General features: G+C 43.9%; 1 long non-coding RNA gene across 3 annotated transcripts; it reads right to left on the minus strand.

The window, feature by feature from the left end:
- Nucleotides 1–944: 944 nt before the first annotated feature.
- LOC109276342 (uncharacterized) lies at nucleotides 945–28773 on the minus strand. Of its 3 annotated transcripts, none has more exons than XR_008419550.1 (5): nucleotides 26745–28521; nucleotides 25762–25851; nucleotides 25120–25180; nucleotides 24233–24336; nucleotides 945–1358 (listed from the first exon to the last, which is right to left on the minus strand). It is a non-coding gene; the product is annotated as an uncharacterized LOC109276342 (long non-coding RNA). The 3 variants fall into 3 exon arrangements; XR_008419549.1 differs by lacking the exon at nucleotides 26745–28521 and adding an exon at nucleotides 28540–28773 and having other exon boundaries at nucleotides 946–1358; XR_008419551.1 differs by lacking the exons at nucleotides 25762–25851; nucleotides 26745–28521 and adding an exon at nucleotides 28540–28773 and having other exon boundaries at nucleotides 947–1358.
- Nucleotides 28774–72089: the final 43316 nt, after the last annotated feature.

Raw genomic sequence — 72089 nt, forward strand, 5'->3', positions numbered from 1 at the left:
GGACAAGAGCTTTCCTAGTTAGTAACCGATGGGTAAAGATTGTGTCTTTTCATCAGGAAGCCAGGCATTTAGGATTTACACATCTTACAATTTCAATAAAAAAGATCACCCAACATTAACATGCCTTTGATGAGGCACTCATATATTATTTAGAGTTGCTTCCCAATAATCACACAACTGGCCTCATCACACAATGGGCTTTATAATAATGCATTTTCAAAAGAAAGCAAATATTTCCTTTGAGGCGATATTCTCCGATGAATTTGGCATGCCCTAGTTTGAAGACTTTCATCTCCAAACAGGCCAGGGTTTCTCTTTTATCTAGCTGCCTGGCTTGCTGAAAATTTCCCTGACATACAAAGGAAAGCCTACAAAATGTCCAGTCTTACCCAAGGCTTCAAAAGTACTCAGTGCTCCAGATAAAATCTGTCCCACGATTGTCTCTTTCTTACAAGTATTTAGGAAAACCTAGCTTCTGAGTTCCAGGCTACTTGGTTACAGCTGAAAGTGTTCATGAAAACGTGTTCCCCTTAGAAACCTTGAATGAGTCAAAACTAGCAAGGGCTCTTTACTCAAAGGCCTACGGTTTTATAATACAAGGTTACACACTTCTCCAAGACCAGGAAAGCCATTCAAACACTATATTAAAAGAGAGAATATAAGGTCTTAACAGACCTGGCTGGTGGGGCATATCTCCTAACTCAACCATCTGCTTAAAAACTCCTGCAAAAGGTGAATAGAAGGCCTGTAGGACCTCAACACACAGCTTTGGGAAGGCAGGACCCTACAATCAAAGGTCATTGGAAACGCACTCTTTTTTTTTTTTTTAACGTTTATTTATTTTTGAGACAGAGAGAGACAGAGCATGAACGGGGGAGGGTCAGAGAGAGAGGGAGACACAGAATCTGAAACAGGCTCCAGGCTCTGAGCTCTCAGCACAGAACCCGACGCGGGGCTCGAACTCACGGACCACGAGATCATGACCTGAGCTGAAGTCGGCCGCTTAACCGACTGAGCCACCCAGGCGCCCCTGAAACGCACTCTTTAGACTAAAGTAATTCTAGCAGTTGTCATTCTGTTTGATGGAAATCTGCATCGTGAGTTTGCGCCCTCTTCCCCACAGCATGATTATTATTGAAATAGGTAAATATTGGATTTCTGGATTGTGAACCTAGGCAGTATGATTCTGTCTCATCTTCACTTCACCAGCTGCCCATGGTCTAACCTCAGTCACATCTGAGTATATACCTGCACGTCTTCATTCACTAGCTTACAATAAATACACTTGCGTGAAGGCAGAGATGATCAGATAATCTTTCAAGTTCCTTTCCAACACGGATTCTCTTCTTTTTGTTGGTCTGTAATAAGAAAACCCAATCTGCGGTCAGACTTTACACACGGATATCAGTGTGAGCCTACATGAGAAAGTCTGAACATGAACAATCCCAGAATCAGAAGAGTTAATAAACCAATTAACAAAATGTACTGAGCATAGGCACCCTTCAAAAGAGAAAGATCAGGTTACATTTTTTTTCAAGGCAAAGAAAAAAAAACCTAATTAGTATCATGCTCTGAGATATACTTTTTATTGAAAGCTATGTTTTTATTTTTAATTAGTTCAATAAATGGCAATAGGCAGCTTTTTCCTTAGGTAATTCCCCAGGCTGTAGAATCACTGTAGGAAATTAGCTCCATTTCAGTCTTTGATCCTTTAAGACCAGGGTCTACAGCTTTGCTGGACTAGTGTCAATCGTTTTAAGACCCCAGAGAAGGAAAAGCCTTACTGTCCCTAAAAATGTAAAAATGCACAGTGTCAGGAAAACAGGGTTCCATGTACATTAAGCAAAGAACAAAGCTGATCGTTACCCATAAAAGGAAGGATTTACATGAACTCTCCCCCAGCAGAAGAGGTGGGGAAAGGTTAGCATGAGGTTGTTAGAGAAACCTTTGACTCTCCATTTGTGTGTAATGATCTTCATTTGAAGACAGTCCCCTTCCTAACGTTTTATCTAAATATATATCCCAAGTTGTCGAGGTTGGTTCATTAAAGTAAAATAATACCACGATATAAAAAGTCTTTACAATAACAAGTTTTCCAATCCCAAGTTGTGACTTCTTTTAAGCTGTGCGATAAGAAAATGTTCTCGTAGAGTGTTGTGTTATTGTCACTCATGGTTTCCATTTGCCTACCCTTTACTTATTTTTCTGATGGTAATAAAAAATAAACTTATTCATGCATCTCTTAAATGATACACTTTGCAAGGTAAAATCACAGTATGGTGAGTTTAAAAAAAAAAAAAAAAATGCCACCCTACCCTTAATTCTTCCATTTAGTGGAGCTTCATTGTTTTACTTAAAATAAGTGGGTGGCTATTTCAGTTTGCATTTCCTTTCTACGAGAGGATTCTTTTAAATACATATGTATGCTTTAAGAGAATTTCACCTGGCAGTTTGGTGTTGACTGGTGCTAACTAAAATTTGAGAACTGTCTCACGTCTACAAATGTCATATCCCTTCACGCAGAGACAACGGTTTGCTGAACGTTTCTCTACATTAGAGATTTACGATCTGCTTTTGTTCCTGTGTGTCCCCTAGGTTTTGGCCACATTTCTACATAATCACTCGCTCCTTTTCATATAGGTTCAAAGTTCCATTTTCCCAGAATTCGTCTCAAGGCTCAATAAGGATATCAAATTTCCACTTCAGCATGGGGGGACTATCTCATATAATCTGTAACTCCCAATGTCATATACGATGATTTTTTAATTGTGTGTCTTATTTGCAAGATATCTGATCATGTGGCATTAACCAAGTTCCTATATTTACTTTGGAGCAACATTTCTTTCCTGGGGCTCATTTGGCTGGTTTCACATTCTGGTGTAATCATATATCATACACAAACTTAGGGAAGAAATTAGAAAAACAGTCTATTCATAAGAACAATTTAAGAAATCTACTGGGTTGGAAGCCTTTCTCCCCTGGTTGAGATCATTTTATTTATTTATTTTTTTTAAATTCATCTATAAATTATATCCTAGAGGAAAACTTCGTGCTAGGGACAGTGAGCACCAAATCCCTATGCACTTTTTATTTGTGTGGCAGGATATCTCAATGCCTCATGAGAAATATGATGTACCCCAAGATGGAAGGTTCTGGAGCAGAAGTGCTGGCCCAGCTCCGGGTTGAGATCACAGCCACTCTCTCTGCTTAGGTTCCATGGACCTCACTTTGCCTGAACAGAGGATCCTTGATTTTATTTCACCTGTGCTGTTCCTCTCCACTCTCAGACACTCAAAAGAATAATTATTCCCACAGTCGCCACTGAAACCTGCCTTTTGAAAAGTCTGGACCAGGAAACCGATGAATATCTCTGAGTTTGCAAAAATAGAATCGCCATTCCTGAAGCTTTGGTTCTTATAAAGGGACTTTTGTAGAGGTCCCCACCGGTCTGTTTACATTGGATGTCTGTTGGGTTGCCTACAATGGCTGCCTGGAGCTGTTGGCCACAAGAACTTCCTCCCTATCTCCTTCTTCACCTTAAAATGGATGCTAAGGTCTCTTCTGGACCCTTATCCCCAATTTTCTTTTTTTTACCCAAGTGTTTATTCAGGGAAAAACCATCCGTGGCGGAACACGTGGTGCCAAAGGAAAAGGGAGGGTAACACCTCATGCCGGCTGTCACTCCCTCCCCCTCCACATCCTTATTCCCGTGCCCCATTGCTCCATAACAAATTACCCCAAAACTTAACAGCTTAAAACAACCATTTCTTTATGCTCACAAATTTTCTGGGTCAGGAATTGAGTCAGAGTACAATGAAAATTGCGTATGTCTGCGCAGCAGTATCTAGAATCTCAACTGGGAAGACTCCACAGCTAAGGGTGACTCGACAGCTGGGGATGGAATCTTCTGGAGGCATCTTCACTCACATATCTGGTGTTTGATGTTGGCTGTCAACTGAGATGTCAGTTGCCTCTTTACGTATGTCCTCTCCACGTGGTCTGTGCTTCCGGCCAGCTCTGAGCTCCAACAGTGAGTGCCCCAGTCAACAAAGTGAAAGCTACATTGTACTTTCCACCTAGTCGTGAAAATCGTGCAGTATTGTACTGGCTACAAGCAAATCACAAACCGACCCAGACTTCAGGAGAGAGGACATTGACCCCACCTCTCAGTAAGAATAGTGTCAAGACCCTCGGCAGTCGTGGGGCACCACCTGGGTGGCTCAGCCTGTTAAGCACCCGCCTCTTGGTTTCAGCTCAGGTCATGATCAAGCCCTGCGTCAGGCTCTGCACTGACAGCATGGAGCCTGCTTGGGATCCTGTCTCTGTCTCGCTCGCTCGCTCACTCTCTCAAAAATAAATAAATGCAGTCTTTTTTAAAAATCACCACATTTATCAACCTCATCCTTCCAAGGCAACATTCAACATTCTTAATGTCTTCACATTCATTCCTTCATCAATCCTCTCTCTCTCTCCCTCTCCCTCTCTCTCTCTTTCTCTCATGCTCTTCACCCCAGGACACTTACTTGATATCTTACGTTTCTCTGCAATATACCTGATGTGTTTTTTTTTCCTTTGTACAAAATAAAAACAACAACAAAACTCGTGGCTTAAAAAAAAAAGTTGAACCTGTAAGGAATGACCGAACAAAGCAGCAACCCAAAAGGGAGCGCACTCTCACACCCAACTTTTAAACCCACACATGCCCTCCTTGACTTTTGTTTCCCGCAACTATGGAAAAGAATCTCAGAAATTTCAAACGAGCTGTAAATTCGCTTCAGGTACAGCAGGGCAGAAAAGTAGCACCAAGACTACGTTCTGTCTTTACAGTGGGGTGAGAAAGAGAAAAAGGGAGAAACCCCAATATAAAACAACAAGAAGCAGAAAGGCACCCATGAGCAGAAAAGCCAGCCTTGGAGTCCTTTGGGCATAGGACGTGATGGAGGGAGAATCCGAACCAGGAAGGGACCCAAATATGGTGATAAAGGATAATTCTACTGCAGCCTACTTTAATTAGCTGTACTCAATAGAAAGCATACAGCAGACGTGAGATTCCAAGAGATCAGAGTTCAAATATGCCATTTATTATCAATACATGTATGCCACTGCCCACTTCATTCGTGAAGAAACTGAAACAGCATTGAGCCACAGCCATGTGGCCAGAAAAGGCCAGAGCCCATCTCCAGATCTCCTGCTCATCACTGTGTCTCTTTATGTGTTCCTTTCCCCTGACAAACTGAGAACCCCCCCAACGAAGGGCGGGACCTGTGTCACTCATTTCTGAATCTCCAGAACTTAGCGGCGTGCCCCACACACGGTGGGTATTCTGCAAATAGTTTGAAGTCATTGACAAGCAAACAAATGTTGTTCGGTTCCAAGAGGGATGTTCAAGTCTGTGGTTCAGAGAGAAACGGGATGGAAATGCAGATTCCAGCACAATCTTGCAGACCGTCTCTACGGAGCCCAGGTAAGTAAATCTGAATCTCTTCCATGACAGACAACCTCACAGGCTATGTTTAGCTGACATTAAAACACTTCGTTCCCGGGGCACCTGGGTGGCTCAGTCGGTTGGGCGTCCGACTTCAGATCACTTCATGATCTCACGGTTTGTGAGTTCAAGCCCCACGTCGGGCTCGCTGCTGTCAGCACAGAGCCTGCTCCGGACCCCCTGTCCCCTTCTCTCTGCCCCTGCATCACTCGTGCGCTCTCGCTCTCTCAAAACTAAGTAAACATTAAAACAAATGTTTTTTAAGTGTACTAATTGAAAAATAAAACTCTATTCCTTTACCCTGCAACTTGGCTGTTTTCTAAGTTGCAAGGGGTATTTTTCCTTCACTACATTATCCTAGAGGCCATGCACCAGCTGTTCTGTTGTGCTATTATATAATCTGAAACAGAGGGAAATTACAAACAAAATTCCCAAATACCTATTCACATTCGATTCATTTCACAGGTGCCCGTGTGCTACTGATGCCAGCGGTTTGATTTCATGTCACCTGGTTACAATTTAAAGCCTACCAAGAAATGGCCTGGTTTGGAAAGCATAAAAGCCAACGGACAATTACGCGCTGGATATGTTCCCCCAATTCTGTAACGACACGATTGGCTGAAGGCTTTTTAAGAACTAGATTTGCAACGAGAGTCTAAGTAATTGGAAATGTTTCTATTTTGGAAAATTCCCCCTCGCAGTCCCTTTAGCGCACGTAAAGTGTCCCCAGACTTTCTGCTTTTTAGATAACTCACTTGTAGTGTGATAGTTGTCCTGGGTATAAGCAGGATGATATCAATAACAAGGGCTACGTGGGTATCAGGATACGTAAGGCTAAGTAACTGATTTCCATTCTCATTCAACTCAGAAACACGTGGGACACACTTTTTTTATTTGAGAGGGAGAGAGAGCATGCACCCATGCAGGCATAGGAGGGATAGAGGGAGAGAGAGAGAATCTTAAGCAAGCTCCACACACAGCTCGGAGCCTGACTCAAGACGACGCTGGGATCACGACCTGAGCCAAAACCAAGAGTCCGATGCTCAACCGGCTGAGCCACCCAGGAGCCCTACCACACATTTTAAACTCCTGTATTTCTACCTGATATCCACATATGGGGGAAAGTTCTAAAGCATCAGTGCGTCCCTAATGCTTCCTGATATCCATATATCCCAACATCCAAATATGTGTTAATAAAGAGAGAGATTTTATACGAAACCACCTCAAGAACATAACTGATTATTACGATGCTTGGTGATGTAGTCACATCTCTTCACATCTATTTGATGTGAAGGATACGATTCGAATTGTCTACTGAGTATTCCCAGTCACAGATGAGGCACCCAAGGCCTACAGAAATTGGACCACTTCCACCGGCTCCCCTTCATCTGCTGTTCCCCTTCCCCTCGCGCCACAATGTCTGTTTACGAGAGTGTGTTTTCATTCGAGGCAGGTAAACGATAAGATATATTTCAAGTTTGTTTGAATCACAGGTACCCCGTGAATGGTGCTTTTCCAGCCCCAGCTTTTCTTTCTCCCTACCTCATGTCCAACGTCCCCCCCATATAAAAAGTCGACGTCCAGGTTAGAACTCTCACATATGGAGCTTCCTTTCAGTGCTGAGAGAGTGCAAAACACTCTCCGTTTTGAGAATCCCCAGAGGTTTTTAAGGGTTATTCAAGCGGGCGGCAGGTGGGGCTTACGGGCCCGCAGCCTCTACTGCCCTCCCTGAGCTGCAGCGGGATTTTGCCGCCCCATCAGCCAAGAACCGGGGGAAACCAGGCTCAGGAGATGAGCCTCACAGAGTCGGTATCGGTCTGGAAAGCACGAGTGTGAAATGGAAGCCAGATTCACTTAGTTTCCTTTACAGAAGCATCAGCCCCACTCGGACACCGGCTGTCTTCCCTGCCAGAGAAGAAGAAGAAACTGCTTTGTCTCGTTCACTTCGTCACCTAAAACCATTTCATGGGCTTGACAGCCGCTGCTTTCTGATTATGGGGCCAACTCCTCAGCATGAGGTTTGTGGCATCGACAGGTCCCAGAACAATCCGGCGATTGTTTGGGGGAAGCTTGGGCACTCGGGGTTGAGCACTTTCACGTCAATTATCCCCACGGGTTGTCACGACTTGGAGCTGCTCTAGTGGAATGAGGGGAAGAAAAGTAATGAGGAGCTCGGAGGCCTGCACACGGCTCACTGGCCCCGAAGAACATTCTGCCCGCATCTCTGTTTCCGGCCGTCGAAGATACGATGAGAGCGGTTCCACACACCCCTGCTCCAGAAAAACACCAAATAGCTCCCGTTCCGGAGCATTAGCATTCACAGAAAGGGGTCATTCCCTACAGAAATGCCATCCGTTTTCAGCTCTAGGCGGAGGTGTTTGGGGCCTTGTCATTTTCTCAGCAGTAACAAAAAGGTTGAAAAACGAATTCTCTTTCTTTCTTGGAAAGCTTTGCGAAGGTAGAGAGGGAGGTAGAAGGGGAAGAGCCACAATACGGTTTCTTGGCGCGTGTGGAGCCTTGATGTTTAAAAGGCCAAGTACATAGGATAGTGGGGAGTCAGCGGTCTCCCCAAATCCACGTTCCACGTGTCCACACAGGTCCAGGCTGCCCTTCCCAGCCCGCCTTGCAGTTAGGTGTCGTTGTCCGGGCCGCCGGACCATGGCTGGGCCCAGGCCTCTGCGGAGAGAGCGGGCCCACCTCCTCCACACCTGCTCCCCTTCTCACACCTTGAAACTTGGATGTGCGCATAACCACCTTCAACCGTGCAGATGACAAGTGTTCCGGGGAGTCAGCGACGGCGGAGGACAGAGCAAAGACTTGCAAGGAACCTGTGTCCGTTTTTAAACAGCAGTGGGTCAGAGCAGACTGCCTCTGGAACTTTCACCTTGGACTGTCACACGAAAGAGATAAACTTGTTCGTCTTTTAAGCCACTGCACTGTTGAGTCTCTGAATAACAACTTGGCCTTCTGCGCTAATACAGACAACGATTCTCAGCCCACATCAGAAGGGGCTTCCCCAGGCGCTACTCTCTTCTTTACCGGCTCCCCATACATCACATAACATCTCGCAGAAAGCCCAACCTTTATCCAGACTGATGGCAATGGTTCCCCCAGCCTCGAAAATCTTTCCTCGGGAAGCGGCTCAACTTTCAGCAGCAGGGATGTCTCCAGGAGTCCCTGGGGGCAAGTTTGGGCTCTCATCCAGGGCATAACCACGGGCTCTCAGGCCCGGGTCCGAAGTGACCTTCCTTCCAAGCTAGGGAGGTCTGGTCCACGGTCCGGGGAGTCCGTTTCTCTCACCAAAAGGCCAGCAAGGAATTGTGAAATGCAGGAGCCAGAGGAAAGATGTGGAGACTATACTGGAATGCCTGTAGCTTTTGGACTCACATACGAGAAGAAAATAATCACTTCTACAAATTAGATCATGGGTCCATGGGAGGGCAAATACTCATGGAACAAGACATGTCATACTGCCCAGAGACAGTCAGTGAATGTAACTATCATCCCCTGAGATGATTTTTATCTTGGATTAAAGACAGTGATAGAGCAGCGCCTGGGTGGCTCAGTCCGTTAAGCTTCCGACTTTGGCTCAGGTCACCATCTCATGGTTTGTGGGTTCGAGCCCCGCGTTGGGCTCTGTGCTGATGGCTCGGAGCCTGGAGCCTGCTTCAGATTCTGCCCTCTTTCTGCTCCTCCCCTCCTCGCACTCTGCCTCTGTCTCTCTCTCTCTCAAAAATAATTAGCGTGAAAAAAAATTTTTTTTAAGCAATAGAGATCAAAGAACTTGATATGTTTGGGTTGTTAGTGGATTAATATATGCTAATTATATAACTTATTAACTAATGTATGAGTTTTCGTAGAACTTTCTACAACGATAAAAATGTTCTGTATCTACATTATCCAATATGGTAGCCACTAGCCACAAGTGGCTAATAAGCACTTGAAATGTGGGTAGTGAAACGAGGACCTGAATTTTTAATTATATTTAATTTAAGGAACTTATCATTGGATAGGTACACGTGACTACTGGCTACTCTCTTGGAGATCGCAACTTTGTTCAGCATAGTTTTCCTGAAAAGGGCCAGATAATAAATATTTCAGACTTGGAGAACCACGTGGTCTCACAACTCCTCAGTCCAGTACTACAGGGTGAAGGCAGCCCCAGACAATATATAAATTAATGGGCATGGCTGCGTACGGTGAGACTTGATTTGCAAAAACAGGGGGGTGTTTGAGCCTCGTCGATAAATTTCTAAATACTTTCCACGATGTTTTTAGCTGCCGAGGCTGGGAAATAAATTCACACCAAAGTGTTAGTGACAATATATTTCAATATCTGCATGTTTCCCTCTTTTGGTAAGGACCCAGAGGAAAAGGTACCTAACCCGGGAGAGCTCATCTCAAATTTCAGCATCTCAGATGCTGTGGGACTTGGTAGGAGACACGTGGGGAAGAATGCCTTTCCTTCCTCGTGCCCCCACAAACCACATTCCAGAACTGGAAAGCCCCTTGCTCTCCTTGCCAGGGTCCTGCTCTCAGTCCCTGCGTTGTCATGACATTCGGAAGGTGTCTGTTCCCATCAGAACTTTACTCTTACACAGCCCAGAAGGGGATGGAAAACGCCCTGGCCAATTTGTCTTACAGAACCAAAACTCTCCTTCGTGTGTCACTTTTATTTGGTGCCAAAATTAGAAGATTAAAAAGGTAGATAAATCAAAGCCTTTTCCTACCTGGTAAAGGCAAATCAATAGACTCAATTTCCCAGAGTCTCAGAGAAGCCATGTTTCATGTTTAAATTTCACCTCAAAAGCCATAACTGGCGAATACAGGATACACTATATCCGGCACATGAGGCTCAGTGGGAAAGAGAAATGGAAAAAAAAAAAGAGAGTTCTGGGGCCAGAGAGCCACAGAAAATAGACTCCATAATGAAGAATCTGGAGCCGTCTCAAAGGCAGTGCTTTGCACATTCTGACTTCTGATTTGATACTAATTAAAGACACATTTAAGTTTAGCCCACATTTGCACCCTGACACATTGCCGGGTGCTTTAGGGAAAGGCTGTCTTCCCCTGTCCAAAAGGGGTGGAGGTAATTGTGGCCTGGAGAATAAAAGCGAAATCATTAGAAAAATATGCTGAGAATGTGGAATATCCTCACAGCCGTATCATGAATAGTTTCCTCTTGTGGTCAGGCTGGAGGAAAATGGATCTTGCGATGCAGTTATGATATCGTCAATATTGAATGGAAAATGCTCACATACACGGGTGCCCCAGGACACATCAAGAAGCAAAGTTATTGCAGGCAACTCTTAGAGATGCTTTTCTTCTTTTCTCTAGGATGTTGTGTGGCCTTCTAAACTTAGCATGAACGGTAAGGTCTGATTCCTTGGTTGTTTCCTATGTCCTTGCCCCCGCCCTTTCTCTGACCCCCATCTTAAATCAAGCCCCCTCCCAGAAGCACCTGCTCTTAAGAGTTTTCCAAATCTTTCATGAGGGCTAGGCCCCTAGCCTTCCAATACTTCCCACTGGTAAGAGAAAAGCGCCCACTACCACCAACGTCCCAGTGGTTCTCGATGCACTCAAAACCACCAACTACTACAATCTATAGGAGCCCTCCACGTACGTTTAAGGCTGGCTGCGCGTTGTCACCCCACGGACGCTTTCATTCCCTTTACCCCCGGCCTCCCCCTCAACAAAGCCCTAACCACTGACCAAGAGAACTGGGATCTCCTTCTAGGGTAAACTGTGCACCAAGTTCCGGCTCCATAACTCAGGTCACTGTAAGTGCGATGGAACAGCACTGAACTGGAGAGAGGTGAGCTGCGTTCTAGTCTATCATTAGGAAACTCATTTAACCAGTCTCTTATGGAAAGTAAATGATAAGCTGGAACAATGCCTGCTTGCAAATTCGACGACTGTCCGAAAAAGGACCAAATCTAGGATGCTACCATGTTCTACATAAATTGACAAAGTCCTGGGGAAGGGCTTAAAAACAAATAAATTGTCCTACTTGAAAGACGAGAAATGGACAAATTAGCTAGTTTTGGGAGAGTTGTTCGTGTTAGTATTAGTGATAATTAAAGAGGTGATGATACCTGAGAAAATCAAGGGTCCTGATAAGGAGTTTTAGATAAATTAAAGAGTAGGATACAGAGCTCTGTCGTTAGCTCAGATCTATAGTAGAAAGGAGTCCTGCATATTCTTTGCAAGGACATAAAAAAAAAAAAATTGCGTTTGGGAACTGCTCTCATAAGTGGTTCGGCCAGTGTGAAAAATTGTTCATTGGATGAGAAAAATTTTAGCAAAAGTTGAAATTTTCTGGTGTGAAACTACGGAGCAAAAATGTGTGATTCTCCATGGAAACGTGGTTTCGAAAGAAGCCAAGGATCTGCTCGCACATTTCAGTGACATCACGGGGAGCAAAGCCACCGATGCTGCTCCTAAACCATCCACGGACTGGATGGAGAAGGTCAGAAGCCAGTACTCCCCGCCGGAGGTAGAGCCCACACAAGGTGCATTTGCGCGAGGGGTGTGCTCCTGAGCTACAGTGGTTCATCCAAGAGAAGAAAGGTCCCTGGCCGGTGTTCAGGGGAGACCAAAGCTGGCATGGTAGAGGAAATCCCTTGCCAGGTCACTTTCTCCTCCAGGCAGAAGAAACCAGCGAGCTTTTGGCCATGGGCAAAGGACTCGCTTCATTGTGGCCACGTGGTTAAGTCTCATGTTGGGTCGGTTGTCCTGTGCTACCCTATGAACTCCAGAACACTTAGGTGCAAGAATGCGAATGAGTGAAACATTGTCTAAGGTTCTAATTGAACTTCTTTTGTTGGAAAGACAAGAAAAGGCAAAGGAAGTCAGGGCTTTCGGGATCACACTACGGAATGTTAGTATATTACCCTCTTAAAGGGAATGAGGAGTCTGCATAGGGGGCCCACACAAGGTTGTTTATTGAAGCCCTTTGGTTTTATATACTAAAAAAAAAAAAGGCTAATCACCATCTGTCAATAGAAAAGTGATTGAATATTCCACAGTATACCCATGACATAGGATACTATGCAACCATTTAAAAAATAATAATAAAGGGGCACCTGGGTGGCTCGGTCGGTGAAGTGTCCAACTTTGGCTCAGGTCATGATCTCACAGTTTGTGGCTTCAAGCCCCGCGTCGGACTCTGTGTGCTGACAGCTCGGAGCCTGGAACCTGCTTCCGATTCTGTGTCTCCCTCTCTCTCTGCCCGCCCACCTCACACTCTGTCTCACAAAAAAATAAATAATATTTAAACATTTTTAAATAATAGTGCTAATAAAGCCCAACCCTTGCATTGAACTAGAAAAATCTCTAAAATGTGTTTTTACATTAAAAAACAAGTTACCGATGAAAAGATACAGTGTGAGATGGCTTGTATTTTTTTTTAATCCCACGATAAAAATGAAGATTTGGAAAACTTTTTTTATTTTTTTTAATGTTTTTTAATCTTTCTTTATTTTTGAGAGAGAGACAGAGTGTGAGCAGGGGAGGAGCAGAGAGAGAGGGAGATACAGAATCGGAAGCAGGCTCCAGGCTCTGAGCTGTCAGCACAGAGCCCGACGCGGGGCTCGAACTCATGAAAGATTTGGAAAATCTTAAGAGCAGGTGCTTCTGGGAGGGGGCTTGATTTAAGGTGGGTGTCAGGGGGAATTTCATTTGCAGTATGAAAATGTTTTTAGCTGAATATATTGTGTGTTACCTATGACAAAATGGTTGAGATCAGGGATTTGAGGCAAGGTTCACTTTTTCAAAATTTCAGCTTCAATATTTAGTATCTGAGGCAAATTATTGAACCTCCCTGAGCCTGTTTCCTCATCTATAAAATGGGGGAAATGATAGTTCCTAATCACAGAGGGGGTTATAAGAAATAAATGACCATGTATCCAACCCCGAAAATTTTTCTTAGAAGACCAAACAAAGGATTTACATCCATGGATGTGGGGCGCCTGGGTGGCTCCGTCAGTTAAGAATCTGACTCTTGATTTCAGCTCAGGTCATGCGCTCACAGTTCATGGGTTCGAGCCTGCATCGGGCTCTGTGCTGACAACGCGGAGCCTGCTTGGGATATTCTCTCTCTGTCTCCCTCTCTCTCTCTGCCCCTACGCCACTCGCCTTCTATTTCAAAATAAATAAGTAAGCATATAAAATTGGGGGAAAAAACATCATTAGGTGCTCAGGACAGACAGGTCATGACCCAAAGGGCATGGACTCTCAAAGTCCTGAGCCCGCTCCGTCGTGAGAAAAAATGCTCCGGTCATGCGGGCAAGGAGGGATGGGAGGTGGGGGAATGGATGAGTCAGAATTATATAAAAAGAGGCCTCACTTCTTATTTTAAGAACCTGCAGTTAAGCATGCTTAATTAGACTGGCATAATTTAACCCTTAATATCTCCAACTAGTCCAAAAGCCACTGGGCATCAAAATAATTTATTTTGGGACACCTGGGTGGCTCAGTCAGTTAAGCGTCCGACTTTGGCTCAGTTCATGATCTCGCGGTTCGTGGGTTCGAGCCCCGTGTTGGGCTCTGTGCTGACAGCTGGGAGCCTGGAGTCTGCTTCGGATTCTGCGTCTCCTTCTCTCTCTGTTCCTCCCCTGCTCGTGCTCTGTCTCTCTCTCTTTCAAAAATAAATAACAATTAAAAATTATTAAAAAATAATAATAATTTATTTTAATATCTGGTACATACCCACAGCGAACCACAATCTTTTCAAGTTATCAGGTATAGCTGTTAGAGACCAAAGAATTCAGAATCAGCCCTTGACACAAGCTGAGTGATTTCAAGGAAATTTGGAGATGTCATATACAGGGAGATTATTTATCAAGCAAACTTCTGGCTATTGTCTTAAAAAGAAAGAAAAATAAAAAGGTTCATATCAAGAACACTCTTCTTATACGTTCCTAAACTTTAGAATTTTTTTTTTTTTTTTTTCAAATCTCCAGGTATATCTTCGAGACTACCAGGGGCCGAGGGCCTACTTAAGTCAAGTGTTAAGGGCCAGGAGAGGCTTAAACTAACTACTTATTAACTAAATTGTTAACAGGGGATAAGATCTCGCTTAAAGAGGTGGTACTTTTACTATTTGAGTGCAAAGAAGGAAATGCTGTAATATCTTCATCATATTTGCTGTCTGTGAAAACGGTGAGTATGTGTTTACTGATAGAACGAAGTTTTCTGAACGATGGCCGAGCGTCACTTCTTAAATATTTACCTCGTTCAGCCCCAGGGAGAATTTCCAATAACAAAAGATTTGCTGTTTGTTTTGTATTGAGTGTGTGCTATAATGAGTTTCCAAAGAGTAAGGGTCTTGAGGTCCATTTGACTAAACTTTTTCAGAAGAGTTCAATGTACACAAACCGTTCGTTAACGAGAGCAGAAATATCCCTGGAGGTAAAGTTTGGATTCCTGAAATGTGATTTGTATTATATTCGGAGCCAAAGCACAGTAGGAATACCTATCAGATTATAATAGAGAGATAAGATGTGAAATTCAATTATGGCGAGCACGTGAATGTCAACAGCTCATGGGGACACTCTTCACGAATGGATCAGGTGAATAAAATGGCAGCGGCTTGGAATCGTGTTATTATCAGAACAGGAGATCTGAGGAATGTTTCACTCCGACCGAAAGTTTCTATGGAAGATTAATTACTGTGAATATAAGTAATTCCAGAGTTAACGTGTAAAGAAAACATGACCCTAGGATGGAGAACAGTTGGTAGTCCCCATCCCTACTTGCGTTCGTCAAGCACCCCTCTGGATAAGTGTAGCGGGCACTGAAGGGACACGGCCAGGAAATCGTCTCAAAGCGTCCGTGCTTCGTGATGGAAAACAAGACAGACAGACATAATAGGTATATCATGGCACATACATAAAAGATATCCACTGGAAATACAGAGAGCCCTCCACTGACTTGACCATGGTGAGGGCTGCCAAAATTATAACAACTCTCGAGAGACTTAGAAGATTGCCGGAAACATAAAACAGACACATGAGAGAACTATTCTTATAATAATCAAATAACAATACATCAGAATCTCAGCATCTTGGAGGCAGAGGAGAAATTAGAAATGATAGGTTAACCCTTTAATACGTGAGTAAGTGAAGATACGAAAAACAGGAGGAAAAAAACCCAATATGTAATGACCGGCTACTAGAACGCAGAGGACGTATGGTGCGTGACCTCATATACCTGATGCCATGTGGTTCTCCTCACTGCTCTGTGAGGCACACACGTTATCCTCCATTTGCAATGAAGGGACAGAGGAACAGAGCTGAAGTGCGGTCACATAACCAAGAAGATGTGGCATCAGGGGGCACACCCAGGTCCCTTCGCCCGCCCCTGGTCTTCCCCCCAAACCATGCGGGGGTGGGTTAAGTACCAGGCCCACATACCCAGGAACAACATGCCATGCTTGCGCCCAGAGGAGAGGTGAATCTGGGAAGTCTTCCCAAGAGAGCTGGAATCCGAACTAGGATGTAAGAAAAAACATGAACCGCAAATCGTAGGAAGGATAAAGCTAGTAGTGGCAGCGATAGCCTCTACCCTCAGTGCTTATCTGTCCCACCCAGGCAGAGGCAAAGTCCTCAAGGATTTTGAACACCCCCACCCCCATTGTGGGTCTCATTCCCCACGGCATTTTCAGTGGAGGAGAAGGCCTGGATCACAGCACACTCAAGAAATACATGTTGAAGCAACAAATGCTGAGAGACCTGGCTATGACTGAGAGGGTCTGATGTGACTTCTCTGAGGACGACTAGAAAAGATTTTTTCTAAATGAATAGCTAATAGGGTGCCTAGGTGGCTCGGTCGGTTGGGCATCCAACTTTGGCTCAGGTCATGATCTCATGGTTTGTGATTTCAAGCCCTGAACCCCCCCCCCGCCCCTCCCCACTCACGCTCTCTCCCCCCACCCTCAAAAATAAATAAACATTGGGGTGCCTGGGTGGCTCAGTCGGTTGGGCATCCAACTTTGGCTCAGGTCATGATCTCACAGTCTGTGAGTTCGAGCCCCGCATCGGGCTCTGTGCTGACGGCTCAGAGCCTGGAGCCTGCTTCGGATTCTGCGTCTCCCTCTCTCTCTGCCCCTCCCCTGCTCCTGCTCTGTCTCTCTCTGTCTCAAAAATAAATAAAAACATTAAAAAATTTAAAAAATAAATAAATAAACATTAACAACAAACAAAGAAACAAACAGCTGGGAAACTGGAAATACCGAAATTTGACAGATTTATCCAATTAACATGTCCCTTCTCCTGCTGTCCTCTTGTCCCATGCGGCTAGCCAGCCTCCAACCTTGGCTGGAAGAGTGTCTTCTGTTTTACTGAGTCTCTGTTGAGGAAAGGTCGCACCATCAGCCCAAAGGTTAAGGATGGTTCTTCCCTCCTACATCCCAAAAAGACTGAAGGAGTCCACACCAGAAAAAAAAATCGCTGACCCACTTAGTACCAACACACTTACCGGTTTTGAACCTCTGGCTGGCAACATTCCCAGGGAGCAGGGGCAGACAGAAAGGTCCCAGTCAATGGCTTATAATCAATTTGAGTTTTGGCGAACGCTGGATGGAGTCACATTAATAACTGCAGGACAGAAGGGTAGTTAAGGAAAAACTTAAAACTGAGGAGACAATCTATTCTGTGCAGGGCACTCCAGGTCACTAGAAAAACCTCATTCACTAGACATAAAAGAGAAAAACATAAAAGAAGCGCCCCTCCCACACTCCTAAAAAGTGTCTGACCTTTGTGTTGGAGTCCGGCCCCCATCCTGGTTCTTTTTTCTCACAGATTAGGGGAGAATCATCTTCAAGAGCAGTTAGGGCTCGTGAGACTCTGAGAATCCATCATCGCATCGCTGGTGGGATCAGCCTCAAATGAGCCCGCTTCAAGAGAAGAGATTTCCTTAAAACTCCAGAGATAAAATACAATCTTTATCCCCATCCAATCTTTACGCCATCTTCCCGGACATTCTTCAGCCTTCTCCAAGCTTTCGCCCTCAGAAAGCTCTTTCCCCCCTTCCTTTCATACTGTACTCAAAATATCATCACCTGTCACAAATAAAGACAGCTCTGTCCTGAATCTGGGGGCAGTGCTGGGGGTAGTGATAGATGACTTTACTGTCACTGTGTTGACAATATGAGCACTTCCTTCCAGTTTGGCACATCAAAGTCTCAAGAATGGGTCAAAAGTAAACAAAAGTGAACTTAAATGGGCCAAATACTCCGATGAGTGAAAATGGTCTCACGTCTGGGAACCAGGAGACCTGCCGCTTAGAAGTTGGACAGATCACACCCCTCTTGGAGCCTCAGTTTACCTCTCTGTAACATGGGAGTGATATCTCCCAGGATTGACCCGAACATTAAATGACAGAGCATCTAGCCCAGTGTCTGCTCCCTGCAGGCCTCCAGGCTGTTTGCCAACTCACCCCAGCACCCACTCAAATATTAACGGGCGCCACCAAGGCCATCCCCTGGGAGCAGAGACACTGGATGGTTAACAAGCTTAAAAAGTTTAAGGAGTGGGGTGCCCGGGTGGCTCAGTAGGTTACGTGTCCAACTCCTGATATCAGCTCAGGTCATGATCTCGTGGTTGGTGAGACTGAACCCTGCATCAGGCTCTGCGCTGACAGCGTGGAGCCTGCTTGGGATTCTCTCTCCCCCTCACTCTCTCTCTGCCCCTCCTCCCACTCTTTCCCCCACTCTATCTCACCCTCTCTCTTTCTCTCTCAAATAAATAAACTTTAAAGAAAGTTACACTTTTATCTCTTACCTTCTTTTCATTTTTTAAATTTTTCTATTAATCTCTGCATCCAGTCAAACAGGAGTTTTCATAAAAAGTCAATTTTCTCGAACCTTAAGGTTAGAGAGAATTTAAGTTCTCAGCTCGAAAGATATTTACTTAAATATCATCGAAAGAGGGAAAGGTCAGAATCAGAAAATTGAGAAGCACAAAGAAAAGGAAGGTTTATCAAGTTTACTGGTAGCAAGATGCAGAAGAGATGCAAATATATGCAAATGAAAGGCCAACCGCTGTCTTGAACGGCTAAAAAACAGACATACTATAAAATGAAATATAATGACCAGAAAGGTAAGGCTTTTTATTCTAAAGCAAGAAGGAAAGAAGAAAAGAAAAAAGGGAGCGAAGGAAGAAAATATTTTTACAAACACAGTAAGAGGGCACCATCAGGCACTGCAGTCATTTGGGAAGTAGGTGTACCACATAAAAGTTCCAAAGCTAGTGGGGTGCCTGGGTGGCTCAGTCGGTTAAGCATCCGACTTCAGCTCAGGTCAAGATCTCACGGTTCGTGGATTCAAGCCCCACATTGGGCTCTGTGCTGAGAGTTCAGAGCCTGGAGCCTGCTTCGGATTCTGTGTTTCCCTCTCTCTCTGCCCACTTGCACTCTGTCTCTCTTTCAAAAACAAATAAAACATTTAAAAAATTAAAAATAAAATAAAATACCAATCACAAAAGTGATTACACATTTTATGAATGACCAAAGCCACAAAGACATTCCCTTCAGTTTCTTTAGTCTTACAAGCAAAGTAAATTATAAAGTGAACATTTTCTAGAACATAAGCCAACGAATATGGAAAAGATTCATAGAACACTGCCAGTCATCATTTATTTAAATTTTGGATTTTGCCTTTTCTCTTTGTTTTCTGAAATTAAAAAGGTTTAGTTGTGTCATTTTCAACAATTCGGGGGAAAAAAAATAGAGAAAAAAAATGGCAATTACCAATGGACTCGACCACTGGTTCTAAGAAATGTTACCTCTAACTGAATCTTTGTTCCAGTTATTTTTCTGTTGTAATGAGGTAAATTACAAGATCACCTGCACCACTAGGACTAAATACCCGTTGGACAAAAAAAAAATTTTTTTTAATATTTTGATAGATTCAGTTTGTTAACATTTTATTTCAGATCATTGCATTCATGTTCGTATGTGGCCAACGATTTCACTTTGTTTTATCTCCCTTGCTCAGCGTTGTTATCAAGACCATACATATAAAGTGCTGTGGGGAGTTGTTCTGGTTCCCTTCTTCGGAAACATTTATACAAAGTAGTGCTTATCTGTTCTTTGAAGATTTTGTAATCTTGGCTGTGTCTGGCTTGTTTTCTAAAGAGGGGACGGGGCCAGGGGAAAGCCACAGATGATTAGCTTGATTCACTTCTTTTGTGGTATATTCAGTCTTTTTGGTTTCGTTACATTTTTGTAATTGACATTTTCCTAGGAAATTGTCCAATTTCTCTGGAAGTTTCCCAACATATTGTCAGGAACTTATCCACAATATTTATTCTCAGATAGGTTCTTAAATCTCCATCTGTAGCTACGTCATGTCTCTTTCATGCCTCCTCCTGTCTTGGGTCATTTTCACCAGAAGTGTTTATCACTCTTTTCAAGGAACTAGTTTTTAGTTTAGTTGATTTTCTGTGTTATTACTTTGTTTTCTAGCTCATTAATTGCTAACCTTATCTTTATGATTTCCTTCCTTCTGCATTCTTTCTGCTTGCTCTTTTTTATTAATTTTTTTTTTTTTTTTTTTTTTTACTGTATTCTGTTGAGCACTTAGCTCATGAGTTTTAGTCTTTCTCATTTTCTAATGGATGCAACTAAGGTTATAAATATTCATTTAAAGTCCCAGTTAGGCTGCACTCCACAGGGGCTTTTTCCTGTTCAATTTTTTTTTTAATTTGTTAACTTTTACTTAATTTTTGATTTTTATTAGAGAGAACTCCAAACATCTCCAGGAGCAAACATTGCTTCACGTTGAATCATTCTAAAAAGTTCCTAGCTCAACATGCAAACGGCCTTTGGGTAATAGTGTTCCCTGGTTATTTTTATGCTAGAAATTCATGCGCATGTCTTATTTCTTCTCGAAGACAAAAACCACACGCTAAATAACCTTGGGTCGTACACAGTAAGTGCTCAACCAAATCCGGATGAATGAAGCTTTAATTCCATACGACCCTAGGAAAAGCAGTTTATTTTACCAAAACACAACCTTAGCCACATGGCCTGGTAAAAAGAATTTTTAAATTACAAGTTTTATCACTCTGCTTCAGCACTTTTATCGCAGTGCCCGCATCTGGCCTTCCACAAAAGTTCAGGGTAGTTGAACAAACACCACTTTAGGAGCTCTAGAGTAGCTGCCCAGGGATGGCCCGTCCTCGACGCCCGTCCAGCGTCAGTTCCAAAGGGTCGTGTGTGCCCTCCCCGCGCCTCTTGTCTACACAGTCCAGGCCGCATCAGCCGCACTGCTGAGCCCAAGAAAAGCACCACTGAGCCTTCCCAGGAAAAAGAACTTGTCACCACACGAAAGTAAAGATTCCAGAGCCTTGAGACTCCACCACCGGCTCAACTGTTTCTAAGAATAGCGCGAACTGTGGAAAAAAAAAAAAAAAAAATACTGGCACCAGACCCTGGTCTTTAATTGTCTCCAGGCTTGAAAATAGAAACAAGCTGAAACGGAAGTGCCCCTGGAAACGCTCCGCAGGCCTCCCTCCGTGCCGGGGGCCGGGATGCAGAACGTTGAGCTGGCTCCTGGTGACGCTGGCTCCAGGGGCAAACCCTGCGCGGTGACGTCACCGCGGCGCATGCGCTGCCAGGACGCGATGGGCCGTCCCGGGGCTGGAGGCCTGGAGCTCCGCGGGGGCTCCCAGGGCCCTGGGGTCTCCTTCCGGCTCCTCAGAGGTTCTCCCTGAGCCTCTGCAGGGGAGGGCCCAGGGCCCGGGAGGGTTTCCCCTCCCACGAGGGAAACTTGTTTGCCAAATGCCTTTCTTTCCATCTATTTTCATAATGTTAAATTTAGCCTATTGGTTCCTCAATCAGATTTTGCAAATAGTGCCCTCTCTTCAAAACACAAGGTCAGCCTTGCGACCAGGGAGGCCTCTCAGCCTAGTGGTGGGTGTCCGGCTGGACGCCTCCCATTCACAGGCTGGCCGGCTAGCCCCCGACAGGTGACCAGGAGGAAGGACGCCACTCTTTATGGTTCCAGCAGGCACGCAATTGTGGGGATTTTTATAATGAAGAGGCAACGCTAATCTGAATAGGTTTCTTGCCAGAAACAAATTCTCAGACGTCGGGGGTTGCTTCTGAATAAAAAGTGCTGCATGCAAAAAGTTCAAAGAAGCTGAGTCTCCACACGTCCAAACATCGCTTAATGATCATTCAGGGGCGCCTGGGTGGCTCAGTTGGCTAAGGGTCAGACTCCTAATTTCCGCCCAGGTCATGATCTCACAGGTTTGCGGGTTCGAGCCCTGCATGGGGTTCTGTGCTGACAGCGCAGAGCCTGCTTGGGAGCCTGTGTCCCTCTTTCTCTGCCCCTCCCCCGCTTGCTCAATAGCTCTCTCTCTCTCTCAAAACAAATAAGTTTTCTTCAAAATCAATCATTTAGTGAAAAGAGGGTTTTCCCCCTGCAAAATCTCTAGCATTTCCAAAATTACTCTTAGTTGGAAACAAAATAAACAAACAAGCTTCTTTCGCCCCAATTCCCAGACAAGCACAGTGTATTAAAAAAAAAAAAAAAAAAAAAAAAAGGTGTTGGCCGTGAGTTCCCAGAAACCCAGTGCCCATTCCTGGTGGGATTATTTCAGCTCTACTCCCTCCAAAGTGGTTGTTTACACAGTAAGAAGAAAAAGAAAAAGAAAATCGAAATATTTTCTTCCACGTGCATAATATTCTGTAATGTCTTGAAGTCAATGGCCTGCTTCACAAGGTAAGGGAGGTGTGGTATATGCAAGCCAAATAATGGAACTTAATGACAATATGGTTGTCAACTGCCAAACTACAACAGCATGTCCCTTCCAACCTAAACTCTAGTTTTAGAAACACAGAGAACCAAAACAAACAAACAAACAAAAAACCTAGCACCAGAGAGAGGCAGATACAAATGGGCACAGCCCACCCAGAAGGACCACTGAAACTCTGGGTCTCCCAGGGACCCTGTCTTTGGGCACAACCATCGGCACATGCAGAAATTCATCATTCCTACCCAACCTCCAACACGATTCTCACTGTAAGACTTATCTGCCCAAACCAGGTTACTAAAGCCCGAGCAGAGGCTTGTCCTTGCCACAAATCAGACGTCACTTACACTTGCCACGTGCTAGGCTGTTCCGAACTCGGAGATCTTAAGAGCATTTAGCTGCGCATAGGGGCGGTTCCATAAACATTTGTTAAATTGAATGGAATCGCTGTTCTCGGCTAATCTGCCTTGCTTGCCTGTTTCTTAATACCAAATTGAACCCTGGTAACCACCAACCATCTCTTGGACCTTCTATTGTCCACATTTGCCATCAAGGTTTATACCCTAAGACACCAGCTCCATTTGCCCTCTAGACCCTGAACTTGCCTAGGATTTCCACTCGGACACCTTAGAATGACCTCTGCTGTGACTCAAGACTCACCTGTCTCCACCATCTGGCATCTCTTGGTCTAGCCACAGCTACAAATATCCAGCTATGACATTGAGAAGTGAGATCAAGGAGGGCAAGGATGACAAAGCAAGAGGAGGAACTAACACTTGTTTCTCCCCTTGTTCTGTGCGTGGCTCTGTGCCCAGCCGTTGCATATGTTACCGCTTTTAATTCTGTTCTCAAGAACACCAGGGAAGAAGGAGATGATACACCCACTGTCTGAGACTTTGGGTCAGGAAATAACTCATACACCAAGATCCCAAGTGTTTTTCCAAATGGAAACACTGAGCCCTTCCCTTCAATTACTGAGTTTTAATTGCAGGTCTGAGAATTGATGACCATCCATAATGAAATTTTTACCCATCCACAACACAATGAGAAAAATAAAGGCAATGAAATATGTTTCCCATAGGCTGAAATATTCTGTTTGAAGGACCATCCTTTGCTCCGAGATCATAGAGGAACCATTTCTTTCGATGGAGTAAAGTCATTCCTTGTAGCCAAAATTACATAGAGCCAAAAATAGCCTTCGAAATTCCTTAAGAAGGTACAAAATGAAGTTCAATTTACTATTTATTAGCAAGGCCAATCACAGCCTATTTTTCCTCAGCATAGAAAAGATTCTTAGCACTACGGTAGAGTATATCCGATGAAATACTTGGCTTTCCTTGAAACATCATGTTGTTTTTAAAAACAAACAAACCTCTGGGGCGCCTGGGTGGCGCAGTCGGTTAAGCGTCCGACTTCAGCCAGGTCACGATCTCGCGGTCCGTGAGTTCGAGCCCCGCGTCAGGCTCTGGGCTGATGGCTCGGAGCCTGGAGCCTGTTTCCGATTCTGTGTCTCCCTCTCTCTCTGCCCCTCCCCCGTTCATGCTCTGTCTCTCTCTGTCCCAAAAATAAAATAAAAAAATTAAAAAAAAAAAAAGATTAAAAAAAAAAAAAAAACAAACAAACCTCTTCATGGCCAGAACGACACTTTGCTGAGGAACTCGGGGCTACCCATGAAGGGGAACAGGAGATCCGCTGCTTTATTTTTCTTACATCAGTTACCACCTTCCAGTATAATATACATTTTATCTGTTTATTTTTGTACACAACACATAAGCTTTATGTGTTTTGTTTTATGTGCTTTGTTTTATGTGCTTTGTTTATGGCTATTTACCAGCATATGGTAGATACTCAATACGTATTTGTCGAATGAATACCATTCACTCCAATTATCATATTCGTATAATCATGAATATGATTAGTGGAGTGCCTGGGTGGCTCAGTCAATTAAGTGTCCGACTCTTGGTTTCAGCTCAGTTCATGATCTCACCTTTCATGAGATTGATCCCGGAGTTGGGCTCCGCACTGAGGGCACGATTCTCTCTCTCTCCCCTCTCTCTCCCCCTCTCCTGCTTGCATTCTCCATCTCTCTCTCTCAAAATAAATAAATAAATAAACATTTAAGAAGGACAATATAATAAAAAATAAAAATCCTTAGCAAACTGGGAATATAAAGGGAGCTCCTTCAATCCGACAAAGGAGTTCTGTAGCTGACATAACAGTAGTGAAATAGTGAATTCCTTTCCCCTACGATTAAGCGTGCAAGAATATCCACTCTCACCATTTTGGCTTGACATTGCCCCGGAGGTCCTAGCTAGTGAAATAAGGGAAAAAATTAAAAAGCATACACATTAGCAAAGACAAAGCTAAACTGTTTTTAGTCAAAGATGACGTGATCGTCCACGTCAAAAATCCAAAGGAATCTATAATAGATTAGCACCGGTGAGTGAACTTAGCAAGGTGGTGGGGTATAAAGTCAACACCCCCAAAATCCATGTTACTTCTAAATGACAATAAAAACAATGGAAAAAATAAAAGTCTACAATGCCATTTACATCCCCAAAAAGGTTAAACATAGAATTACCATACGATCCAGTAATATAAACAAAAGAATTGAACATGGGGACTCAAACAGATATTCAACACCAAAGTCCACGCGGCATCATCCACAATCGACAAAAGACGGAAACAAGCTGAATTTCCATTGACAGATGAGTACATAAACAAGGTGTGATATACACGTACAATGGAATGTTTTTCAGCCTTAGCAAGGAGTGCAATTCTGACCCCTGCTACAACACGGATGGACATTGAAGACATCACGCTAAGTGAAATGAAACACACACACAGGGATAAATACTGTATGATTCTACTTACCTGAGGCACCTGGAGTGGTCACATTCTTAGAGCCAGAAAGTAGAAATGTGGTTGCCAGAGGCTAAGGGAAAGGAATGGGCAGTTATTTCTTAATGGGTACAGACTTCCAGCTCAAAAAAAAAGGGGTGCAGGTAGGTGATGGTAGCACAACAATGTGAATGTATTTAATGCCACTGAAGGGGACATGTTAAAATGGTTCCGATGATAAATTTTGTGTTATGTCTTTCTTATCACAATAAAAAAATATCGTTTACAATATCATCAAATACCTGGGAATAAAATTAATGACAGATGTGCAAGTCTTCTATACTGAATTTTATAAAACATGCAGACATTGCTAAGGGAATTCTTTAAACGAGATTCTTTTTTTTTTTTTTTTTACATTTTTTAACGTTTTTTATTTATTTTTGAGAGACACACAGAAACAGAGCATGAGTGGAGGAGAGGCAAAGAGAGAGGGAGACACAGAATCCGAAGCAGGCTCCAGGCTCTGAACTGTCAGCACAGAGCCCGATGCGGGGCTCGAACCCACGAACCGCAAGATCATGACCTGAGCCGAAGTCAGACGCTTAACCCGACTGAGGCACCAGGTGCTCTACTAAGGGGAATTTTTTAAAGGCCTAAGTAAATGGAAAGAATTACCTCATTTGTGAATAGACACACTGAATATTATTAGGATGTCAAGTCTGCCTGAGTTGATCTGTGGGTCCAATGCAATTTCTGTGACAATTCCTGCAGGATTTTTTTTTTAATAAACAAATGGATTATAAAATTTATGTGACCTAAAAGCAATCTAAATATCCAAAACGATCTTGGAAAAGAAGGAAGAGGAGGACGAGGAAAAGGAAGAAGATGGGTAGGCAGCAGAGAAGGATTTTGTACTGCCATTATTTCAAGACATGCTATAAAGTTATAGTAATTAAAACTGTGTGGTATTGGCATAGGAACAGACAAATAGATCAACGGAACAGAATAACAAGCCCCCAAATAGACCCATACGTATACGATCATTTGATTTTCAACAAAGGCACCAGTGAAGTCAATAGGGGAAAGAAAACTCATTGATCTAGTGTGGGAGCAGCTGTGGATATCACCTGGATGTCCTGTTACTTCACACTGTGTGCACACACACGCACACACACACACACACACACACACACACGCAAGAATAATTCTCAGTGGAGATGGGTCTAATACCTAAATGTGAAGGCTAAACTATAAAACATTTGGAGGAACTCACAGAATGGCATCTTTGGGGGGCACCTGGGTGATAGTTACAGGAATCTATACACGTGTAACAGCTACGAACTGTATACATAGAAAAAAGTGAACACAACTGCATGTAAATTTAAAATTACTTACCTGGAGTGAAAGAAGCCAGGCATGCAAAAGAAAGCATTCCTTTTATCTAAAGTCAAAAAACAGACCAAACTAATCTATCGTCAAAGTAATCAAAATCGTAGTTAAATTGGGGTGATGACATTAAATGGAAACGGGAATTGTCTAAGGGGCCAGAAAAGCTTTCAATCTTGATCTGTTATGGGGGCCATGTGGCTGTGGACATACATATAATATCATTGAGCTTTAGGCCTGAGATGTGTTCACTTCACTGAGTTTAAATTTACCTCAGTAGGGGTGCCTGGGTGGCTCAGTCGGTTAAGCGTCTGACTTTGGCTCGGGTCATGATCTCGTGGTTCATGAGTTCAAGCCCCACATCAGGCTCTGTGCTGACAGTTCAGAGCCTGGAGCCTGCTTCAGATTCTGTCTCCGTCTCTCTCTGCCCCTTCCCCACTCATGCTCTGTCTCTCTCTCAAATATAAATAAAACATTAAAAAAAATTTTAAATAAATAAATAAATTTACCTCAGTAAAGTGTTATAAAAAATATTTATTATTGGTGGTCGCATGATTCTAAAGAGAATTCTCCCTTCGTTTTCCCACAACTGAATTTAAATCAATAAATACATTTAAACGCCTAAAATTCCCAGATTTAAGGTCCCTCCCTGACAGGCTATTAGGCACCTAAAGAAGATTCTTAATTCTGTCAGATGTTAAGTGCAGAAGCCAGATCTGTAAGCTCTGCACTTATTACTAAAAACAGCCTTGGGGGCCAGGGAACCTGGGCTTTCACTGACCTCTTTACAGACTTTTCCCTCACCTTAGCAGAAATAGTATTTACCAAAATCAAAGTGTAGGTAATCCAACAGGAATGTGTTTCCTTTTGGGGTTACAGGCCCAAGAAAAAATGCTAAGCCAAATGTTTACTGCTAAGCTGACAAACAAAAAACGAAAAGAAACAAAAAACTCAAATCTCCAGGAAAAGGCATATGAATTACTTGTTTAGTTCTACAAAACGAAACAAAACAAGAAAATGTGTTAACTCTTGATTAAGAAAGAAATCAAAACAATACTTCATTGTTAGTATGAAAACAATCTAGAAAATGGTACAGTAAGAAAGCATTAGCCATCAAGTTAGCTATTAAACAGCTTCCTTTCCCGGTCCCCACTCAGCTCCAGAGGAGAGGTCATTAACTTAAGGGGCTAAGTTCACATTAATTAAGCTTAACTGCCCTTGACCAGTTGGATAGTTAATCTGTAAAACATCCAGCTGCTTTTGGGTATATAGATACATTGATCGAGAGAGAGAGAGAGAGAGAGAGAGAGAGAGAGAGAGAGATCTAAGCTATTATCTATTTATAGATACATATCTACATGCACATACATAATTATGGACAGTTCTTTCTTTAATGTTTCTGTTGCTTCAACCAGACTGCATTACCAGCATGCGTCATTAGTGGACAAATACATAATGATGAAGCGTTTCCTTTCCCATGTGCAGTGTTTTTCATGTTGCAGAAAACTGAAATAAAACCAGAGCATCAGCCTTGTAAATGGAAGCGCTCCCCGTGAGCGGGGGCGGACTTTCCCACTGCGGAAGCTCCGTGTCTGGAATCCCTAACCCTACGCTGCCAAGCAAGCTCAAGTTGAGAGCCCCCCGCCGACCACGAGAGAGCCTGACAAAGGAATAGCGACCGTTAATCACTGTTCCATGTCCACTCCGACCTCCCAGTTCGCTTCATGATTCCTCCTCCGGCCACCTGCCGCCAAGCACTCGGACCAGATCACTCTGGCAACTGGTGAATGCCCTCTGCTCCGATAAGAGGACTGGTTTTCCCCTGCGCTCTCTCTACGGGGCTGCTTCACAAACAGCGGGCGGCTGGGAATGGGCCTGCTTGCAGCGCTGGGCTGGCCGGATCCGCTGGGCCCCCCTCGCCCCTACACCCACAGGGCTCAGGAATAGGTCGCTAAGGCCTTGGCATTGCTCACACTGAAGACGCGGCCCCGGGACGAGCTGGGGCACAGATCGCGCCACCTATCTGAGTCACAGTGAGGACGGGGCTGCTTCCGTTTAATAACTTACCTTCCCACAGGCCTGCGACAATGTCCCAGAGATGGTGGGGCTTTTCTCCCTCGGGCCCAGTAAGTGTCTTCACTCCGGCTGTCTGGGCAGGCACGTCCACCTACAAGAGAATGACAGGTGTGTTTCGGGTTTGGGTTTGGGTTGTGAAGTTAAAGGGGGAGGAGAAAAGAGGAGAAAGAAGTCGCATCCGTGTATGTGACCTGAATGGGCAAGTGCGAAGTTGGGGGAAGACTTGAGGAGGCCATCAGCAGTGCCCCACCCCCCCTCCCCCGAGGGACCGGAGATTGGGAGATCCCACCAACCATGCCCCACTCACTTTGCTGCGTCTGCATCTGAAGGTGCGCGGGAGCTGGGGAGACTGCTGAGTTCTTGTGGCCTAACTGGTCTCAGAGGCTGTCACAGTCGCCACGGTGACTGACGGTCACAAAGTCCCGGGCAGGCTAACGGCAGAGTCCACATGCACCCATTTTACTTCCACCTTCTACAGAACACTGAGCCGTAGAGAAGAGCTTTCCTAGCGGCTTCCTCCACCCATCTTGTCTTTCTCTTCCTGTAAGATGGCTTCCCCGTGGCACCGCCCCATATTCCGACGGTTCTGCTACAGCGTGAGCCCGTGCTCGACAAAGAAACATTGGGATTTGGACGTCTGTTCGCTGCCTGCACGTGTAGAGTCAGATGAACAGATTTTCCTGGAGTCAATGATGTGGACACTCAATCTGGAAGCTAAAGGAAACACTCTGTTCCGGGGCTTGTCCAGTCCCGACAGTAGACAGGGGTCTCCTAGTTTACATGAGGAGAACAGATACATAGGTGCAGACTCCCCCAGGGACCAGGCTGGCTCCCTCCTCGCCGTCTGCCCAGCCTGAAAGGACAGGGCTTATTGGGAGATGTTCCGTGTTCGCTTGAACCATAACTTGTCCTCCCCAGGCCTTGGGACCTTTGAGCTGACCCCTCCCTAACACTTACAGTCACCTCCCAGGGGGAGCAGAAAACAGGCATTTGGGTGCAGAGTCTAGAGGCACACACACCACAGCCAAAAATAATGTACCCAGAATGGCCAGGGGCACATCTGTTCTCAATTAAAAATATATCTGCAAGCCAGAGATCTTGATTTCAAACAGACCCAATGGTACAAAAGAACTTTTAGCACATAAGATCTAGTACATAATAATATGGGATATAAGGTTTTGTTAGAACAAATAAGTGTTAACTACATATATTACATATTACACACATATTTTATATATAATATATATACTATGTGTATGTGTGTGTGTGTATATATATATATACATACATATGTGTATATATATGTGTGTGTGTGTATATATATATGTGTGTGTGCATATATATATATATATATACTAGAATATATATATACTAGAATATATATATATATATATACTAGAATATATATATACTAGAATATATATATATATATATATATACTAGAATATATATATATATATATACTAGAATATATATATATATATATACTAGAAAACGTTTTTGTATCATACAAATACACTGAAGCAGGTAATAAGTACTTACTGTCATTTTGTGTCGATCATAAAATTCTACACGTACCTGAAAATTTAAAAAAAATTTCATAACATTACACTCTGTTAAAGACTAAACCTAATTCAAACTTTATCCAATCTAACCACACCAAAAAAAATACAAATTTGCATTGCACATTTCTTTACGAGATCTTCAAAGCCGTCATTATAAAAATCATAGTTAATCAAAATTCCTGTTGGTTTACAGAGCAGCATGGCAAAATGACATAGGAAGATCTGCTGTAATTTCATCCAACAAAACCAGAGGAAAGAGCGATGGAATGAGAATTTGGAAAGATCCTGTAGTATTATCTATTCTTTCTACAGGTTTTCCTTTAAATTCTTTCAAATTCTCTTCAAGCTCGTACATCTGGACTTTTTCTAAACAGTAAGTCAGTCTCGTTTCTTAGCATTTATGAGATATTCACAACATGAAAGAGGGGCGTATTTGATCCATTTTCTCCTGTCTGTGTTATGTAAATTTGTTTCCATGACAACACCAGCTGCTCAGTCATATCATCACCCCCAACAATGCCATGACCCACAGCAAGCCATCATTCAATGTTTAAGTAGATGACCATTTACAAAGAAATCTTTTGGGGACTATTCTGCTGTTTGGATGTGTCTAGTATTTATATTGCCGGAGAAATGGTTTTCTCTGTATTTGGTAGTTTAGTGGCAGAGGGCCATCAGGGGGCTCTGGGCCCTGGAAATCGTTCCTAATGTCTTAACATGGTCAGTTCAGTCGAGCTGGCTTCCTAGGGGTCGTTCCGACCACAGTGTGACTCTCCCAGCCCCCAGTGTCCGCGCGAATACACACAGACAGACACATTCATCACAGGGAAACATTCTTGAGGCTCTGTGGCAACTAAAGCTTCATTTGTTAAAGGTTAATCCAAGGCTGAAGCAAAAATACTCAATAAGGGGGTTATTAAATTTTCTTATTAAATGTAATCAGGGAGCTTTGTTGTCTGAATGTCAGGTTAAAGCCATGACTGGGAAACTTTCTTCTGAAGACAAAAAAGCACAGTGTTATGACTATAATCATATATCAACATACTCTGTCACTTGCACTTGAGAGTTCTTTAATCTTAATGAAAAGTATCAAGTGTTGAGTGTGCATTTTACAGCTTACGTGGAGCCATAAGCCAAGGGAGCTTGTCCAGTATTTCAGAAATGCCCTTCACTGCTAAGCCATTGACTCGGCACTAGGGTTTGACAGGAGGGTGACGGGCCATTATCCCCTTGTCAGGCAAGACTCCTGCCAGGGTCCCCTTCCTGCCGGTTCTGGATCTTTCAGCTAGAAGACATATTACACTCAGAGACATTTCAGAGTGAATTCATGTTAATCACAGACAATCAAGTACCTTATAGATCATCTGTCCAGACCATTTATTTTTATAAATAAGAAGCTCGACACCCAGAAAAGTAAGAGGAATTCTCAAAATAACGCTGAGCTCAAATCCGAAATCAGGTTCCCGAATACCGGCCCACTACAGGAAATGGGGGGTGGAGGAGGGTTGGGGAGGGGGAAGATGGACACCAAAGGGCAGGCCTATCCTTCCCAAACTGGGGCAGTGATGTCTTCAGACACATTCCCCACATGGAGTCTTTGACTATGAACTCATCAGAGTGGAGAGCTGGACCATTCTTCACGCTGAGGATGAACACACTGAGCAGGTAACAGAAAGGTGGGTTCAGCAAGGAATCAAACTACCCACCACTAAAGGGAGAAAGCCAATTGGGCCCCATGTTTCTTGAGAACAGGCCCAGTGATGCCAAGAGAAGCCAGAAATCCAAGATTATTTCATGTCAAGTCTCCCAATTTCTTTATGCTGGCACCCTATTGAAAATATTTTTTAGGAAGCATGTCTACAGAACAGATTGATCTCTGAGATCTACAGCTTTCAAGTTCTGTCCCAAAGCAGTTAATAACAGACACTTTTCTTTTTCAGACAACCATGTGAACCCTGCTGGGTGACTCTATTCATTCGGTCACGTAGTATTAACTGTCTACTGTATCTATCCATCAAGGTCCAGTTAAATTCAGCTCTCGGCCTCCTCCACACCTGTGCCCAAGAAGTGAGACTTTGTAGGGAAAAAATAGTCAACCATGAGCCACCAGTGTCACTTCATTTTAATTCCGCGGCCACACAGCTCAAATGAGTCCTTAAAACTGCCTGTCAGTCTCTCGGGGGCACCTGTTTCAAATGTTCTTCCTTTTCAGACCCCCAATGCCCCCCCCCCTCGCCCCCGCTCTGCTCACCTGCAAGCCAAGGCCTTGCTGCTGAGGACCTTAAGGCCCTCCCACCAGCAGCTCACCCCCTGAGGTTCTGACCTTTGCTGCCCGTCTTCAGCGGGTGAGCTGCTCTTTGCCCTCCTTAAGGCCCCTCCACTTAGGCTCAGGGCCTCCCACAACTGCCCTTTATTTCTTCTTCATTCATTATTTCCCCTTCTCTACTGGATCCTTTCCATCAGCATACAAATATGCTGCAATGTTTGCTGTCTTGAAAATAACCAAAATCGGGGTGTCTGGGTGGCTCTGTCGATTAAGCGATTAAGCGTCTGACTTTGGCTCAGGTCACGATCTCATGGTTTGTGAGTTCGAGCCCTGAGAACAGCTCTGTGCTGACAGCTTGGAGCCTGGAGCCTGCTTTGGATTCTGTGTCTCCCTCTCTCTCTGCCCTTCCCCCTCCCCCAAAATAAATAAACATTTAAGTAAAACAAAATAAAATAAAATAAAATAAAATAAAATAAAATAAAATAAAATAATAAAATAAAATAAAATAAAATAAAATAAAATAAAAAACAAAAACAAAAACTCCCTTACCTTCAAACCCCTTCCAACTGCATTCTCATATTTCTGTTCCCCTTCATAACAGAACGTCTCGAAAGAATTGCCTATATTCTCCTCTCTCGTGCTCTCCTGAATCTGTCTCATTTAGACTCAATTCCTTACCACTCCACAGGAAACCGCCCTTGTCAGGGTTGACGATGACCTCCACGCAGACAACTTGAGTGGTCAACGCCCTCATCTTCCCACTTAGGTCACCAGTGCTGGACGCACTGGGACAGTCCCCTTTCCTGAACGCTTTGCTCATTTGGCTTAGGAGACGCCATTCTTTTTCATTCCTCCTCCTACCTCTCAGTCCCCTTTGAGGGCTCCCCTCTCCCTTCTTGACTTCATGACAGCGGTTCTCAACGCCACTTGCGCATGAGAACCACTTGGGCTGTGTCCACACAATTCCGATCCCTGGGCCCTACACTAGATGCTCGAGCCAGGAGCCCTGAGAGGAAGGCCTCGATATCACTGTGTGTTTTCAAAAACCTCTGGAGGTGACCGTGGGAAGGACCACTGCTCCGCACATGGCCATGGCTAGCCTAAGGTGCTCAGGCTTCTCTGACCTTCTCCATCCATACCCACCTCTTAGATGATGGATCCCATGCTGGTGACTCTCGGGTATGCCTCTCCACCTTACCTTTCCCCCACACTCATACTTTATATACCTCACTGCCTGTTAGGCAACACCTCTCTAAATGAAGAAACAATTCCCAAAAAGTCCTTTGGGCAAGAAGAATCCCCATTACTCTAAAAGCCCTTTAAATTTATTTTTTTGCCCACTTCACCTGTTTTTGGCATATGCTCAATACGTGACAGTGACCAGTAAACTGTTCATGGTTCACAGAAGCAAGGTATGAATTCTCTCAGATTGAAATATAATGTAAATGAAATGAACCAGACAATTCTGCAGATAGGATACAAAATGGCGCCTACGACTTACGAGTTAAAGTGAATTCCAGATTAAAATGAAGAATTACATTGCACTGATTCACCGGGAAATGCCAGGGAACAAGCGTGTGTTATTTTGTAACCTGGAACTACGCAAAGAATATTCTTAATGTTTTAGGTCTCATTCAGGAGAAACCCCAAACCAGAAATGTCTTCTTCAATCATCAGAACATAGTAAGCACTGATCCAGGGCTCAGAAGAACTGGTCCGGGTCCGAGCGGTTCCCAGCTTTCGGCAAGTCAAAAACTCGCATTTCTTCTATCTTCTGTAAAAAGCGAATATGTGTGCACTTCCAACCTTCAGGGGTTTTGTGTGGTTGAACTGAGTATTTTTGGTAATACTCCTCTGAAGATTATTCAAAATGATGTTACATTTATTATAATTGTACAACTTCATGCTCTATTTAATAACCAATTATTTTAAATAATGCTGTGTTAACAATTTATCACAGAGACCTAGGAAAAGAAATCTAAAAATTTGGAATGTCTCATATTTAAGGTTCCAATTTTCCCCACCATAATCACAAGGGTGATTTTGCAATAAGCCCATGTCCAAGGTCATAAGACTACCAAGAAATTCCTTAAAGTTGGTCATTTCAAGTTCATTTTAAAGTATCTTCCTTCTGCTATGTATTATTATTATTATTTTAATTCTATAGATTCTTTTTGAAAGAAGTCCAATTAGGCAAAGTTATTCCTGCCTTACACCTACCAAATCATTGTGAAAACTACTTACTTGTCAAAGTTTTTAGCAAATTCAGGTTTTCATTAATTTTTTTTTTATTATTATTTTTTTTAACGTTTATTTTTGAGTCAGAGAGAGACGGAGCATGAACGGGGTAGGGGCAGAGAGAGAGGGAGACACAGAATCGGAAGCAGGCTCCAGGCTCTGAGCCATCAGCCCAGAGCCCGACGCGGGGCTCGAACTCACGGACCGGACCGCGAGATCGTGACCTGAGCTGAAGTCAGAGGCCCAACCGACTGAGCCACCCAGGTCCCCCTAAATTTTTAAATAATCTTTAAGAAACACTTTTGTTTCAAGATGTAGTGAAAATTTCAATGATGCTCATCTTTGGACCACATCTAGGTCCAGAATTACCTGATTCCAGTCAGACTCCATGACTTTTAGGTTATATATCCTGTAGCTAGCTTTATGCTCTATTTCTGGGTGATACCATTTATTCTTCAAATTAACTGTTTGACCTGGACATTTAATCCTCAGTTGCTATTATAGGAAACCCAGTGAAGATCAACCATATTTAAGAACTGTCTGATTTTTTTTTTTTTTTTTTTAACTAGGCTTCACATCCAGTACGGAGCCCATTAAAGGGCTTGAACTCAAGACCCTGAGATCAAGACCTGAGCTGAGATCAAGAGTCAGACGCTCAACTGACTGAGCCACCCAGGCGCCCCGAAATATCTGGATTTTTTAATGAAGAAAATAAAACATGTCCCTCGCAATTTCTTGGAAACGTGGTATCTGTTAATTCATGCCTCCAAGTAATCCTGACATTTTAACATTGTTTCACAGTTCAAAGTGAGAATTAGCCAGAATAATGAATCTATTACCCAAGTCTCCTCACAAACTCAAGTTTGGTTTTACAATAGAGACACTGAATGCTTCTGTCTGATCTCTCTCTTCCTTGTGGTTCCACAGGGCGTCCCCATATTTCAAACATGTCTGGCACTAATGAATTTTTTTCTTATTATGGCCACAATCTGTTGTGGTGTCAGATTCACACCAGCTTTGAGGGCTTTGTGGTTCTCTTTTCAGCTTCAGTCCCTTGCAGTTTCTGGAGTGTTGACTGAGGGCACAAAATAACTGGTCTGGACAGATCTGCAATACTACCGTGGTATAAACCAGATTAAACATTCAAAACAACTCCTTTCTTCTCTTGATCACTGAAGCAAAGGAAGCCTAATATGGTGAAGGATATTTTTTTTTTTATCTGTAAGTCAACTTAAAACAAATGCACACCATCTTGAGAACAGACCTCCCCAGAACTTCCCAGGTCGAGGGCAGCCAGGGCCTCATCATTTTTAGTGTTGAGGTCACTGCTTGGGGCTATGTTTTTATAATTTATCAAGAAATTAATCAGCTGGGAAATACCCTCACGAGGGAAGATCTCCGTGGTCTGCTCAGAGTCTGAAACTCCCCATAACCCTTCAAGGTAACATCATCTATATGATTTTGTTACAAGAAAAGGGTAAACTGACTTCTAGGTCACAGAGAGTCACACGAGCACCGCAATTTAATTTCTCCATTTCCAGATTTCTGTTTAAAAATTCTATGCCTTGGGGCACCCGGGTGGCTTGGTTGGTTGAGCATCCAACTCTTGATTTCGGCTCAGGTCTTGGTCTTGAGGTTCGGAGGTCGACCCTGCATCAGGCACTGCACACACAGTGCAGAGACTGGTTAGGATTATCTCTCTCCCTCTCTCTCTGCCCATGCCCCATTCGCATTCTGTGTGTGTGTGTGTGTGTGTGTGTGTGTGTGTGTCTGTCTGTCTCTCTCCCTCTCTCTCTCAAAAATAAATAAATAAACATTAAAAAAAAAAAAAGCCACATCTATACCAGGCATTCTGGAAAGGAAGAAAGGGTTGTATACTATACAACATTTCCTCTTCCAATGGCATTGTGTACTTTCTGTGTGGAGATTGGACTTGTTCTGTGGGAGTCTGATGCCTGTCCTACTAAGGACACAGGGTACAAACCCAGAGTAAAGTGAGCTCCTCCCTGAAGGGAGGAGACATTCCAAGACTGGGGAGGAGAAATAAAATGGATCCCGGAAGATTCTTCTGAGAGAAGGAGCCCCTCTGTTGTTCCGGGTGTCGATCTTTTAGTTCTCTACTTGGAGCAATCTCTTTTTTAAGGTTTTATTTATTTATTTTAAGAGAGAGAGAAAGAGAGCCTGAGGCAGGGGAGGGACAGAGAGAGAAAGAGAGAGAGAGAATCCCAAGAAGGCTCCATGCTGTCAGCGCAGAGCCCCATGTGGGGCTGGATCTCATGAACCGCGAGATCAAGACCTGAGCGGAAATCAAGAGTCTGACGCTCAACCGACTGAGCCACCCAGGCGCCCCTGAGCAATCTTTCAGTGCGTGAGTGTCCCTCCTGGAGGTAGACTCAAAGATGCCCACTGTCCTGAGAGGCCAGGAGAAAAGCTCTGTGGGGAGACAGCCGTGTGGAAACATCAATCTGAAGGTAACATCGTATTATTTTATGAACCAGATTATTTGATTTCATGTCCATCTTTCCATCTGTACCCTTTCTATTGCCTCTTAGCATTTATTTGAACTCTGAGTTAAGTGCTTAGCTTGGACTGATGCCAAGGTTGCCAAGGTGCCCAAGGCCCTAAAATCAAGTCTACAAGTCCTGTCATTTTTGTCTTCAGGAAAAATGTCCCTATTTAGAAACTCCAGGATCTATCTGGCGCCTGGGTGGCTCAGTCAGTTAAACGTCCAACTTTGGCTCAGGATGACCTCACAGTTCACGAGTTCAAGCCCCACGTTGGGCTCTGTGCTGACAGCTCAGAGCCTGGTGCCTGCTTAGGATTCTATGTTTCCCTTTCTCTCTCTCTGCCCCCCGTCTCAAAAATAAATAAACATTTAAAAATATTTTTTTAAAAAAGAAAGAAACCCTGGGTATCTCAGTTTTGTTACTAGCAGAGTTTAGTGGGCAATGCTACCACTTTTGGTAAGGTCAAGGTGCAAGAACTACAGGTTAAGAACATGCTACTTGGATTTGATTCAACTTCTACAGGTAAGAAATTGTTGTGGAGCCTGAAGGTTTGCAAGGAAGCTCCTCCAAGCAGAAAGACAGAAGGGCGGTGGGGCCCTGGACCATCAGGCAGCACCCCTCCGGGGAGCTCGGCAACCGGCAAAAGGCAAAGGAAAAAGTCCTGGTGTGGAGGGCACACGAAGCTGAGAAGCAGACACAGAAAGGTCCCCAGGCCTGATGGAGGCACAGACCCAAAGAAGCAGCACAGAAGGCAAAGTTTCATTGCTGAGGCTGACTGCAGCTCTGGAGCCAACCTCAGGCTTCTAGAGAGCTAGACAGATAACGGACATTCACATCCAGTGCTACACAGTAAGGCGGCTCCTCTGGAGAAGGCGATTCCTCTGTGTTCTGATAGTTTGAGCCTTTTCTGTACACAAAGCCTACATTACTTTTGACATTAAAAACAAGAACAAAAACAAAACACCAGAAAAGAGGAAGGAAGGAAAATGGAAGGAAAGAAGGAAGGAAAGAAAGAAAGAGAAAGAAAGAAAGAAAGAAAGAAAGAAAGAAAGAAAGAAAGAGAAAGAAAGAAAGAAAGAGAAAGAAAGAAAAGGATTGGGGATGGGAAGGAGGAAGGAGGAAAGGAGGGACTCTGGTGTGTTCACCTCAGTTTCCCAATAAGGCAAGAGAACTCTCCATACATTCTCCTTTGCATTTACCAGCATCCCAGAGGCATAGCAGGGATGGATGGTGTCCTCATGGAGCAGTGATGGTGGCCAGGTGGGCAGTTATCGAGAGCACTTAGGAAGATGGAATAACACCCCCTCACTGACATGAAATTCCTAAAGACCGTGAAGGTTGGTGGGTTGGCCTGATGGACACATACTTGCCTAATCTCTTCCCAGAAGGCAGGACAGATATTTGTGTTTTGACCTGAGAAGATGGCCTCACCATTACCGCCCGCCTGTCTTTCCCCACCCGTTGCCAGAGGAAAATAATGTTTTCTAACTCGTCAAAGAAAAGATAGACACATTGCATTTCCATCTAATGTATCTAAGGGAGAAATAGAATTAAAAATAAAACCCACAAGGCAAATGCTCATCTATTGGTTCACAGCAGAGTTGAAAGAGAAGGTGAGGATGTTCCGTTCACCTTGAACAATCCCCATACCCCTGGCTTTGCAGGTGTGAACTCACTTTCCAACTTCTTAAGTACTCACTGGGAACTAGGCATGCTGTCTGATGCTGGAAACACCAAAATGAAAAGATGAGGGATCCGTCTCTCCTCACCAGGAGTTTAAACAATTGGAATGTTTACATTTGCTGATGCAGAATGGGGTGCAAACAATGGACACACGAGGAATGAAGTGTGTAAGTAAGCCTGAGAATTCAGGAGGATTCTCTACACCGAGACTCACCTTCCATCCCATTATTTCTGAGCGGAAATTGCTTCCTTTAGCTCGGGCCCAACTTCCGTTGCTATCACGGCTCACTCGTTACCTGAATTTGGCCACTATTAAAAATAAGCTGCCTTGAAAGCACAGAGTCACAATGAAAGAAAATATTCCATCTATCCTTTGTTTCTCTAGCTCTTCTTCTCTTGCCTTCTCCACACCAGTGCCCTTTAGTGAAACAGTCATGAGCAGGGTCCATCCCACACCCAAAAAGAAAGCTAAAACCAGCTATCAAGTGCGTCTCCTCAGTGGCCGGCAGTTTTGATTCATTCAAACTTTAATTCCGAGTAGGTGACCTACCATCCCAATTTTCTCTGGACTGAAGGGTCTGCCAGGACTCAAGACTCTCCGTGTTAAAACCAGGATGGCCCTGAGCAAACCAGGACTATTAGTCACCCTGAATCGGCTGGGCAGCAATGTTTTCTTGTGATCCGGAAGCTCGTGCCAGCCTTCCATAAGGACGCTAACTTGCGTTCATGATTTCAGAAGCAATCATCTCAAATCACTGCTTTATCAAATCAGGTTCGTGGCCACAAGAGGGCAAAACGGCAATCTGGTCTGCACTCCCTTGACCCCCTTCCACCGTTTTAAATTATGGCCAAAGTAAAAAAGAAATCAAGCCCCTCCGAGCCAGGTTCTAACCAAATCTGATTCAACCTCTCAAAGAACAACACTTAAAACCAAGAAATAGACAAACCTGTAGGCTGGGGATCGAAGAGGAAGAGCAAACATTCCTTGTATTGCCTGCACAATCTCCACCCAACTGGGTCTCGGGGATGTCCAGTAAGTGGCTTAACCAGGGACCGCCTCCTTTACGCCAGGTCCTTTGGGCTTATCTGCTGTTTTGAATTAAATACAAAATCACCGTTGTAGATCTTACTGTTTGTGTCTTAAAAGTCAACCATTAGAACTTACTGATTGCCTATGGGGGACTAAAAAGTCCCTTTGACTGGAAGAGAAATACCTCTATGCTCAAAATGTCTCCAGATATGGGATACGACTCTTGTCTTCAACCATTGGCCACCCTTGTTGAAACAAGACTGTATCATCCAGGAAGCCCATCCCAGGAGGGAAGTTAGAGTCTCCCATACTTCTCTTAGGTATTTAAGGACGTCCAAGTACACAGCCCTCAGCAATTCTTCAGAATATCTTCAGATTCTCTGACTCTGAAGTCCCTTGGGAGAGAAGACAAGCGAGGTGAGCAAAAGGGTCAGGGAGAAAGCTCTGAATCCCACACGCTAACAGGGTGTGGTTCATTATGGCACCACTCATCCCCCTTTAGCTTCCCAGGGCTGGGTGGTTATTGGCAATTGCAGTTCATGGCAACTGGAAATACTAAAGCTTGCCATGAGGAACATGGAAAATGCTGAACTTCAGAAGGGCCCTAAATGGGGATCTTCTCAGCGTGGAGAAAAAAAACAGAAGACGACGTAAGTCTTAGTGAGGTCTGTGTGCCCTTTGTAGTCATCACAAGAGCACTGACTAGGGTAGAAAAAGAAGCTGATGGGGGCGAGGGATCAGAGATTGAGTGCAGTCCCATCCCCCTCCGACCAGCAGTACCTATCTTCTGAACGCTCCCTTCGGAAACATCTAAATGCCCATCATAGAAAAATACACTTGCATTGTTGAACCATGGGGAAAAGTCACAGCTTGGTGGTCTTGGCTTCTCACACTTTCCAATCCTTCTGTTCCCCCAAAATGATAGCCACTGGCAGGGCGTGTAAATGAATGCCCCCCTCCCAGGACACCGCCACAAAGGGTGGAGCCATCAGCCCAGAGAGAGGCTTCTGCCTGGTGCAAGGGCTAATTAGGACACACGGTCCTCAGTGCTTCTGTGGTGTGGGCTGGCCTGTGGATGGATTTTCCATTCGATCTTTAATTTTTTTCTCTTCACATTTTCCACACTGCACTAAAATTACTCTCCAGAAAAGCATTTCTCTTTCCTTTTGCCACTTCACAGCCTGTCCCATTAGAGGATTTTCAGGAAGGACTAGCTGGTACCTGTAAAAATATCCACTGACTTTTACGAGTGGAACATCACAAGAAAATCCTATTTTCTTTTCTCCTCCTGTCCCTTGCCTGCTACCCACTCAACTCATAAACTCCGTAAAAGGATTTCAACATTTCTTGTCGTTTTCCTTATTTTTTTTTTCTTCTACGTTTTTTTCTTGTTTGGGGAAAATTTATTTCGAGAAAAATTTGTATTTCCAGTACCTGTAGCTGACTTCCAAAAACAGACAAGAAAGTTCACAGTGAGATGCCCCAGTCTGCCTTGTGTTAACAACCCAAATATGTGTGTGTGCGTGTGTTTGCATTGCTCAAGAAGTTACATGTCAGGGCCTTTTTTATTGTTTTTGTTTGTTTGGTTTTATGGGTGTGTGCTCGGGTATGTGTGTTTGTGTGTAAAAACTATTTCCCCACCAGGTTATTTTTTGACTCTTTTTTTATTACAAAAACGAATACATTCATGATGGAATATTCAGAGATATCAAAATAGAAAAAACAATTTTCACCAAGCTAAAAGCCAAAGGCCACCAATATTACTGTTCTAGCATATTTTCCCATTATCCGACCGCCTACAGTTATTTTTTTACATGCTGTTTTAGAGGTTCACCAACTTACTTCAAATGTTCCCTTCCCTGAGAAATCTTTCCTAAGCCTTTCGTGGCCCCGGAGTCAGCTTCCCTTGTGATCCCACCTATCACATCAAATGACAAAGATTCTCTGTGTACACATTTGTGCCTTGCACTGTACTGAGCCCTCCTGTTTAGCAGGGACTTTCTTTCCCTTGCCCTGATTGCTCTGGGATCTGGCGCCTAGCAGTACGTTCAACAGTCAGAGCGAATATCGATTTGCACAATCTCTGTGCTAGAGCCGGTTACCAGGGACTGAGCCGAGGGGACCTGAGGGGAGCCGGCCATGGGTTGTGTGTGTGTGTGTGTGTCGAAAAAGAGCAGGGACAAGGGGATAGGATAAAAGGACTTGAAGAAGAGCAATGCCCAGACCCAGTGTCACCAGTCCAGTGGGGGACATTGGAGGTTTCATTCAGGCATCATGCTTTCCCTGGATGCTATGCAGGAGAAGATTAGAGCTGCCTCCCCGACGTGGAAGCAGTGGTCACTTACGAAGCTGAGGGTGGCTCGGGCTAGAACTGAGAGAAAAAGAGGAGAAGAGAAGTGAACAGACTCAGATGTACTTTGGAGCTGGACTAAGCGGGAAGTTCTGACAAACGGACTCTGAGGGTAGGTGAAGAACCTCGTTGGTCATCCACGTCTCCAGACGGGAGCAAATGCGTGGATGAAGGTGTGACTGATGGAGATAGAGAAGACAAGGTGGCAGTTAATTGAAGTGGCAAGACTGGAGAGGTCATCCTGGGACATACGAAATTTGAGATGCGTCTGAAATGGCAACATATAGCAGGCAGTTCGATGCATGAGCCTGGAGTTCAGAGAGCCAGTCTGAGTTGAGGCTATAAATTCCGGAATCGCCAGCAAATAAATGTTATTTAAAGCTATGGGCCAAGTTGAGACCACCCACGGAGAGCGTGGCAAGAGAAGAGAGGACATGGGCACAGGGTTTCGGTGAGCTGGGGGAGGGGGAGGAGCCAAAAGGAAGTCCTGGCAAGGAGATAACTGGTGAGAGGGTGCAGCTTGATGAGTGTTTTTTCACTTCTTTACCAGAAAAGTTTTCTGTAAATAAGCCATGAATAAAGACACTCTACATACCAGTGCTTACCAAACACTGAGAAAAATAAGGCCAGTGTCTCAAATATTCTATTTAAATTTCTCACCTGCTGTTTATTCTGCTTCTGTTCTTTCTATGGGTTTAAAGTTAAAATGCTCCCTTTTCTGTTTGAAGGAGTCCTGATTGTTTTCCCACCAGTCCATTCCTTGATGAATACTTTTCATCTCTTTCCGTTGTTCAGGTCATTTTAAACGTATCTCTGTCCCCTCCACTTAAGTAGATTTCCCCCACGCTTGCCCCTACTATTTTGTTACTGAACTCTGTTCATGTGTTCCATCAGCCTTGAGAAACCTCTCAGCTCTGTGGAACACAAGACCACCACTCAAAGTGACATAAACAAGAAAGAAGCGTCTTAGCTCATACAGCAGGCTGTCTCATGGCAGAGCCTTTCCAGAATTGCTTTCTTCAAAGATATGGCAGCCTCAAGGACACAGCCCCTTCCATCTTCCTGCTTTGCTGACCACAGTATGTTGGTTTCCCTCAACCTAGCTCCCTCATCTTTCAAGATGGCGGCCACAAAGGTACTGAGGTCACCTGCAGACACAACGGCCTCCAGTACGAAAAGGACTAGGTCTTCCCCTGTGTCTCTTTTTAAGAATCATTTTCCAAAAGACCCCTCTACCAGTCGAGGTGTGGGCAGGGAAGAGCTGATGCCCTCACAGAATTTAACTGAAGTGAATTTAATGAAGGGACAACTTATAGCCCATGGGCAGAGTTTAGGGGACAGACCAACAAGAGATGGTCAAGTGTCAAGGACTAGTAATATCAGGAAGCCATGACTACTTCCGGCCCTGAAGGGATAAGAAGAACTGAATTCCCACCCCTGTAAGGACAGCTGTCACCGAGGAAGGGAGTCACAATCAGAGCGCCTTTTAGCCTAAGTGCTAACTTGTTCTCTTTGCCTTTTTGTCTTAGCTCTCAGCAGTGCCTCCATTAGCCAAGCTCAGTGAAAAACAGGGGACAAGAGAGCCTCCCTGAATTTTTTTTTATATAATTTATTGTCAAATTGGTTTCCATACAACACCCAGTGCACATCCCAACAGGTGTCCTCCTCAATGCCCATCACCCACTTTCCCCTCTCTCCTACCCACCCCCATCAACCCTCAGTTTGTTCTCAGTATTTAAGAGTCTCTTACGGTTTGCCTCCTTCCCTCTCTGTAGCTTTCTTTTTCCCCCTTCCCCTCCCCACCCCCCCCACCCCCCGGTCTTCTGTTAAGTTTCTCAGGATCCACAGAAGAGTGAAAACATATGACATCTGTCTTTCTCTGTATGACTTATTTCACTTAGCACAACACTCCCCAGTTCCATCCATGTTGCTACAAAAGGTCAGATTTCCTTCTTTCTCATGGCCAAGTAGTATTCCATTGTGTATATAAACCACAATTTCTTTATCCATTCATCAGTTGATGGACATTTAGGCCCTTTCCATAATTTGGCTATTGTTGAAAGTGCTGCTATAAACATTGGGGTACAGGTGCCCTTATGTACCAGCACTCCTGTATCCCTTGGGTAAATTCCTAGCAGTGCTACTGCTGGGTCATAGGGTAAATCTATTTTTAATTTTTTGAGGAACCTCCACACTGTTTTCCAGAGCAGCTGCACCAGTTTGCATTCCCACCAACAGTGCAAGAGGGTTCCCATTTCTCCACATCCTCTCCAGCATCTATAGGCTCCTGATTTGTTCATTTTTAGAGGCCAGCCTCCTGGGGTACTCAGAAAGGCAGAAAAAGACAGAAAATTGCTCTCAAAAGAGAGAAGCAAATGAAAAATGACCATGATATCCCCTAGACAACTTCCCTATGTACATCGTTGTCCAAAATAGAATCCCATGCCCATCCTTACACCAGTCGCTGTGGAGGATATTGATTTAGAGCCTCAGACTAATCAGGATTTACCTTTAATTCACATTTAACTTTAACTCACACTGGAGAGGGGTAGACTCCAAAACAAATCTAGAGTTTTGTCAGCAAGGAAGGAAGGAATAATATCGGCCACAATAAATACTTCTTTTAAAAAAATACTGTTTAATGAATTTTTTAACTGTTCCAACCTGACTTTAAGAAGTTTTTTTTTTGAAAATGTGTTGGTCTGGGGTGCCTGGGTGGCTCAGTCAGTTAAGCAACTGATTCTTTGTTTCAGCTCAGGTCATGATCTCACAGTTCGTGGATTCAAGACCCGCATTAGGCTCTGTACTCACAGCACACAGCCTGCTTGGGATTCTGTCTCTCTGCCTCTCCCCTGCTCTCTCTTTCTCTCTCTCTCTCTCAAAACAAATAAATAAACATTTAAAAAAGAAAGAAAAAAAATGTATTGGTCTGTGAAATGTAAAAGTTTTGGAACAACTTTTATATACTTATAAAAACAAAAAACTATACAGTCCCATTAGGATTTGAGGATTGAAATTTAAAAGAGGTCCGGGGCCTAAAGCCTGCAAAATACATATCCATTTGGTAATCTGAAATGGAAAGGAGACAGATCACCAATCAAAAGAGTCCTCTACGGAATGTTCCCCGGCATTTTGTCTACTAGGGTTTTATGTGTTTCACAGAGTGGTGATTCTTGGGAAGACCAAAACATTTCCTTTCTTGCTCTGAAATAGGTCACAACACACAAAGGCAATTAATCCTTGTGCAGGGCAACACTTATGATACTACACAAAAAGGCAAAGAGAACAGTTTAGCACTTAAGCTAAAAGGCACTCCGAGTGTGACTTCGTTCTTTCCCGAAAGAACAAACCAGGAAAGGAAACACGTGTCTTAGAGTTATACAGAAGCCGGCTTTGGAACCATCATCACCTAACTGTCTCGTGAATAACTCATCATCTCATCTGATTGCAGTCGACAGAACACTTAAAACTTTGGCCTTCTGTTCTCGAGATGCAGATGCTATGGCTGTCAGTAAATACCGGGATCTAGAATTTTCTCATTACTGTTAAAGTTGGAGCTGACTTTCAGACAGTACTGGTGTGAAGGACGAGAGAGTGTTACATGGAATTAAAGCCAAGAATTAAATTTTAGAAATAAACATTTATTGAATTTGGACAGGGTCTTAGTCCATGCAAGCTGTTATAACAAAAATACTATAGACTGGGTGGCTTATAAGGTGGTGGCATAAGGGTGCTGATCCCATTCATAAAGTCTCTGCCTTCATGCCCTAATCATCCCCCCAATTCCCACCCCCCCCCCATAATACCATCACACTGGGGATTCGAGTTCACCATGAACTTTGGGCGGACACAAATATTCAGTCTACAGCAGACGGTAGCAAGAGCTAGGAACTAGGAATAAAAAGGCAACGAAGGACGCCAGAGGTCTGGCTCAGTGGAAGATGAATGAACAAGTACCCACAAACACTTGGTATAAGTGAAAGCTTCAGAAGCTTCCTTACGCGTGTTCTCCTAGATGTGTTCTAACGACAGAGGTCACAGAGGCTAATGCTTCAGAACAGGGGAAGTACAGCATAGTTATTTGTTAGCCTAAATAGAGCCCTCAGTTCTGACGGCACACAACTATATAATCCTCAGAAACAAGACAAACTGTGCCCTCCGTCTACAAATAAAAGATGGTGCTTTCCAAGCACAGTCTCATTTATATACACACACCTGTGGTATAACGAAGTCAGGGTAGTTCAGCTGTAGTTATATAAAACAAGAAATGGGTGATTTTTGCCAGCTGCTTCTCTCAAGTACAGGCATTATGTTTGTATCATTACGCTTGTACAAACAAGCTGAAGAATAACGAAGCATTAGGATAATGACTAAAGAAAAAGAAATAATTTGGAGACCGTTAGAATCGACCCTTAGGAGAAAATGCATCCTCAGAAGGAATCCGAAGATTGAAAGAGATATCGATAAACCAAGGAGGGTTGGAAAACAGTCTAGAAACATTCATTCTCAGAGGAGAAGGCAGGGGCCATTGAGGATGTTGGTTTGGCTGGAATGTAAGATCCGAGAAAACGCATTCATGCAGAAAAAGGGAGGACACTGATATGTAAAGATGCAAAAAGTCTCAAAGTCCATGTGCTATCATCTGAATGTTTGTGCCCCTCAATTCCAAATTCGTATGTTGAAACCCTAACGTCCACTGTGATGGTACTAGGAGGTGGGACTTTGGGGAAGTACCTGGGTCATGAGAGTGGAGGCCTCGTCAATGAGATTGGTGCCCAAATGAAAGATCCCGGGTTGCTCCCTAGCCCCTCTGCCATGTAAGGCCACAATAAGAAGTCTGCGGCCCAGAAGAGAACCCTCACCCAACTATGCTGGCACCCTGATCTTGGACTTCCAGCCTTCAGAACTGTGAGCGATCAGTCTCTATCGTTTACAAGCTCCCCGGTCTGTGGTATTTTATTATAGCAGCCCAAAAGGACTAAGACACCACGGCTCAAAGCTGTAAAGAAAAAAGAAATTGCATGATGGGAAGACCACAAAAGGAGCTGAGGTCAATGATTATGTTTTTGTATAAAAGTTATTGGGGAAAACTGATTTCACCTGGCAAGTATCTGAAATGAAGAGACACAAATCAGAGCTGCCCACCTCTACTCTTATCTCAAGCCACATGGCTTCTTCCGGAAGCCTGACAGATTGACTCTTGTCAAGGATCTCAGACATAGAAGACTAGCAGGCACATTTTAATGCTATTGTCTGAATCTGCTAAATGTTTAAGATCACGGTGCCACAACAGTACTCGAAAATCAGAAAGGCAAGAGAGGTTGAAATGGAAGGCAAGGAGCTCATCCACTACCGTCTTTAACTTGGGGTGACTATCACGCCCTCACGAGGAAGGGGCTCAGCCGCACAAGGTGTTTAATCTAAACGTGAGACCAGTTTGGCTTTGTTGCCCCTGAATTTTGCCGCTTCAGAGATATAACAAGGAAATCCCACAACAAGCAAGAAAAGTTTACGTGCAATTCACAGAACACTAACCCAATTCTGGGTAGAAGAGGTGGGGTGGATGCTTACATTTAAAACAAATATTTTTGCATCTGTAATTAACTTAGATTTACCTTCAATTTAGTTTTCCTGTTCAACTTCCAGAATATTTTAACTGTAAAAGCCCCTGAACTGAAAAAAGAAAAAAAAAAAACTATAATAAGAAAATCTGGTACTACTTTGTGAATCAACTTTTTAAATGGGCATAAATATTTCCATGTGTTAGCATGCCCCCGTTAGCCACTTACTGAATCTTACTGCTTTTATCTGTGGCTAAACTGACTACAACCAGCTGACTGGAGCATTGTGTCAGTGAGTCTCAAGGAAAGCAGACAGTGAGGTTGTCTCCGAAGGGCAAGAAGTTTGGAGGAGGGGAGAGTGATGTGTGTGAAAAGAAGAGAGGAGCGAAGAACGCAGATGGCCGGGGGTTCAGACCATGCTTCAGATCTGACACCTGTGAAAGGGGAGCGGGGGGGAGGCAACAAGATAGAGCAGAGAGAGCCTCAGATCACGGGCCTGACAAAGATTTGGCCAACCTGATTGGGAGCTCTGGAGCAAAGATTACCTATTGGAGGAGTCCCGTGTTGGACAGCTATGACCATGGTGCCCGGTCAGGGGCTAAGATCTGCCCAGGGAATGTGTAGTGTTTTCAGAAGCTGAGACAGATCCTAAAGATGTTGGAGCTGGGGGGGTCTCATTGACTGCATTCCTGCTGCCCAGGGTGTTCTTTCTTGAATGGAGACCTGGACAGCACACTCCAGCACCGGCTACAGTCCACCCCTGTGCCTCGTAAGTTTTGAGCATGTTTTTGGAACAGATCCATATGTGTTTTTGGAGCAGCTCCTCCAAAAATCCCGTGGGGCTCTCTTTCTGGGGGGAAACATAAGAGGGGGAGTTAGGGGGATAAACTGCAGCCCCTGTTCCTGCAGTTGGCCTCAGGACTGCCCCTCGCGCTCCTCTTTTCTCCCTTTCATCACCCATTTGAATTCCCCCTCACCCTCAGCTATTACCTCCACTGATGTTGGTGGCTTTGCCGGTGGTACAACCCAAACTCTCGTTTCCTGAGGGGTGCTTGGTGGCCACAGGCTTCTCAGGCTGGGATTATGGCACTTGTCCATTCAGATGGACAAAGAGGAACCTGAGTCATTCACCTGAGTTCTACACATAATTCCTCTGCCTCCACTGGGCACCAGTGGCCCTACGTCTTTCTTCTGATCAGACTCAATTATCCCTACCAAGATGGTGACTCTTTTTCTTGTCTGGCCAGAAGCCATAGCTTGTAGCTTAAAAGCCATAACTTGTAGCTCATAACTTGTATCTCATAACCTTGCTAGGTTCCCCTAGCAAGGAACCTATAACCCTGAGGGGTCCAGATTTCTGGGGATAAGAAACACAAAGTATCCCCCTGGGTCATTGTCAATGATGACAAGTAGGGTCACTTCTGCTGCCCCCCTTTGATTCTGGATCCCATGTATTCTGGGGACACAATGCCAGAAAGAGGCCTCTAAATCAGTAGGTCTCAACGTTGTCTGTAAGGAATGCATGCCACTCTCCCAGAGCATGGCCTCCAAGCTGGGGCCCCAGTGAGCAGCTTCTGGACAGTGTGGCATATCATAAAACCATTGGATCCCTCACCATGGACCCGTTCTTGCACCTCCTTTGCTGTGAAGGTGTTCCCAGATAGATGTTATGTTGTGTGGGATTCTGTGCTTATAGACCAGCCTTCTCATAAGCCACCAGACACTGGTGCTGGCTGAAATTTTATGAACAAGAAAAGCAACCGCATACGTGAAATATGTACCTATTCTTATGATAACAAATCATTAGCCCTTCTAGGAAAGAAGGAGGCTAATGGAGTCGATTTTTCACCAAAGCTGGTTGGTCTTCTCAAGTAATTGTGCCATACTAGGGGCTCAGCAGCAGTCTCTGTTGCTGGAAGAGACAGCAATAGCTAGATCAGTCGTGGTAAGTGGGAATCCATGATGGCGGGCCTATGTGCACCTTCCATCTCTGCCACCATGGCCATTTCATCCACGTGCCCATCGTGCCAGTTCTAGTGTGGCTGATTACAAAGGCAGGCTAATGTCAATTGGCCACATCATTTTGTCTACTAGGTTCCGTGTCTCTTTCATGGTGCATGCTTTCTAGTGGCCATTAACATGTGGTACCAAACTGCAGACTTTATGCCTACTTCCCTATGTCTGCCTGTATGCCTTTAGCTCCAGACTTCTTTGCCTCTGATTTCCCAGTCTTTGTCTTTCTAGACCTTTGCTCATGAGTTTCACCTTGGAACACTTCTTCCACACACAGTAGCCAATCCATCTAAAAAGTAAGCTTGAATTTCTTCCTCTTCCTTCAGTTGGTCTTATAGGCCCTGTGTTAGTCAGAGCTCTCCAGAAAAAAAGCAGAACCAGTATGAATATATAGAGAGAACACATATAGAGAGTTTGTTTATATATACGTGTGTGTGTGTGTGTGTGTGTGTGTAGGGGGCGGTGGAGAGCACGTGTCTGACCACTGAATAGTTAAAAACTTTCCTAACATGGCAGGCCCTTGAATCTTCAAAAATTTATCTCCCAACCTTTGGAACACATGTTTCTAGCCACCTGCTGTTTATTTTGCCTAGTCAGCTTGCTAGTTTTGATGTCATAGGTTAATATGTCGTTATCAAGGATAACTACGTGGCCCCAGTCTCAGACAATATTACGACAAGGAATGTGGTACAGTTAACATAGACTGAGGGCAAAATAGTCACTGTATATTGTTAGCTGTTCCGTATGAGTATTACCTGTTTCTGATCCTCTTTTTGATTGGGATAGAAAAGAAGGCATTTGCCAAATCAATGGCTGCACATGAGGTGTCTGAGGCCACATTAGTCTGCTGTGATAGAAATATTCTACCAGACACAGAGCTGTGATCACTTCTACTTGGTTGAACATTTGGCAATTTATAATCACTCTTCAGGATCCGTTGGCAATTTATAATCACTCTTCAGCAACCAGCCAGTTTCTGCAGTGGTCAAGTGAGTATAATAAATGGAGATATAATGGCATCTACCACCCCTATGTCACTGAGTGACGTTAACCCCCATTATCCTTCCACTTTGTTTTAAAACACAATGTGTTAGGGGCACCTCGGTGGCTCAGTTGGTTAAGTGTCCTCCTTCAGCTCAGGTCATGATCCCACTGCTCATGAGTTCGAGTCCCGCATCGGCTCTCCGCTGTCAGTGGGGAGCCCACTTCTCTCTCTGTCCGTCTCACACTCATTCTCTTTCTCTCTCTCTCTCTCTCTCTCTCTCAAAAATAAATAAACATTTAAAATACAATGTGTTAAAGGCCAACAGATCAAAAGACAATTGCCATTAAAAATAGCCTGTTACTCAGTCCCTCTGGGAAATGGACACATGAACACAACCCACCACGGGAGACCACATGGAGAAGCCCCTCTGTGGTCAGTCAGAAGGGGATAACTGTGGACAAGAGCCTTTTTCGTTTCCATGAGAAGGAATGGGTAAGGCAAGGAAAGCAGGTTTAGGATTGACTAGTTTGAATAATTTCAGTGGCTTTGGAGTGTAAGGGCTGTCCCTAGTGGTGCAGTACCTGGCCCTGGATAGTTGTGGCAGGTGGATAATGGCCTGGAGTGTGACAGCCTGATAAAGGAGATGGTTGGGTGGTGAGTTGCAGATTGGTTGGTTTCCACTTGAAAAACTCTCATAGACAAGTTGTTTACTCTCTCTAGGACTTGGCTAGCCCTGGGAGGAGAGGGACGGTCCCCCCTGGTTCCCGCAAGGCCCCAAGAGGTCAAAGTATCAGAACACAGGAAATAAAAGAAGTCGTTAATATAACGTCCGGATGCAGTATTGTTTTATTTTTACCATTTTGGCCAAAAGAAACAATTTCAGCGGCTTCGGCTTGACCTCCCCCACTATGACCAAAGTTTAGCCAAAGACCCAGTGGCAGGATGATTCAAACTGCCAAGTATATCAAAACCAATTGTATATTCAGGTCCTGGACAAATGATCGCAGGGCAGGAGGTCCGTGAGCCACTGTAAGCTGGACTTTGGCCGGAACTCCATCTGTTACCTCGATCCCCTCCGCCACCTTTCTGGACCCGGGGTTGTAATGATACTTAATGCCTCCAAGGTAGCAAGGCCTGCTCAGAATCTGTGTGTAATCATCCTCAAAATGTTTAGGAATTTTTCTCCCAAGTGGAGTCAGCTACTTGAAGAAATGGTCTCTGGGGAAGGGCTGTGGGCTCCTTCTGTTATAGACCTGCTGGGGTATTTCTGGGTCCTTCCTCTGAGAAACCTGGTGGGTTCCACTGGTAGGTTCCAGGTCTACCTAGAGTTCCACAACTAGACAAGGAATGGCAAGTGTTTGACAGAGCAACCACCCTCAGCCTCCTAGGCATCCCTGCGTGCTTTCTTTTGATTCTATATAGTAAGAAGTATTCTCACTAGGTGTCCATCTGTTTTACCCCCTCATCACTTAACTGTCCATGGACTCAGCTCGGTGACAGCCCTTCCCACTGCCAGGCAGAAAGGAGCCACCACCAAATTTCCCAACGGCTTGGCATCGTAGTCTTCCAGTGGGCTTTCTGGTTTACATACTCTATCTTCTCCAGCATATCTACTTCCCTAAGCTTTTTAACCCTTCTCTATACTCTCTGCCATGACATCTTAGACTTTCCAACGCTGCTCCGTATGGGCCTGTCTTTAGTCTTTCAGGAACCAGCCAAACAGCAAGTCCGCTTCATCCCCTGGGGGCTTGGCCAGGGTGTTAGGTCCCATATCCTGAGAAAATGCCTCGAAAGCCATAAACTCTCTCCTGTCCAGCCTCGTGTTTTAGCTACCTTGAAAAGCATCCTCAAAATCCAATCCCAATTGCTGACAGAGGAAGTTGATGACTTCCTGCCGTTGTGGGGGAAGGGGTATATTCTCTCTCTAACTTACCAGAAGGTGGGGATGCTAAGGAGGCCCTTCTTGCCTTGTGGGGATGGGACTCTGTGGTGTCATCCCACACAGGGGACATCCTAACTTGTAACAGGAAAGAGTGAACCACCTCTGCAGGCTCCGAGGGTTCAGAGGCACTGGGGGAGCCAAAATACTTGGAGGCATGCACCCAGATGTCCCCATGTCATGTGTAAGGGCCCCACATTCTCCCAGCCAGGGCCCCGACCTTGGCATAATGGTTCGATTGTCTTTGAACCGAGTCAAGTCCATTAAGTCCTAAGTTTGGTCTTCTGCTTTTTCTACCTTGACTGTAGGATCAGACTTCTCCCAGAGGCCCTCTGGCATTCATACTTGGTTTTCAATTATGTCCTAACTCTCTACAGTTTCACCTTAGCCTTCTGTAGGGCATCGATGCAACTTAGCAACAGCCAGCCGATTCCATGGTCCTTGAACACCCTGCATCTCCGACTTCTCAGATGCCTGCATCTTTCTCCAGCCAAGGCCACTCCCTCTGCTAGAATATTCTCCCAAGTGACCTCATGAAAGTTTTAGTGATTGAATCACCCCCTTGTGCCAGAGATCATCCGTGCTCCGTGCATCACTGGGATGGAGTCTTCGTTGCCAGTCGAGTAAGTGACTTGATCCTGAATACCATCCCGCCACCTCTCTCCTGGTCCGTGCCTAGTGCCAGCTGTATCAGATTGGTCCTTCAAGAAATCCGACAGTAGGAAGGGAAAAGTACAGGAGGCGTGTTTGGGGAACACCTGTGAAAGGTACAGGTGCGATCAGACTTAGGCAGCAGAAGTCCCCAGGTCAAGATGCGGATCTGACACCTGTGGGAGGAAAGAAGAGCAGGACTGGGGTGTCCACAGTGCAGAGCTCATAGAGTCTCAGCCTCATCAGATACCCAGGGCCAAGGCCCAGAGTCCCCACCATGTTCCATCTCTGGCTGGCAGCTGCCCAGGGAATGCATGGTTGTGGCTTGAAAGCAGAGGATGCTGGAGGCTCTAACAGCTCTTTGCAATGGATCACAGGTGCTTTCTTTTGGGGTTTTTTTTTTTTAATGTTTTTAATGCCTATTTATTTGAGAGACAGTGATTGCACGAGGAGGGGGTGGGCAAAGAGAGAGGGAGACAGAGAATCCAAAGCAGGCTAGGTGTTGGCAGCAGAGGGTCTGATGGGGGGCTCAAACCCACAAACTGTGAGATTATGACCTGGGCCAAAGTCAGATACTTAGCCGGCTGGGCTACCCAGGTGCCCCCACAGGGTCTCTCTTCAAGAGAGATCCAGCATCCTGCCTCCATGGCTGCCACTTGGCCATGGGACTACCTGGTGAGGTTCTGATTGGAGCGATAAAACAATCAGCATATCCTCATCGTTTCTTGTTCATATCCCAATAACTAAAACGATAATGTGGTCCCTACACCATCTTCACAGAATAAAAGAGTTCATCATCTTCAGTCAAAGACACATATTGAGCACCTACTGTATACCAGGAACTCTGCCTGCTCTGAGAGAACAAAGATGAGTAAGTAGGCAGCCATATAATTCATCATCAAACCAGGGAACTTTTAAGTGGAAGAAGGAACTTAACACCCATGCTGGGACAACCGGTGTAAGCCAGGACCGTCCTGGGGAAGCTGGGATGTATGGTCACCCTATGAATAAGACACACCTTAGGTCTCAAGGAATTCACAATCCAGAAGGACAGGTAGACATGTACATAAATCTATTAAGTTGAGTGTGATAAGAACAAAAGGGTAGGGGTGCCTGGGGGGCTCAGTCCGTTGAGCATCTGACTCTTGATTTCAGCTCATGATCTCCTGGTTTGTGAGATTGAGCCTTACATCGGGCTCTATGCTGACAGCGTGGAGGCTGCTTGCACTTGGACTAGACGAGTTCTCGATAAATGCTTGTTGAGGCTTTTTTGTTGGTTGGTCTGATTTGATGTATTTCCTGGATCCCAGAGCCTAGGAAGAGGAGATCCAAGGAGATACCAAGTGGTGAAGGCTGTGCTAAAGAGACTGAAATCACCCTGTGGGGTCAAGGGAAACCACAGAAGGGGTTAGGGCTCAGGAGGGGCCCTGCCAGCCTGGGTTTCAAACGTTACCTTTGAGAGCAGCATCCAAGAACATGAGCTCCATCCCACGGCCTCCTTTTTGTTCCCCTGAATTCCGCCAACAGCCTCCTACCCGGCCTCCCTGCTTTCTCTCATTCCTCTGCCTCCAGGGTAGTCACCCCAACCTGCTGATCTATCCCTGTTGCGCACCTGAAGAAACATGCTCCGAAGACTCTTCTTGCCAACAAGATGGAATCCAAATCCCCCGTCTTGCCCTGAGCTCCTTCAGGAGCCTGGCCCTGCCCGCCAGCCTCTCTCACTGCTCCCCACTCACCACTCGCGGCCGCGGGGGCTTCCAGATCTTTGTAGGTTGGCTTCCCTCTACATGTTTCCCCCTGAACGCGTGGGATCCGGCTTTCTAGTCACAAAAGTCACGGTACGGATCCAGCCCCGTCCGCATGCCCACCCTCGTTCTAGGTGTTTGCGATGTCTCCGTGAAGAAAACAGGCATCCCCGAGCTTCTGCCCTCTGGGGTCTATATTCTCAAGTGGTGGCGAGGAAGAAGACTGACCATAAATGCGTAAAATATAAAGCATGTTGGATTTTCAGTGCCCCGGAAAAAGAAAAACAAATGATGGGACAATGGGGTTACCGAGGGGAGCAGGACCAGTGGGCAAGGGGGTCAGGTTGTCAAATGAAATCAGGTGCTCAGGACGAGCCTTGCTAAGAAGGAGACACATGAGCAAAGACTTAGGAAATGAGGGCATTGGTCAGATACATTTGAAAGTGGGAGAATTCCAGGCAGAAGAAACAGCTAAAGAAAAGGCCCACAGGCAGGAGTAGGGCTGGGGTGTTAAGGATAAGCACAGAGTTGGGGGGTGGGAAGCAGGTGGACCCACAGCTTCTTTTTTTTAAATTTTTTTATAATGTTTATTTATTTTTGAGAGATAGAATGCAAGTGGCGGGGGAGGGGGGACGGGGGGGAGCAGAGAGAGGGGGAGACACAGAATCTGAAGCAGGCTCCAGGCTCCGAGCTATCAGCACAGAGCCCCACGCGGGGCTCGAACCCAGGAACTGTGAGATCATAGGCCCACAGCTTCTAGTGTGAGTGAAACGGAAGCGGGTACCCTGCTTTCAGGAGAGATGTGACATGACTGGACTTGAACTTGAAAGTCCCCATTGTGCCGTGCTGAGGAGGGGCTGAGGGACATGGACGCAGGGCGACAGTCAGGAGGCTGGCTCTAGTGCAGGCAAGAGACGATGGGGAAGAAGTCGCTACATTCGGGAGAGATTTTTAAGCCGTTTGAGCCACGCTGATTTCCTGATCAACCGAATGTGAGATGTAATCACGACAGGGGAGTCATGCCCATGAAAGTTTGCCTAGAGCAGCTGGGAGGATATAGCACATTTCTTTCTCTGTGCTTTCAGAGCACATATCCTTGAATTATGCTCCATCCTTGCACATCTGTCTTCTCCCAGGAAACAACACGTTTATTTTGTCCATGAACCCTGTCTCACGGGTCCTTTCGGCAGGGCCTTCTAAATATTTATCAGATGAATGACTGTTTAGTTTGCTAGGGCAGCCATCACAAAGAACCACAGATGGAGTGGATTAAACATCAGAAATTTATTTTCCCATAGTGCCGGAGGTTAGAAGTTCAAGATCAAGGTGTTGCAAGGGCTGGTTTCTTCTGAGGCCTCTCTCGTTGGCTTGTAGATGGCCATCTTCTCTCTGTGACCTCACACGGTCTTCCCTCTGTGTGCGTCTGTGTTCCCACCGCCTCTTCTTATAAACACCCCAGTCATGTGGATTAGGACCCACCCTAACAACCTCATTTCAACTTAACTACCTTCTTTAAAGACCCCATCTCCAAATACAGTCACATTCGGAGGCACCAGGGGTTAGGATGGCAACCTATGAATTGGGGGTGGGGGGGGTGCGGAGGGATGGACATGATTCAGCCCCATGACAATGACTAAATGGGTTAATTAACCAATTTCAGAGATGAAAAGAACAGGCCCAAGGAAGGAGACTGAGATGGAAAATTAAGACATCCGAATAGAGTCAGGAGAAACCAAGGTCACAAAAGCCAAGAGGGAAGAAAGGCTGGAGGAGAAAAAGGTGCCCAGCGCCCCATGCCACAGAGAACCCCGAGGAGCTGAAGCGCGACACGGCGTTCCAGGGGAAGACGCTGTTTTTCCTCTGGGATGTGACCCTTTCCATCGCTGAACCGTGAAACTGAGACATGTCCTCTTCTGTGAAACACTAGCTGGGATGTCTGTATGCAATCTGAAATCGCACCTGCAGAAAGAAGGGGGCACCTGGCTGGCTCGGTCGGAGAAGCATGTGACTCTTGATCTCAGGGCCACGAGTTCAAGCCCCATGTTGGGTGTAGAGACTAATAAAACAAACAAACAAACAAACAAACTTTAATGATTGGGGAAAGAAAATACCTCAGTTGTCCTAGAGATCTGAAAATGTCTAAGAAATTTTAGTGACCAGAAGCGGGCTTAATCTCCTCCAAAATATCTTTCAACCTACCTTTTAAATCCCAAAGGCTCCACTCTCATTTCTTCTGGGCTTAAGGGTTTCCTCAAGTCGTCAAATATGCCAGATGAGATTCTGGGCCCAGGAACTCAGAATCTAGGATATGAAAAGATTTCTGGAGAGATGTTCTATTTCTCCTAATGCTAACTTTACTTACTCACTCACTCACTTACTTAACCGTAGTAAGACATAGTTTGTGACCCAAAAGGAGCATGGTGTAAGAAACCATGGACAGAAACAGATTCCTTTATCCTCAGTCTTCTGAATATGTTGTAAAGTTGTGAGCATTTTATTTTTTTTTTTTTTAATTTTTTTAACGTTTATTTATTTTTGAGACAGAGAGAGACAGAGCATGAACAGGGGAGGGGCAGAGAGAGAGGGAGACACAGAATCGGAAGCAGGCTCCAGGCTCTGAGCCATCAGCCCAGAGCCCGACGCGGGGCTCGAACTCACGGACCGTGAGATCGTGACCTGAGCTGAAGTCGGCCGCTTAACCGACTGAGCCACCCAGGCGCCCCAAGTTGTGAGCATTTTAAAACTAAGTTACATCCACTGAAGGGGAAATACAAAAATAACACCATTTTCCCTTACCTTGACGGGAAATGTGTGAGTTTCTTTTTGAATGTTCCAGCACAGGGTTTGCAAGTCAGTGTATCAGCATTATAAAAAGTCCAATATAAACTGAGCTTTTAAGCTCCCTGTTCCTTTAGGAAGCCATGCAGATCACAAAACAGTTTTATCGAATCCTTTGAGTTTTGATAACCCTGACTGAATGGAAAGCTAAAGTATAGATCAGAAGTTAGAAGTATTGTTATTGATCCTTTTCTGATATATCCTTTTTCCATTGATTTGTGACAAAACAGATGAGAAGTAACATTTGTGGAGAGCTCACTGATTTGCAGAGGCAGGCTAAGTGCTTTACATTTCTGTTCAAGCCCTTCCCCCTCCCCAAATTACCCCAGCCCCCACCCCGCTTTCCAATGACCCAGAAGGCTCTGCCCATGTTGCATTTTGAAAGTTTCTCCCGGAAATCTCCCGGAAATCCTTCTGCTGTGCCGCCTGGAACTCAAGGGCAGGGACTGAGGGAAGAAGGGATTTGTAAATGTCAGTCCAAAGGGAATGATGTTCAGAATGAAAGATAGAGAACATAGCCAGAACAGAGAAGGGATATTTGCTGTCATCCTCTGGACACCAAGCCCAGAGGAAAAGGGGCCTCTTTCTATGAATGGACTGACTGTAAGTGTACCTTTTTTTTTAGATACGATAAGGCATGGAGATATAGTGACCTTTTTAAATCTGCTAAAAAGAAAGAGAGCCTAACAATATCAGGCAACAAGTTTGAATGCATTCTTGGGTGCCACAAAATGTGTCGCGTATTTACCATGTGCAGAGAACTGCAGTCATACTATGGGCGATCTGAAGCCAAATAAGCAATTCTATTATCTTGAGGATGTGAAGACAGAGCAGAGAAAGAAGGCAAAATAACAAATCACTATAAATATGAAGTAGCAAATGGCTACAAGTGAGGCAGGAGCAAATGGAATAGGAAAACAGAACACAGAAGGTATATTTTGCAGGGGGCTAAATCAGCACCCTGGCTACAAAATTGCAAATAATGAAAAGGTCATTTCTTTCCTGGCAGCAGTATATCCTAACTTCAGGCCAAAAAAACAAAAACAAAACAAAAAAAAAAACAAAAACAAAAACAAATGAAAAAAACTTTCTATAGCATCCTAGAGAAACAAAGTGGATAAGGACAAAGCAGAAAATTCTGAGTGATTCTACGGCAGTTCTGGTGAGCAAAGCAGAGGCAGGATTACACGGTAACAATTTGCCTGATGCTTCACTGTAATATGAAGATCTGTAAGGAAATCCCACATATTCCTTGATATGGAAATGTTGGGAGCAAGTACAGAAAAATCCCCAAGGAAAAAGAGGGACCTTCTGGGGATTAGAAGAGGGATTCTCAAATCAAATTGTACCTCCAAGAGTGGAGAGCCTCCCCTGCTGCCCACCTCCAAGAACATGACCTTGCTTTTATTATCGGACACTCAGACATACAAAGAAGTGGTTTTGGTTTCTACCATATGACTCAGGCTGTTGTAATTAAGTTTTGATGTGGAGGGGCAGTACTTATTAAAACTGAAACAAACAAACAAACAAACAAACAAAACTTAAGCCAACCATTAGCAACAATCTATTTATATGATTTCTAGAATCATATAAAGGTGGTCGGCCTTTCTTTTAGTGTAGATCAAATTCCTCCCTATCCTAAAATATGAACAATCCATTCTGGAAATACAGGTATTATGTTACCAAGCCTAAAGTTGTATGTGTTTTTGTTTTGTTTTGTTTTTTTTATGGGAAAACAATGTGAGTGTAACGTTTAAAGTTTTGTCTTATATCGTTCCCCCAAAATGGTTTCCTAAACATTTTACATATCTTTGTCTAATAATTAGATTTACATACATATAGAAAAATGTAACGTATATGATTCATTCGAAACCAAATATTTCCACTTCATGATGCCACGGGCAACAACTAATGAGATTAATGCTTATGTTAGAATATTTGGTATGTATTTAGAACAGTTGCCATTTCAGCCAATAGTGCCTCTTTGAAGCAAACGACCCCACCAGGCACTCAAGTTGGGACAGGGGAAGGACCCTACCTTGTGTGTTACAGAATCAATGGTATATGGACACAACCCAAAGGTCCTGTCATTCCTCTTAAGCTTTCAAGAAATCCCCTCCATTAATATCGTAGCTAGTTTTCTTTTAAGCTTTTTGTCCGAAGGAATGTATTATCAGCAGTTTTGACAAAACTTGTTTTAGTACAGCCGGCTTAGATTGTACCTATTGTTGCTTTGACTAACCTCTGAAATTCAAGCAAAACAAAGTTACAGTATATATATAAACAAGCAGGTCACAGGGTTAATGTTTGACACTAATTATACTCCTACCCCGCAAACGCAGCAGGCTGTATTACGAGAGGCAGCAAAAGATACCTATCCAAAGTCAACCAACCTGGAGCTTCTGAGTGATGAAAAGCTATTTAATCGTTAAAGCAAAAAACGCACGGAAGGTAAAGCTGTGCAGTAACCTCCGTTTTAGCCCAATGTACTCTGCCCTGGGGCCCAGCAGACGATGCCAGAGGCGTTGATGCTTTCCAATTTTTGAATGAATGTGCATCACTTTAAAACTCACTTTTTGGAATTCAAATAATCTCTCAATGGATCTGTAAAAAAAGGTATCCAAAATCTATCAGGGGGCACCTGGGTGGCTCCGTCGGTTAAGCGTCTGGCTTCAGCTCAGGTCATGATTTTCCTGGTTCCTGAGTTCGAGCGCCGCGTCAGGCTCTGTGCTGACAGCTCAGATCCTGGAGCCTGCTTCGGATTCTGTGTCTCCTTCTCTGCCCCTTCCTGGATCGAGCTCTCTCTCCCTCTCTCTCTTTCTCAAAAGTAAATAAACATTTAAAAAAAATGTTTAAATGTATCAGAAGATAATATTTTTCAAATCCATTACCAATTAGGAATAAATCCCACATGGACGCATCGTGCATGATACAGAGGATTTTTTTTCATGTTGACGTCTGAAGGGAGGAAACACATTTCCAAAGGTCAACTGTGGACAGGATGTATGTGTCTGTCTTGCACGCCCCACCTCCAGACGGGGCTCCCCAGAGTGGCGGAGAGCACAGGCCAGAGAAAGGGCTCAGAGAGTCTTACAGTGAATTTCACTTAAACAGGCAAGAAAGTAACCACCAAATCCTGTTACCAACAATAACCGTGAGCTCTCTTCCCTTGGCTTCTCCTAACTTCAAGTCCAAACTCCCCATGGAGAGGATTGGAGAAGAAATTATACGCAGGAAGGCCATGGTTGCACAGCAGCCCACGAACACGAAGGGGAGTACAAATGCATCCAAGCCCGGATATAGTTGAGAAACTTTGACTCCAGGGTGCAGGAGCCCAGCTCCCTGAGTGTGAGAAATGGCGTGTGCACCAATAAAAATGTGTGCAGGGGACAGGCCCTGCAGACGCTGACAGGCGAGCCCCAGGTTTGATGGGCGCGGTTTGCAAAGGCCCCACGTGTGGGCAGTAGGTCGGTCTGTCCTTCCACGTCTCTCTGGGTGACGTTCTACTCACGGCTCCGCGCGGGAAGCCGCGCATGCGCCCGGTACCACTGATTCTGGCAGAGGCTCCGTTTCTGCCCCTGTAGCCAAACGAGGCTGGTGAGATAATCAGAGGAAAGGCTTGACCTCCCTGCCGCTTCTTTGCTCTGCTTCGCTGCCTCTCCGAGCATTTTTCTCACGGATACAGGGAGTAAATTTAACCCCCATCTCCGCCCAACAGGGGAGCTCAGAAACCTCAAATTCCAAATCAGCTTTTATCATTATTATTATTATTATTGCCCTTCTGACCGCAAGAGCGTCTTCGTCCTCACTTCTCAGCAGACATAGCGACGACAGCTCCTCAGTTATCCCACACGAGATGTTGAGTCACTTGTCCTGGCCCCGGAACGGTCTTAACCCTGTGTCCTCACACGGCCTCTGGAGTGGACAGCCGAACTGTCGCTAATGGTCAACCTCGAATCCATCCTAGAAAATGCTCTCCGCAAGTCCCTGATGGAACTGAGAAAGCAAAGTGAAGCAACAAGCCCGTAATTGATCGCATATTTTCCAAATTAGTACATCTTCTTATGGGATGATTGACCAAAGGACCCATGTGGTATCATGTGACACTGTTAATGGCAAGGAGTACATGGGTGTGGGCAAGCATGTGGATGACAGTACAAGGGTTTCCTTCCTACCACCCAGGTCTTGCTTCAGATCTTCTAATTCAAGAACCAACCTTTATGTTAATTTCAGCACTAGACTCAGCTGAAGGGCACAGGGCAAGACGCTCAAATACGGTGCCTCGTTTATAAAAGGTAGATTTCCCGCAGCTTTCTAAGGGTGGTTCAGAAGGTCAGATTCTGATCTAACATAGAAGAGAATGGGATTCTCCGTGACGTTTCTATGGATTCCTCATAAATATCCGTCAGGTAATAGACATAATCTCCGCTGGAAAGATGTTAAGAATTGTTTCTATTATTATTAGAAGAGAATCTGGTAGAATCAACACACATTGGCAGCTCCCCACTTTCATAGGATTTCATATCCGTTGTGTACAGCGTCTTAATACACATTATCTCCCCCAGACAGAGTTTATCATTTCCTCCTTTGGTCCTAAGCGGGGACTGTCATTGTTTGTTTAAGTGTCTGCCTCTCCCGTGAGGTTTGGGCTCAGGAGAGCTTCATGCTTTGTTCATCTTTCCAGCACCAGCAACGTGCATGCTCCCTGGTGCACCCGAGTTTCAACAAAATTATTTCTGGAAATGAAATAAATCATTTCCTTTGATCTTTGCAACAAGGCTGGGAGGAGGCAGATAAAGAGGCGGATGCTGGGAGAGCCACACAGCCAGTGGTAAGTGACAGGTGGGAGGCTAAATCCCATGTCACCCTGCCAGGTGCCTGACTTCATGCCACACTTAGCTACTCAGACATCCTGATACCTCAGAATTAATTTTCACATCGGTATGTTTTATGTCTACACAAAGACCTTGTGCCTCCGAGGGCACAAGATTTTAGGTTTATAAAATTCATACCGTACATTACCACCGATCTCCACACAGTCTGAATTCCTTGCTCATTGCAAGGAGTATGAAAACTCACATTTAATCATGTTAACGTGAACCCTAACTTGTAACTTACAGAAGTTGTCTCGTGACACCAAGAGAAATGACCACTGGGACCCATCATGAAAGTAAGACATGCACCCTCCTCTTCCTGGCTCTGGCCACCAACACCAGTGGCTTTTGTCTCTCACTTTATCTTTCTAGGACTATTGGTTTCCAAGCCTGGAGACATACTAGTCTCAGGCAGGCTGGTGGTTCAATATTCCAGCTTGATTTTTGGAAATTTTTATGTCCTCCCCAAACTTCCCGAAGACTCAAGATCCAGTGCTCCCTATGATTCCCCAGTACTAGGAAAAGAAGTTCCAGGCTCAGATGCATTCAGCCCAGCATGAGATTTTTACCATCACGGCAGCAATCAGGCTCCTGGAAACTTTAACACCTGTCACTTTCACTATTGAACTTGAAGCTTCTAATGGGACGTTCAGTAAAGTTCAATCGGTAATTCCAATCATCAGAATGAAACTCCGGTTAAACGATTAATTTAGTCCAGGGTCAATACTTAAACTCCTAGGCTTCAGTTCAATATCATCCTTGTAGTATTTTGTTTTCAATACTGTTGCTTAAACACTATGTCCACAAGCTCAGTGCTTTCTTTCTACCAAATTCATATTATGATCCACTTGATCTTAATTTTTCCAACCCAGTACCTAATAACATTGACATATATAGTTTTGTAGGTCCATGGTGTTTTTATGTATTTCACATATGCTCATTCTGCCTTTTCCCACAAGGGGGTAATAGGAAGGCAAGGGCTGTATCTCCTTATCACATCCAACTTAGAACTCTGTGTGGAATGAGTGAGTTTTCAGGAAAGGCTGTTTAAGTTATTTGATAGAATATGGTAGAACCTAAACAGAGACAAGAATGTGATGTGCCTGTCAGGGATCCGGGGTGACTCAGTTAAGCGTCCAACTCTTTTTTTTTTTAATTTTTTTTTTATGTTTTATTTATTTTTGAGAGAGACAGAGACAGAGCTTGAGTGGGGGAGGGGCAGAGAGAGAGGGAGACACAGAATCCGAAACAGGCTCCAGGCTCTGAGCTGTCAGCACAGAGCCCGACGCGGGGCTCGAACTCACAAACCGTGAGATCATGACCGAGCCGAAGTCGGACGCCCAACCGACTGAGCCACCCAGGCACCCCAAGCGTCCAACTCTTGATTTCACCTCAAGTCATCATCTCCAGCTCGTGGAATCAAGCTCTGCACTGGGCTCTGCCCTGACAGCTTGGAGCCTGCTTGGGATTCTCTCTCCTTCCCTCTGACCCTTCCTGGCTCACGCACTCTCAAAATAAATAACTGAACACTTAAAAATTTTTTTAAAGAATGATCCTGTCATATGCCATAGAAAAGAACAATCTGTAAAGATTGAGCTCTGGGTAAGCAAACCTCCATCCGAATTCTGTCACTGTTCTAAGTCTTCAAGAGAATAGAGATGAAGTTCAGTTGAGCATTGGCCGACATGGGTTTGAAGTACGTGGGTCCACTTAGACATGGCTGTTGTTTCTTTTATATATATATATATATATATATATATATATATATATATATATATGTATAAATACAGTACAGTGTTGTGAATGGATTTTCTCTTCCGTATGATTTTCTTAATAACATTTTCTTTTCTCTAGCTTACTTTATGGCAAGAATACAGTATATAATACATATACAATATGTGTTAATCTGCTGTTTTTGTTAGGCTTCTGGCCAATAGTGGGCTATTAGTAAAGTTTCGGGGAAGTCAAAACTTACATGTGGATGGGGTGCGCAGTGATTAAGCATCCCACTCTTGATCTCAGCTCACGTCTTGATCTTGGGGTACAAGTTCAAGCTCCACCTTGGGCTCCATGCTGGGTGGGAAGGAAGCTTGCTTTAAACAAACAAACAATGTGGATTTTCGACTGCACAAGGGGTCCATTCCCCTAACTTCTGTGTCGTTCAGAGGTCAACCGTACACACAGAACAACTCTCTTGTAAATAGACAACAGACTGCACCAGTAAAGATTTACCCAGAAACAATCAACAAAAGAGATTAAGACCTCAGCCATTCTGTTTTGAGTACCTCCAGGATGCAGTCTGGGCAGGTAAAAATGTGTCTTTGGATGACACAACCAGTTCTCATTTCTGAAGCTTTAAAATTAAACACTAATTCCCACTCAACCAGGTTTAAGGACTAACCCGATCGCTGTTGAAATTTAAGTTCTTATTTCCTCGGGGCAACCCTTCCAAGCTACATTTCCTCCAAAATAGGACTGATGTTTGAGGCCGGATCAATCCAGTATCAGATAGCTAGACTTTTTTTTTTTTTTTTTTTTTTTTTCCCAGTCAATTGCACACCATGAAGAAAGCAATGGAAACAGAAATCTGCACTTTAAACATTATGACATAAATCTGAGATTAAAATAATGTAATTGGGAGCGCCTGGCTGGCTCAGTCAGTGGGGGAGGCATGCAACTTTTGATCTTGGGCTTGTGAGTTGCAGCTGGACATCGGATGTGGAGATCGCTTAAAAATAAAATCTTAAAAAAATATAAATAAAATATGTAATCCATCCTACCAACTCTGTTTCTACACTGTGATGGCTTGTGTCCTGTTGCTGCATGATTATCATCATCTTTTCAGGCCACATCTAAAACCTAGAAACATCGGATGCTCGTGGCTTAAGTTTTCAATGTAAGTATCATTTGATCAGTTTTCATTGTGGGATACGGGCAGCATCGCACACTGTGAAGGATTCTTCACCAGATTGAATAGAATACAGGGTAAATGAACACTCAATACCTTTAGTAATAGGAACGTGACATTCATTTCCACGGCACTTGGGCAGTAGCTTCCTAACTGTCCTCTGTGTTTATCCAAAGGGGCCAACGAGAACCAGACAGACTTGAATAACCTATAGCAAGTCAGGGGCAGAGCCTAGAACCTGAACGTGGAGCCCTTCCCAATATCCCTGCCGCTGCACCAGCACGGGACAATAAATCAGGCAAAACAACAACTACATCAGCACTCAGTCCTGTACCATGGAGACTCCGAAGATCAGGTTTTTCTTTTTATACCTAAGCCATGTATTTGTAATCTTATTCCAGCCTATTAACAAACAACCGATTTTGGAACATTTAAAGATCTTGCTTATGAAAACTTTAGAGTGTTAAAGAATTTCTGGTGTTTTGGTAATTGTTTTTACAGCGTGTTTGGGCATACCGCATGATTTACTTCACAAACATCCCAATGTGAACTTAATTAAGTTCTGGTGAGAAGTAACAACACTCTCAAGAAATAGATTATTAAGGAAACTGCAACCAACTTAGTTCTTGGCTCCTGCAACTTAAATGTAGATTACTGTAAATACACCCAATCGTGCATCCTGCCAAATACCCTATTTCAGTGTTTGTTCATAAAATGTAATTTGAAATGCATGTAGGATGAGACAGCCTTTTTGTAAAAGGAAGTTATTATCTGTGATAAAAGCAGTTGTTGACATTAGAAATGCAGACACAGGGATCCAGACGGGAAATTTAATAAAAAGAAAACAAAGGTAGCAGGGGAAAGGGGGGTTAACAATATGGCAAAGCAAAGCCAGATGTGGCTGCAAATATCTGCCTACAGGCGAAACGTGGACGCCTACCTTTCAGATGGGCCATCAACAGCCACTAGAAGCAAAACATGGCCCCAGATTAAAAGGGAAAGTAGGCCGTTCATTTCAAGGTTGCTTGCTGTACAGGACCCCTGTGAGTGGAGATAAGCTTATTCATTAATTTCTGAGCGGGCTTCTTTTCGTGTGTCAAGTTAATTGCCTGTGGATTTCCATACTCCCGGCTTCCTCATATCCATTGCTTCCTTATCGACCTTCTCTAGCACGCCCTGTATAGTGATAATGAACTGGCTGTAACTATACTCCCCCCTCCCCGTAGAGCTGCAGAGAGATGAGACCTCGCCATAGCAACTGTACTTCAACATGTTTTACCAGGTTCAGATAATCTGGTAAATGTTAGATTCTTTAAACAGAACACACTGGAAAGTTCTCCGCTCTTCATGTCCATGCAGTTTTCATCCTGAAAATCATTATCATGGAATCACCGGGATCGTGTGTGTGTGTGTGTGTGTGTGTGTGAGAGAGAGAGAGAGAGAGAGAGAGGGACTCCCCGTGTATCTTCCCGACGCTCCCCAAAAAGAAGTGATTATTGCGTAGTCAGCCTCCAGTGCTGGTGCTATATGGGAGCTAATGTCATTAGTGTTTCCCGTAAGACAAGTGTGTTTTTCAGCTTGTGTTTTACCCTAGGCTGCCTTGTGGCAGTTCTCTTCCCTTAAAGCCCAAAATAATTTCATGCCTATGCAAATAACAGAAAATTCATTGCTCTTCCAGAAGGAGGTTGTTAGGCACTAATTTCAAATTATCACTCGACTCCAAGAGTTTACTTGAGTTTGGCTTTCAGGTCAGGGATTCCATTCCAGGACCCAGGGAAGATATTCTAAAAGCATCAAAGGAAAGTCAAGGTTTTTTTCTTCTGTTTTTTTTTTTTTTTTTTTTTTTGAGATATTTTTAGTATAAGTGCAACCCTTTCAAGATTGAAGCTTTTGATAGTTCTCCAACCTTTGGCATAATTTAGCAAACCATGCAACAATAATGCCCTTTCAGTTTCTTAAATTCCTATCACTCATGACAACCCATAATCTTGAGTATCACAGAGCCCTTGTCTTTTCCTTCTTCTCTTCCTAAGTAAATTGCTGGAAGACTCGAATTATAATGGGACTAATAAGCGTGAAACCTGTGGGTGGTGTGGAAATACTTGATCTCGCCTCAAACCCACAAAAATGCCAGAAGGAAGGCAGCACCCAAGGGCGTGCAAAGGACATCGTAGGCAAAGGACCAACCTTGAGATCCAGAATGATTTGCCAAATTTCCTGGATCTGTGCATCCAAAAGCACAGTAATGTTTCTAATAATGTGATCCTCAACAAGAATGCAACATCTCTTCAAGTCTTGCCATGAGTATGTTTGAAAACAACGATAGACACATTAACGGAAATCAGCCCTGGAAAGATCTAGCCAAAGTCGTTTCAAGGACGTTCAGATTAGGGAGACCCTTAAACAAAATTTTCTGACCGGTATTGGGCAGCACCCAATGGTTAAATGAGACTGCAGGGGTCCTGAGTGGGAATTCTCAGTCCAAGAGGCCGTTTTCAGCCTCTGGGTGAAATCCAGAGCAGGATCTTTGGGCCTGTGCTCATGCAGATTGCCAGGCCCATGAGAACAAGCATACATGGGGCCAGCTAGTTAAATTTCAGCCACATGGTAAACTTCAAGTGGGCGGTTTCAGGATCTGGGGATGAACACATAATCATATCTTGTACAAGGTTTCAGACCTGAAGGATATTGCATAAACAGGTATTTACGAAGAGTGGGGATGAGCAGATCTTAATGTCAGCCTTAGCTTCAAAGACATTCTATAGGCTCATATGCGACAGTGTCGTACTAGCTGTGATGCAAAACAAGATGGGCAGGTACAGATTGTAGCCACCACTTGGGATTCTAATTATTTGGATCTTTTCTTATTTCAACAGGAACACATGAACATAACATAAAATTTGGGGAAATACCTATATGCAAAAAGGAGAAAGTTATTGATCCCAATCTTATATACAGAGGCAACCAGTGTTAGGATTTTAGCATATGTCTCTCATTCCTATATTCCTTTATTACTCATTTATTTATTTAGCATTTATTATAGGCCAGGCACTATGTATATCCTTTATCTACACATAAATATGCATACTTTAAAAAATTTTTGTAGTGTTTATTTATTTTTGAGAGAGACAGACAGACAGAGCATGAGTGGAGGAGGGGCAGAGAGAGAGGGAGACACAGAATCGGAAGCAGGTTCCAGGCTCCCAGCTGTCTGCACAGAGCCCGATGTGGGGCTCGGACTCATGAACCGCGAGATCATGACCTGAGGTGAAGTCAGATGCTTCACTGACGAAGCCACCCAGGCATCCCTAAATATGCATACTTTTTAAATAGAATTATTTTCTACACAGGACTTTAACCTGATTTGCACTAATATGTCGAAAAAGTTTTATTTCATTATTTTACACCATTTTATTGTTATATACTACTCTATTAAATGTATAGGTTTACTATAGCTTTCTTATTTATTTTTTAAAGATTTTATTTTTAAGTAAATTCTACACCCAAGGTGAGGCTTGAACTCATGACGCTGAGATCAAGAGTCACGTGCTCAAAAAAAAATCACATGCTCTACTGACTGAGCCAGCCAGGTGCCCCTACGTTAGCTTATTTCAACACACCATCATTTTCAAGTATATGCCTTTTATGCAATTACACAAAGTAGCGTGCTAAGTGGAAAATTTTGCACACATCTATGATGGTTTTATGATCATAAACTCCTATTCTATGTCAAAGAATACATTTTTTTAGGGCTTTCCAAACTTTTGCCACAGTAGCCACCACTTATATTTTAACACCAATGTGTGATTTCTTGTACTCTTGCAAAGACTGATCCTTTTTGAAAATTTTGTCAATCTGCTAGGTAAAAATGACACCTTGTTTTGATTTGCAATGCTTTCAATTATTAGGAAAATTGTACTTTTTCTCACTCGGTAGCTTGTTGTTTCAATCAAAACAGAAAGATATCACAAAGAAAGAAAGAAAGAAAGAAAGAAAGAAAGAAAGAAAGAGAAAAGAAGAAAAGAAAGAAAGAAAGAGAAGGAAAGAAAGAAAGAAAGAGAAGGAAAGAAAGAAAGAAAGAAAGAAAGAAAGAAAGAGAAAGAAAGAGAAAGAGAAAGAAAAGAAGGAAAGAAAGAAAGAAAGAAAGAAAGAAAGAAAGAAAGAAAGAAAAGGAAAGAAAGAAAGAAAGAGAAAGAAAAGAAGAAAAGAAAGAAAGAGAAGGAAAGAAAGAAAGAGAAAGAGAAAGAAAAGAAGGAAAGAAAGAAAGAAAGAAAGAAAGAGAAACAAAGAAAGAAAAAGAAAAGAAAGAAAGAAAAGAAGGAAAGAAAGAGAGAGAGAGAAAGAAAGTTATTGAGTGCCTACTTTGTTACAGACCAATTCTAGGCACTGGGAAAGATAAGTAGTTTGCAATTCATGTAAAGAATAATAAAATACCAAGAGGTATAACAAAGAGAAAATAAGACTTAGAAGGGCCAGTCGCTTCACTAGCTACAATATAAAAAGGAAGTTAGAACCAAATGTGTTTTTTTCTTCTTGTAATCTTTATTTTTGTAACTTTTTGTTTTGTATATATACTATATACAAAGGAATACATGTAATGCATATGTACATTTTAAAGAACTATGATGTAAAAATAAATGAAACAGACGCCTATGTGCCTATTACTCAGCTTAAGAAACAAACATGACTGATGATTACCCTGAAGCCCTATGAATGCTCCCACCGGATGCATTCTCTACCTTCCTTCTAAGAAGTTACTACTGAGCTTTACGTTTTTAAACCTCTCCTTGATTGTCCTTCTAAATGATATGTGAAGATACTCTATAACGTACTATTGAGTTTTGCCTGGTTTTGAATCCTATGTAAGTTCTTCCGCAGTTTTGTTTTCTGTTTGTTTGTTTTGTTCTATTTTGGTTTTGCACACACTACAGTTTTGACTTGATGTGTGTTGAGCGTAGGTTTTCATCTCCACTGATGTAAAGTGTTCCATCACATAACATACCCCAATATACTTATCCACCCTGTTGTCCTAGGACATTTAGGGTCAGATTGTTTGCTTTTTAAAGCTGTCACCAGTTGGGGCGCCTTGGTGGCGCAGTCGGTTAAGCGTCCGACTTCAGCCAGGTCACGATCTCGCGGTCCATGAGTTCGAGCCCCGCGTCAGGCTGATGGCTCGGAGCCTGGAGCCTGTTTCTGATTCTGTGTCTCCCTCTCTCTCTGCCCCTCCCCCGTTCATGCTCTGTCTCTCTCTGTCCCAAAAATAAATACAAAACGTTGAAAAAAAAAAAAAATTAAAAAAAAAATAAAAAAATAAAGCTGTCACCAGCAAGGTTGCTATGAATAATCTCATACATGTCTCCCGATCAAAAAGTGCAGGCGTTTCTTTAAGATGTGAATCAGGTTGAAGTCGAAAGTGGTAGAATTAGTGGCTTCTAGGTATGCGTCTGTTCAATCCAATTCCTAATAAATACTTTCCTAGTAAGATTTTCTGACATGGTTTCACCGACTGGAACATACGTGGCTTTGTTTGAAAGTCCCTTTGTTGCATATTCCCGCCAACACTTAGTATTGTGAGACGGTTTAACTTCAACCAATATGGAGGCTGTAGAATGATATCTCACTGAGGATGAGCCTGATAACTGACGAGGTTGAGCATTTTTCGTGTGCTTACTGGTCACTCACACCCTCTTCTGGGTCTTACCCGCTCATATCACTCATCTCTTTTTCATCGCTGATTTATTGTTTCCTTATTCGTTTGGAAACGTTTGTGCCTATCTCCCGAATACTAATCCTTTGTCAGCTAGGTGTTGAAAAGTTCCCGGTGATACTTGCTTTCCCCTCCCCTGCTCATGTATGTGCACGAGCTCTCTCTCTCTCTCTCTCTCTCTCTCTCTCTCTGCCCCTCCTCCACTCACACTTTCTGTCTCTCAAAAATAAACACGAAAAAAAATTTTTTTTTTAAAGAATGTCTTGGTGATTCTTATCAGTTTAATCTTCCATGTAAATCTGAGAATCTGCTAATCAAGCTCTGCAAAAAATATTCTGTTGGAATTTTAACTAAAATTATATCAAATCCCAAATCTCTGGGGGGGAATTGACATTTTTTTATTGTAAGTCTTTCTACCATGAACATGGTCATCTCTCCATTTATTTAGTTTTCTTTATTATGATTGAGTATAATTATATCATTTTCTACATAAAGGACCTACACAGCCTTTGTTAGATGTAGGCTGGGGATTCACCGAGTGCCCTCAAGTATGCCCTCCATCCTTCCCATCACGCCCTGTGTCCACGAGATGAACTCTGTAGACCACATCAACATGTCCCTGTGTCCTGATTCTCAGGAGGGTTGGAAATGGGAAGCGATGGCCAGGAGAGCCGAGGACAG

The sequence above is a fragment of the Panthera pardus genome, unplaced genomic scaffold, assembly GCF_024362965.1.
Source record: "Panthera pardus isolate Hobbes unplaced genomic scaffold, ASM2436296v1 HiC_scaffold_6, whole genome shotgun sequence".
NCBI lineage: Eukaryota > Metazoa > Chordata > Mammalia > Carnivora > Felidae > Panthera > Panthera pardus.